Below are 60,948 nucleotides of genomic sequence, written 5' to 3'. Positions count from 1 at the left end.
GGTTCACCGGGGGAAGGAGACCAAAGCCCTGAGGTAAGTGGGAAAGAGGGATACCGGGAGGAAGCACAGGCAGAAATGTCTGTGAGGGGAGGGCTCCTGCCTCATACTGGGAATGAGGGGCGATCAACAGGTTATCTCAAGTGCTTATATACAAATGCACAAAGCCTTGGAAACAAGCAGGGAGAACTGGAGGTCCTGGTAATGTCAAGGAACTATGATGTGATTGGAATCACAGAGACTTGGTGGGATAACTCACATGACTGGAGTACTGTCATGGATGGTTATAAACTGTTCAGGAAGGACAGGCAGGGCAGAAAAGGTGGGGGAGTAGCACTGTATGTAAGGGAGCAGTATGACTGCTCAGAGCTCCGGTACGAAACTGTAGAAAAACCTGAGTGTCTCTGGATTAAGTTTAGAAGTGTGTGCAACAAGAGTGATGTAGTGGTGGGAGTCTGCTATAGACCACCGGACCAGGGGGATGAGGTAGATGAGGCTTTCTTCTGGCAGCTCACGGAAGCTACTAGATCGCATGCCCTGATTCTCATGGGTGACTTTAATTTTCCTGATATCTGCTGGGAGAGCAATACTGCGGTGCATAGACAATCCAGGAAGTTTTTGGAAAGCGTAGGGGACAATTTCCTGGTGCAAGTGCTAGAGGAGCCAACTAGGGGGGGCGCTTTTCTTGACCTGCTGCTCACAAACCAGGTAGAATTAGTGGGGGAAGCAAAAGTGGATGGGAATCTGGGAGGCAGTGACCATGAGTTGGTTGAGTTCAGGATCCTGACGCAGGGAAGAAAGGTAAGCAGCAGGATACGGACCCTGGACTTCAGGAAAGCAGACTTCGACTCCCTCAGGGAACGGATGGCCAGGATCCCCTGGGGGACTAACTTGAAGGGGAAAGGAGTCCAGGAGAGCTGGCTGTATTTCAAGGAATCCCTGTTGAGGTTACAGGGACAAACCATCCCGATGAGTCGAAAGAATAGTAAATATGGCAGGCGACCGGCTTGGCTTAACGGTGAAATCCTAGCGGATCTTAAACATAAAAAAGAAGCTTACAAGAAGTGGAAGGTTGGACATATGACCAGGGAAGAGTATAAAAATATTGCTCGGGCATGTAGGAATGAAATCAGGAGGGCCAAATCACACCTGGAGCTGCAGCTAGCGAGAGATGTCAAGAGTAACAAGAAGGGTTTCTTCAGGTATGTTGGCAACAAGAAGAAAGCCAAGGAAAGTGTGGGACCCTTACTGAATGAGGGAGGCAACCTAGTGACAGAGGATGTGGAAAAAGCTAATGTACTCAATGCTTTTTTTGCCTCTGTTTTCACTAACAAGGTCAGCTCCCAGACTGCTACGCTGGGCATCACAAAATGGGGAAGAGATGGCCAGCCCTCTGTGGAGATAGAGGTGGTTAGGGACTATTTAGAAAAGCTGGACGTGCACAAGTCCATGGGGCCGGACGAGTTGCATCCAAGAGTGCTGAAGGAATTGGCGGCTGTGATTGCAGAGCCATTGGCCATTATCTTTGAAAACTCGTGGCGAACCGGGGAAGTCCCGGATGACTGGAAAAAGGCTAATGTAGTGCCAATCTTTAAAAAAGGGAAGAAGGAGGATCCTGGGAACTACAGGCCAGTCAGCCTCACCTCAGTCCCTGGAAAAATCATGGAGCAGGTCCTCAAAGAATCAATCTTGAAGTACTTGCATGAGAGGAAAGTGATCAGGAACAGCCAGCATGGATTCACCAAGGGAAGGTCATGCCTGACTAATCTAATCGCCTTTTATCATGAGATTACTGGTTCTGTGGATGAAGGGAAAGCAGTGGATGTATTGTTTCTTGACTTTAGCAAAGCTTTTGACACGGTCTCCCACAGTATTCTTGTCAGCAAGTTAAAGAAGTATGGGCTGGATGAATGCACTATAGGGTGGGTAGAAAGCTGGCTAGATTGTCGGGCTCAACGGGTAGTGATCAATGGCTCCATGTCTAGTTGGCAGCCAGTGACAAGTGGAGTGCCCCAGGGGTCGGTCCTGGGGCCGGTTTTGTTCAATATCTTCATAAATGATCTGGAGGATGGTGTGGATTGCACTCTCAGCAAATTTGCGGACGATACTAAACTGGGAGGAGTGGTAGATACGCTGGAGGGGAGGGATAGGATACAGAAGGACCTAGACAAATTGGAGGATTGGGCCAAAAGAAATCTGATGAGGTTCAATAAGGATAAGTGCAGGGTCCTGCACTTAGGACGGAAGAATCCAATGCACCGCTACAGACTAGGGCCCGAATGGCTAGGCAGCAGTTCTGCGGAAAAGGACCTAGGGGTGACAGTGGACGAGAAGCTGGATATGAGTCAGCAGTGTGCCCTTGTTGCCAAGAAGGCCAATGGCATTTTGGGATGTATACGTAGGGGCATAGCGAGCAGATCGAGGGACGTGATCGTCCCCCTCTATTCAACATTGGTGAGGCCTCATCTGGAGTACTGTGTCCAGTTTTGGGCCCCACACTACAAGAAGGATGTGGATAAATTGGAGAGAGTCCAGCGAAGGGCAACAAAAATGATTAGGGGTCTAGAACACATGACTTATGAGGAGAGGCTGAGGGAGCTGGGATTGTTTAGCCTGCAGAAGAGAAGAATGAGGGGGGATTTGATAGCTGCTTTCAACTACCTGAAAGGGGGTTCCAAAGAGGATGGCTCTAGACTGTTCTCAATGGTAGCAGATGACAGAACGAGGAGTAATGGCCTCAAGTTGCAGTGGGGGAGGTTTAGATTGGATATTAGGAAAAACTTTTTCACTAAGAGGGTGGTGAAACACTGGAATGCGTTGCTTAGGGAGGTGGTGGAATCTCCTTCCTTGGAAGTTTTTAAGGTCAGGCTTGACAAAGCCCTGGCTGGGATGATTTAACTGGGAATTGGTCCTGCTTCGAGCAGGGGGTTGGACTAGATGACCTTCAGGGGTCCCTTCCAACCCTGATATTCTATGATTCTATGATTCTATGATTCAGTACATCTAGGTCTCTCAAGCCTCCAGGTGGGTTCTGGCTGTTCCCTCCTCCCAGCCCAGAAACCCCCTCCTTCCAGCTGGGCATCTGATATCACCAGCCCCCAAGTCTCGCTTCTCTCCTTTGTCTTCTGTCCCAGGTAAACAGGCTGTCTGGCCTCCTCTCCTCTCATCCGTCCTTTGTTTCCCCACTGCCTGGAACCGGCTAGTCAGGTCACTGGGGTACTCTCTCCACAGCCCATTGTCCTCCCACTGGTCAGAACCGGCTGTGACTCCCGAGGTGGGCCACCTGGTCCCTGGGGTATCCATTCTCCAGGCCGGTCACCAGGTCTCCTGTCTCTGGCTCATTCTCCAGGCCTTCGCTGGCCCTCTGTAACAACAATCACCCTCTCCTACAACCTCGTTAAACCAGTAACACACAGGGAAACTGAGTCCAACGCCCTCTGCATGCAAACCATTGAAAACAAGAAAACACCCTGCTTCATCACAGTGACTATAAACACCATCTGCAGAATGTGTGTGTGTTTTTTTGAATATATGCATATACTTGCTGATTTTAATATCTGTTGACATTTTAAATAAATGTAGCGTATTGCCTGGTCCCCTGAAAAAGATTCTGTGAGTTTTTATAAGCATAACATCCTGCTTAAAGCAGGACCAACACCAACTAAATCATCCAAGCCAGGACTTTGTCAAGCTGGGCCTCAAAAACTTCTAAAGATGGAGATTCCACCACCTCCCTAGGTAACCCATTCCAGTGCTTCACCATCCTTCTAGTGAAATAGTGTTTCCTAATATCCAACCTAAACCTCCCCCACTGCAACTTGAGACCATTTCCCCTTGTTCTGTCGTCTGCCACCACAGAGAACAGCCTAGCTCCATCCTCGTTGGAACCCCCCTTCAGGTAGTTGAAGGCTGCTGTCAAATCTCCCCCTCGCTCTTCTCTTCTGCAGACTAAATTAGCCCAGTTCCCTCAGCCCCTCTGCATAAATCATGTGCCCCAGCCCCCTAATAAATTTCATTGCCCTCCGCTGGGCTCTGTTCAATTTGTCCACATCCTTTCTGTAGTGGGGGTTCCAAAACTGGACATAATACTCCAGATTTGGCTTCACCAGTGCCAAATAGAGGGGAATAATCACTTCCCTCAATCTGCTGGCAATGCTTCTACTAATGCAGCCCAGTATGCCATTAGCCTTCTTGGCAACAAGGGCACACTGCTGACTCATATCCAGCTTCTTGTCCACTGTAATCTCCAGGTCCTTTTCTGCAGAAGTGCCGCTTAGCCAGTTGGTCCCCAGCCTGTAGCAGTGCAGGGGATTCTTCCATCCTTAGTGCAGGACTGTGCACTTGACCTTGTTGAACCTCATTAGATTTCTTTTGGCCCAATCCTCCAATTTGTCTAGGTCCTTCTGGACCCTATCCCTACCCTCTAGCATATCTACCTCTCCCCCCCAGTTTAGTGTCATCTGCAAACTTGATGAGGGTGCAATCCATCCCATCATCCAGATCATTAATGAAGATGTTGAACAAAACCAGCCCGAGGACAGACCCCTGGGGCACTCCATTTGCTACCGGCTACCAACTAGACATTGAGCCATTGATCACTACCCGTTGAGCTCGAGGACTGAGGAGTACAAGTGTTAACAGACATCAGGAGGAAGGTATTGGGAGGAGGCCATGGGGAAATAGCCCAGGGAGTAGTAGCTGTTGCACAGCTGTTCCAGAAGGCACTCTAGACAGCTGCAGTCCACAGGGCCCTGGGCTGGAACCCGGGGTAGAGGGTGGGCCCGGGTTCCCCCCAAACCTCCCAACTCTGGACCCAACACAGGAGGTTCTACCAGAGGGGAAGGTCTCTGAGCTGTTCCCGGACCCACATGGTGGATCAGCAGAAACTGCGGGGATTTTTCTTACTCTTTTTTGTCCCATGCTGGCCAGTGATGAGGTTATCTGAGTGAACAGCAGATTTGAGCCACAAAATTGGCCAAACTAAGGGCTACTGTGAATCTCTAAGGCGAGCAAAATCCGCCAATACGCGCAGGACCCACCAAGGCAGAGGAGGAACTTTGTCACAACTGGTGTAAGAGGTGGGATTTCGTGTGCACAGCGCGGTGGAAGAAGGAGGGTGTTATTTAAAAAAAAAAGGGAGCGGGTTTATTTTTTTTCACCACAGTGGAGGAGGTACTGCGGGCACTGATACACTGCCATGTCCGTGGGCACTGCCATGTCCAGGCAGCCACCCAACAGGAGGCAGTGTGGCTGCAGCAGGAGACCAATCACTTGATGATCCAGGCCGCTCAAGACCGTACTATGTTGCAGGAACTGGTAAATCAAGTGAAGGCCCTTACGGAGATGAAACGTGGCCATGATGGGATGCAGATCATACGGGCCAGGAACTGCCTGCAGAAAATGATGGGAGAGGATGACAGAGAAGCATACCTCCTGGCCTTTGAGAGGACAGCCCAACGGGAGGCCTGGCCTCGAGATCAGTGTTCTGGCATCTTCGCCCCATTCTGGTGTGGGAAGGCCCAGAAAGCCTACTATGATCTGTCTGAAGAGGCTGTGTCAGACTACCCCCAGCTGAAAGCAGAGATCCTGGCCAGATCTGGGGTAACGACAGCAGTGCGGGCTCGGTGGAATCACGAGTGGAGGTACCAGGAAAACAAAACCCTGCGGTCCCAATTGTATGACCTCATCCATCTCGCACTCAAGTGGTTGCAAAATGAGTCCTGGAGTCCGGAAGAGATACTAGAGGTTCTGGTCATTGACCAGTACATGAGAGAACTACCGCCAGACCTTCGTGCCTGGGTAAGCCAGAACAAACCCTCCACCTACGACGAGGTTGTCACACTGGTAGAGAGGTGAAGGACAGCAAGGGAGCTGACCCGACCAGTTAAGGAAGAAGCACCCCTGGTTAAACTAGCAGCATCAAGCCCTAGAGCTTGGGTGACTGGGCCACCAGGAGAACCCAGGTGGAAAAAGAGAGGGGCTGAAGGCCCAGCAGAAGCCACAAAGAGTCGGAGCACTGAGGGAGAAGAGGATCGTGATGTTAGACTGCCCAAACCAAGAGACCGGGGAATGCCTAGGGCCCCATACAGACATTACGCCTGCGGGGAGTGGGGACACATAGCTGCACAGTGGTGAGGAGCCTATGCAGTATAACCTGGGGAACTGGGCAGATCCATGCTCCCTAATCCACCTTGTGGGGGTCTCACTATCCCCACATATGTACACCAGACCAGTGAAACTAAATGGGGTAGAGTCCACGGCACTGGTTGATTCGGGGAGTGCTATCATGCTTATCTCAGGGAAGCTCGTGAAGCATAGTCAGCTGCTGCAGGCTAAACGTACGGGGATAACATGCGTCCATGGGACAGTTAGTTACTACCCCACCATCCCAGTAAAAATTGAAATCCAGGGGAACATTACTGAGGTAGCAGCAGGTGTAGTCCCTAAACTCCCATACACGGTGCTCATAGAGAGGGACTTCCCAGGGTTTGGCGACTTACTCCCAGTAGGAGGATTGGAAAAAGAGGGGAACCCTGAAGTTAGTGATGCATCCACAATAGACTGTCACCCCAAGTCTTCTCTGAAATATCGCCAGATTTGTTTTCTATTCCCAGGAGGGGTAGAAAGATGAAAAGGGACCTGCTTAACCTGGAACTAATGTATCTACCTTCGACCACTCTCTTGTAGCCATCTGGCCTGACCCCGTCACACCACCTTATAATACATTCATCCAATCCATACTTCTTTAACTTGCTGGCAAGAATACTGTGGGAGACCATATGAAAAGCTTTTCTAAAGTCAAGGTATATCACATACACCACTTTCCCCATATCCACAGAGCCAGTTATTTCATCATAAAAAGCAATCAGGTTGGTCAGGCATGACTTGCCCTTGATGGATCCATGTTGACTGTTCCTGATCACCTTCCTTTCCTCCAAGTGCTTCAAAATGGATTCCTTGAGGACCTGCTCCATGATTTTTCCAGGGACTGAGGTGAGGCTGTAGTTCTCCAGATCCTCCTTCTTCCCTTTTTTTAAAGATGGGCACTATATTTTTCTTTTTCCAATTGTCCAGGACCTCCCCCGATCCCCACAAGTTTTCAGAGATAATGGCCAGTGGCTCTTCAATCACATCAGCCAACTCCCTCACACCCTCATATGCATTAGATCCAGACCCAGGCACTTGTGCATGTCCAGCTTTTCTAAATAGTTCTTAACCTGTTATTTCACCATTGAGGGCTGCTCACCTCCTCCCCATACTGTGCTGTCCAGTGCAGCAGTCTGGGAGCTGACCTTGTCTGTGAAGACCGAGGCAAAAAAGCATTGAGTACTTCATCTTTTTCCACATCGTCTGTCACTAGGTTGTCTCTCTCATTCAATAAGGGTCCCACACTTTCCCTGACCTTCTTCTTGTTGCAAACATACCTGTAGAAACCCTTCTTGTTACCCTTCACATCCCGTGCTAGCTGCAATTCCAGTTGTGCTTTGGCCTTCCTGATTACACCCCGGCATGCTCGAGCAATATTTTTATACTGCTCCCTAGTCATGTGCCCTAGTTTCCACTTCTTGTAAGCTTCCTCTTTGTGTTTAAGCTCACCGTAGATTTTTCTGTTAAGCCAAGCTGGTTGCAGAAAGAATAGCAAATATGGCATGCACTTTGGGATGGTTTGTTCCTGCGCCCTCAACAAGTCTTCTTTAAAATACAGGCAGCTCTCCTTGACTCCTTTCCCCCTCATATTAGCTTCCCAGGGGATCGTGCCCATCAGTTCCCTGAGGGAGTCAAAGTCTGCTTTTCTGAAGTCCAGGGTCCATATTTTGCTGCTCTCCTTTCTTCCTTTTGTCAGGATCCTGAACTCGACCATCTCATGGTCACTGCTGCCCAAGTTGCCACCCACTTCTACTTCCCCTACCAATTCTTCCCTGTGTGTGAGCAGCAGGTCAAGAGGAGCATGGTCCCTAGTTGGTTCCTCCAGCACTTGCTATAGGAAGTTGTCCCCAACACTCTCCAAAATCTTCCTGGATTGTCTGTGCACTGCTGTATTGCTCTCCCAGCAGATGCCAGGGTGATTGAAGTCCCCCATGAGAACTAGGGCCTGTGATCTGGAAACTTCTGTTAGTTGTCCGAAGAAAGCCTCATCTCCCTCATTCTCCTGGTCTGGTGGTCTATAGCAGATGCACACCATCACATCACCCTTGTTGCTCTCGCCTCTAAACTTAACCCAAAGACTGTCAACAGGCTTTTTTCCAGTTTCATATTGGAACTCTGAGCAATCATACTGCTCTCTTACATACATTACAACTCCTCCACCTTTTCTCCCCGATCTGTCTGTCCTGAACAGCTTATACCCATCCATGACAGTGCTCCACTCATGTTTGTTACCCCACCAAGTCTCTGTTATTCCAATCACACCATAGTTCCTTGACTGTGCCAGGACTTCCAATTCTTCCTGCTTGTTTCCCAGGCTTCTTGCATTCATGTACAGGCACCTAATAACTAGCTGATTACCCTACTTTCTCAGTATGAATCAGGAGGCACCCTCTGTTGCACCCTCCTCCTTGTGTTTCCTCCCGGTATCTGACTTCCCCACTTACCTCAGGACTTAGGTCTCTATCCCCCGGCTAACCTAGTTTAAAGCCCTCCTCACCAGGTTAGCAAGCCTGCGTGCGAAGATGCTCTTCTCTCTCTTCATTAGGTGGATGCCATCTCTTCCCAGCAATCCTTCTTCCTGGAACAACATCCCATGGTCGAAGAATCCAAAGCCCTCTCTCCGACACCACCTGTGCAACCAAGCATTTACCTCCACAATTCGATGGTCCCTACCTGGGCCTTTTCCTTTAACAGGGAGGATGGACGAGAACACGACTTGTGCCTCAAACTCCTTTATCCTTCTTCCCAGAGCCACGTAGTCTGCAGTGACCCACTCAAGGTCATTCTTGGCAGTATCATTGGTGCCCATATGGAGAAGTAGGAAGGACTAGCGGTCCAAAGGTTTGATCAGTCTCGGCAGACACTCTGTCACATCCTGAATTCTAGCTCCAGGTAAGCAGCACACTTCTCGAGTTTCCCGGTCTAGTCGGCTGATGGATGATTCCGTCCCCCTTAGGAGGGAGTCCCCAACCACCAGTCTCCTCCTCTTGGGAGTGGTGGTTGTGGAACCCCCATCCCTAGGACAATGCATCCCATGCCTTCCGGTCGATGGGGTCTCCGTCTGATCCCTTCCCTCATATAACTCTTCCAAACCATTCTCCGTGCAGCGGAGCCTGAAAACAGATTCTTACCTCTCTCTGCATTGGGGGTACATGGGTTCTCCTCTTTCTTCTTCTGGTGGTCACATGCTGCCAATTTTCTTCCCTGTTCTGCACTACCCTCTCTGATTCTTCAGCATGCTGTGCCTGCAGTACCAAATGCTGACTTCTATCCAGAAAGTCTTCATTTTCTCTGATGGAATGCAGGGTTGATACTTGGGTCTCTAGTCCTAACCTTCTCTTCCAATATGGAGACCAGCTTGCACCTCGTACAGACGAAGTCACTTCTATTCTCTGGGAGAAAGACAAACATGGTACATCCTGTGCAGGTCAGAACAGCTGATCACTCACAATCCATATTGTCTTCCTTCTAAGAGCCTCTTCAGATGTTGTATTTACTGCTCACAGAAGCCTGAAAGGCAAAAACTCTGTGGGAACTCCCCACTAGGTGAACTCCCAGGCAAACTCCCTCTGTTGGCTTCTCCTCTGTTCGCAGCTCACTCAGTTTGTAACTGGCTGCTTTTTTATAAGGCTGCTGGCTCAAAGCAGTTGCCCGGCTCAAAGCCTTCCCTACAATCAACCACTCAAGGCCCACCTCGAACAAAGCATTCCCAATTCACACTTTTCAAACCACCAACCACATGGTCAAACAGTCCCTGCAACTAGCACCAGTCAAACAAATGGTCACAGCAGACAGACACTCAAATATTCACCCCACCAGCTCACAACACATCCCCCCTAATGCAGTACTCACCATAGGTCCTCTTAGACAGTTCCCAGGCAAACTTCCTCTGTTGGCTTCTCCTCTGTTCGCAGCTGGCGCTGTCTACGCGGGGGCTAGGTCGTCACAGATGTGTCTCTCACAGGTGTGGATCTTTCCTGCGCCTGAGAGATGTAGCTACGGTGATGGCACTTTTCAATGTAGACCAGCCCTTAGTTTCAGAGACAGCTGCTCTGTGTCTCTGTGAGCCCAGTTCTTCTCCCCACCTTCCGTCACCTCCCCACCCTTGTCTGCCTCCCAAGATCACAGGCTCTCCACCCAGCCAAGCTGGGCTTGGGGTCAATTGTTTAGTCACTGAGGTTTCCCTTGTCTCCGTAGGGTCTTCCATTGATATGAGTTGGTTCCAGACCTTCCTAACAACCCAACCACATTACCCCAGACAGCTACGTGACAAACACCTCAGGGCTCCTGCTCATTCACACTCAATGCACAGTGACAGCTGTGGAAATTGAGGCACACAGGGCATTGTAATAATATTCCCACATTTGTCACCGCTTGGCACCCTGAACAATGCTGAGTACTCAGCTGCTGTGACTGGGGCTGCCGGAGCCTTGCACAGAGCTCTGGGCTCAGGCTCTGTAGCAAACGTCAACTGTTTGTCTCCACTCGCAGGGCCCTGCGTGCCTGCCCTGCTGACCTCTCATTGCAGTCACTGCCATGCTGGCCGTACGCCCCTCCAACTGGCCATGAACTCAGACCCATGGCTCACTTCTTACATAGTCAACCTAGCCCCCTGGCCGTTCTTCCAGCCTGCCCATCCTGTGTGGGAGCAGGTCCCCATAAACATCCAATAAGGTCCTTCTTCTCCTTCAAAACCCTCCTTGGCAGCCCACTGCCTGTCTGTCAGTCTGCACCTACTGCCTCTTTTCCCAGGCCTGGTCTACACTACACAGTGAGGGTGGTGCAAGGCAGCTTATCATAGTATCATAGAAGATTAGGGTTGAAAGAGACCTCGGGAGGTAATGTAGTTCAACCCCCTGCTCAAAGCAGGACCAACACCAACTAAATCATCCAAGCCAGGGCTTTGTCGAGCTGGGCCTTAAAAATCTAAGGATGGAGATTCCACCACCTCCCTAGGTAACCCATTCCAGTACTTCACCACCCTCCTAGTGAAATAGTGTTTCCTAATATCCAACCGAGACCTCCCCCTCTGCAACTTGAGACCATTGCTTCTTGTTCTGTCATCTGCCACCACTGAGAACAGCCTAGCTCCATCCCCTTTGGAAACCCCCTTCAGGTAGTTGAAGTCTGCTATCAAGTCCCCCCCTCACTCTTCTCTTCTGCAGACTAAACAATCCCAGTTCCCTCAGCCTCTCGTCGTAAGTCATGTGCCCCAGCCCCCTCATCATTTTCATTGCCCTCCGCTGGACTCTCTCCAATTTGTCCACATCCTTTCTGTAGTGGAGAGCCCAAAGCTGGACACAATACTCCAGATGTGGCCTCACCAGTGCCGAATAGAGGGAAATAATCACTTCCCTTGATCTGCCGGCAATGCTCCTACTAATACAGCCCAATATGCCGTTAGCCTTCTTGGCAACAAAGGAACACTGTTGACTCATATCCAGCTTCTTGTCCACTGTAATCCCCAGGTCCTTTTCTGCAGAACTGCTGCTTAGCCAGTCGGTCCCCAGCCTGCATGGGATTCTTCTGTCCTAAGTGCAGGACTGTGCACTTGACCTTGTTGAACCTCATCAGATTTCTTTTGGCCCAATCCTCCAATTTATCTAAGTCACACTGGTCCCTAGCCCTACCCTCCAATCTATTTACCTCTCTCCCCAGCTTAGTGTCATCTGTGATCTTGCTGAGGGCCCAGGTGCCGACTTCTGCTGGCGCTGGTGGGTGCTCGACCCTGCTCTGCTCCCGGCTCCGCCCCCTGGTGCCCCGCCCTGCCCCCATTCCAACCCCTTCCCCAAAGTCCCCGCCCCAACTCTGCCCCCTCCCTGCCCTTATTCCAACCCCTTCCCCAAATCCCTGCCCCAGCCCCGCCTCCTCCCCTGAGTGCACCGTGTTCCCGCTCCTCCCCCCTCCCTCCCGGACCTTTTTGCGCTGCGAAACAGCTGTTTTGTGTTAGAAAGTGATGGGAAGAGAAGCGGGGACACTACGCGCTCAGGGGAGGAGATGGAGGTGAGCTGGGGCAGGGAGGGGAACTTGGCTGCTGGTGGGTGCACAATGGAGTCAGCACCTATGGCTGAGGGTGCAATCCATCCCATCATCCAGATCATTAATAAAGATGATGAACAAAACCGACCCCTGGGGCACTCCACTTGATACCGGCTGCCAACTAGACATGGAGCCATTGATCACTACCCGTTGAGCCCAACAATCTATCCAGCTTTCTATCCACCTTATAGTCCACTTGCAAGTGTCTACACTCGCATTGGTCTGCCCGCTCCCGACAGCAGCCCATTATGCCAACATAGTAACACCACCTCCCTGAGCAGCGCAGAACCCTGGTTGATATATGGAGGGTGACAGAGTGCGAATGTAATTACGCTGATCCTAACAGTCCTCCAGCAGCTGTCCCACAATGCCCCACACTGACTACTCGGGTCATCATTGGGAGCTCCACTGCCCAGGGCTCATGGAGACCAGAAATTCCCCAGCCCCTTAAAGCCCTGTGAATTTTTGAACTGCCTTTTCCTGATTGCCCGGCTTGGTGAGCACACCCAGCAGCACTCCCTTACTGTGTGCAGCTGCCCAGCCGACCCCACCAGCCACATGCTCCAGACACACTCCTGCCTGGAGTAAGCTGAGATATTGGATCTCCTGGGCCTGTGGGGAAGAGAGGCTCAGCATAGAAACATGGCCATGCATGTGTAAGGGGACTGTTATCCCCTTACTAGCATTCAGTGGGGGTGTTTTGGTTGGCTAGCTCCCAGTACCAAAAGGGAAAGGGGCAATGGGGAGAGGCCAATGCTCCAGGTCAGCCTGATTGACAGGGCGGGCAGGCTAATCACGGAGTCAGGAGGCCAGGGTGGGTCCCGTCCTCCTGTGAGCTGGAATTGCCTGGGTCAGACAGAGTGGGGCCAAGCTAAGGAGAGAGCAGGGGACCAAGCTGAGCTACGGAACAGAGCCATGCCTGCCAGCGGGGCCAGAAAAGCAGCCGAGAGAGAGCAGATCGTGTGCTGGGAGCAGGGCTGCAGCCACAGAGCCAAAGCGGCCAGAGAAGCAGCCCAGGGGGCTGGAGGCAGAGCAGCAGCACCAGCAGTGCTGAGGCAGAGTGGAGCCAGAGTTAGAACAGTGGGGCTGGGGCTGGAGTTGGAGCAGTCTGGAGCCGGGTGTGGTGAGCAACTGGGGCCAGCCAAGGGGGGACCCTGGGCAAAGGGCCCAGCGCAGAAAGACACCCACAGCAGGACAGACTGGGAGGGGGATCTTAACCCAATGTGGGGCTGACGCTGGGAAGAAGGGTTTCACCACCCAAACCCCGGAGGCGTGTGGCCACCACCAGAGCAAGTGTCCAACCCGCAGCATTCCTGCAGCTGAGCCAGGGCCTGAGAAGAAGGCCTGGGACTTACAAGGAACAGACTGAACTGCCCTGACATTCCAGAGACACTGTTTGTGATGTTTCCTGCCACAGAAAAGGGTGATGTGTTTTCCTTTAACCTTTCCCATTTTTCCTTATTCTTTTTTAAATTACTTGCTGATTAAATAAATTGTATTTGCTTTAAATTGTATGTAATGATCAGTGGGCCAGGGAAGTGCCCAGTGCAGAGAGAGTACCCCGTAGTGGGGACACCCTAGCCCTTGTCCTAGGTGACCACAGCTAAGTTGGGGGTTGAATCCTGGGCCCAGCCTTGTCAGGGTTACGAGGACTCTGCCAGACAGGAGAATGGAAGGGGAGTCCTCGAGGGCAGGGAGGCATCTGGATAAAGAAAGTGGGAGCGAGGACTCAGATCCTTTCGCTAGCCCATTTCACTGGGGTAGTGCAGAAGCGAGGAAAGTTCCCCACAATGGCAGGACCACTCCGCTGCTTATACATGCGCAGATTGCTTGGGGGATGAAGGGGAAGGGCTACAACAGGGACCAGCAGCTGAGCCGCATGAAAGCCCAGGAGCTGCGGCAGGCATACCAGGAGGCCAGGGAGGCCAACAATCGATATGGTGCTGAGCTGCAGACCTGCTGCTTTTACAAACAACTGCAAGCCATCCTTGGTGAAGACCTACACAGACACACAGCACCCTGGATGCCTCCGAGGAGCCTGAGTCATGGCTCCTGCCATGAACAGTGAGGAGGAGGTGATGGAGGATGATGATGATGAGTATGCGGAACAAGCGACTGAGGATCCAGCTGTGCAGCGAGCCAAGACCTGGTTTTGACTCCACCGCAGTCCTGGCAGCCAAGTCTGGGTGAGTCTGCTGCAGGGGAAGGAACCTTGGGTCAGCATGTAGATAAAAGTTCTGTTACAGGCTTGGCCCCCAGAGTACCAGGTCACAGCGACTTTTCATTAATTGCCTGGTGCTAGAAGAGGGAGTGGTACAACTGAGAGAAGTAGAGCTGCTATCTGCTTTTCATTCCTCACTAGCTGGGGTGGCTGTGTGGGGATGCAGAGCAGTTTGTTTACATACACAGGATGTCCTGTGAATCCTCTGTAGAGATCTAGATAAAACTTTCCTGGAGGTTCTCTGCAATCCTCTACCAAAGAGTTCTGGGCAGAGCAGCCTTATTTCTTCCATTGCAGGTCGCTTTCCCCCATCACTCAGCAATAACTTCAGCAGGTGCCCTTGCAGTGCACAGGCTAGCAGCATATGGGCCCGGGTGGCTTTTGGAGTGAGAGATCCGCTAAAATCCCCATGACCTGTGTGGTGCCCGGATTCAGTGTCAATACCCTGTACTGCTAGATCTAGAGAAAACTTAGGCCTGCCATGAGTGCAGGGGACTGGACTAGACACCCTCTCTAGGTCCCTTCCAGTCCTATGATTCTATGATTTATGCCAGCGAGCAATTCCCCCCTTATTTCCCCCGTGCCCTAGGGCCACACTCACCATGGCTGTGCTGTGACCAGCGTCGTGCACAAGCCACTCCCAAGCAGAAGTGAGAATGCCAAGCTCACCAAGTTAAGGGAGCAGGCGAGTGAGTTCAGCATCTTAACTTTTGCTTTCTGTAGTGAACAGACTGACAATGGTACCTGTGTGTGTTTTACCTGTGGCTGTGGCCTGCAGGGTCTTTCCCTCTGCACCCACAGAACGCCTGCGCCAGATGAGGAGGAGAAAGAAGAGGACTCAGGATGACTTCCAGGAGACACTGCAAGCCAGGGCTGCATCTCACTGCGAGCACAGGGCCTGGAGGGTGAACACTGCAGACAGCCTGGAGAAGGAAAGAGAGGCCCAGGAGTCCCAGCAGGAAAAGGACAGGGAGATGCACCAGGACATAATGGGGCTCATCAGGCACCAAACACAGACCCTGCAGACTCTGGTGGACCTGCAGGTTCAACAATCCCAGGCTCGCCTCCCTCTGCATCCCACTGAGAACTCAATATTAGGACCTTCCTACACCCCCTCAACATCCCATGTGGCATCAGGGGTCAGTGCAGAACCCCGACCACTCCACCCCAGCCGACAGTAAAGATAATCAGCTTCACATACACAGACCTGGGAAAGCCAGGGTTGGTGTATGTGTAGCTGAAATGGACGGCTCTTTCCCCTTTCTAAGTTTTGGACTCTTAAGTTATTAAGTTTTTAGTGTATTTGTTTTCACATTGCATGGGGGTTTTGTTTTTGTACTGATTTTGTTACAGAATAAATTTCTATTATTTGGAGCATAATTTACCATTATTAGTTCAGAACACATGCTGCCTAGTGCTCAGCAGTACTGAAGGCACCCAATGACCTGTTACTGCCCAGTGTCACATGGCTCATTACATCATTCATAAACACAGTTAATAGGTGCATTGACAGTGTTATATCCCTACATGTACTGCAACCACCACCTCATTCCTACCAGGCCACAAGAGAACAAGGCCAGGCAGAGCACACTGTAGCAACACACACTGCTCTGGCTCACTGTTAAATTGGTCTGTCAAAGCCTCCCTGAGCCTTATAGCTCTGTGCTGAGCTCTAAAATAGCCCTTGTGTCTGGTGGTTCAAACTCAGCAGACAGACTCTCCACCTCATCCCTCAGCTTTTCCCCCTCGCCTCACAGAGATGATGCAGGACACAGCAGGCAGCTACAACCATTGGAATATTTTTCTCACTGAGGTCCAGTCTTATAAGTAAACACCACCATGAGCCTTCAGATGACCAAAGGAACATTCAACTGTCATTCTGCACCTGCTGAGCTCATAGTTGAAGTGCTTCTTGGTGCCCTTGAGGTGGCTGGCCTACGGCTTCATGAGTGACGGGAGCAAGGGGTAGGCCGGGGGGCGGGGGGGGGTTGCAGAATGACTCCTGGCATTGCAACATCACCAATAGTAATCTGCCAGTCAGGAAGAAAAGTCCCTGCTTTCAGCTTCTGAACAGTCCTGTGTTCTTAAAGATGCGCGTCTATGCACCTTCCCTGATCGACCAACACTGATGTCGGTGAAGCATCCCCAATGATCCACCAGCACTTGCATGACCATAGAAAAGTAGCCCTCTCTGTTGATGCATTCCATGGTAAGGAGGTCTGGTGCCAAAGTAGGGCTATGGGGGCCATCTGTTGCCCCACCACAGTTCGAGAACCCCATTGCTGCGAAACCCTCCACTAAGTCCTGCACATTGCCGAGCATCACAGGCCTGCACAGCAGGAGACAGTTAATGGCCCTACACGCTTGCATCACAACAGTCCCTATGGTGGATTTCCCAGCTGACCAGTAGCAATCTGATGTTGCACGTTTCAATAGTGTGAGTGCCACTCGCTGCTCCACCGTCAGTGTGTTCTCATTTGGTGTGGCTGTGCTGGAGGGCTGCGGTGCGCCCAGTGCACAGATCCAGGAATGTGGCCTTGCACATCTGAATGCTCTGCAGCCCCTGCTCATCAGCCCAAGCCTGCATTATGATGTGATCCCACCAGTCAGAGCTCATTTCTTGGACCCAGAACCAGCACTCCACCATATGCAGCTGCACCATGAATGCCACCAGCAAACTTGAATTGGTCCCACAGCAATCTGTCCTCTGAGGAATCATCAGTAAGGCTAAGATTTTGTCACGAGTATTTTTAGTAAAAGTCATGGACAGGTCACAGCATCTGTGAATTTTTCTTTATTATCCATGACCTGTCCATGACTTTTACTAAAAATAACTGACAAAGTGGGAAGTGGGGGATCCAGCACCCCAGGCTACTACGGCTCCATGGTGTTCCCAACTGCGTTGGCTGGGAGCTGCAAGGGGGATCATATTTCCCAAAGAGAAAACGGGACTCCCTCAGCCACTCACCCAAACCCTCCCTCGCCCACCATGAGGCTGTTGCTTGTTGCTGGAACCCTGCGGGGGCTCCCCAAGACTGAAGAAGAAAATGTCAAGGCTGTCTCTAGAAGTCATGGATTCCGTGACTTCCATGACATAAATGTAGCCTTAAACAGCATGTTCCCCACTTAGTTGTTTTTTCTTGCAGCTCTGCAAATACTCCAGGATTATGCGTCCTGTGCTTTCAGTGCTATAACAATAGTGCAGAGCTGTGCAGGCTCCAGGCTTCTGTCAGAGATGGTGGACAGCGAGGAGGGACATGGGTTTGTGGGATTTTGAAAAAAAGGCATGAAAATTATGGGATACAGCTAACATTATGAGATGGAGACAGTGGCACACTGGGAAGTTGACCCCTTGCTCCCAGTCACCCCTGCATGACTCATTTCTGCCCCATCAGGAATTGCAAAACTTCCCAAAAGACCTTGCGCTGCATAGTGGTGAATTGCAGAGTGAGATACCCACCCATGGTGTGCTGCAGTCTGCCCTGACACGAGCACTCCTGGTGAGTACATGCACCACTGACACAGAGAGCCACGTGTGCATGTGCACAAGTGATGTACTAACTGCGGCAGCTGTATGCTGACGGAACTCAAGTCGACAGAAGTGCGTAGTGTAGATGTGGTCTTAGACTGTCAGCAGGGCAGGGACCGTCTCTTTGTTCTGGGTGTGTCCAGCACCTGTGGCTCGGCACCTACAGTGGTATCACTGCTCTGTACAATAGCTGAGGGTCAAGTGATGTAAATGGGGAGCCGCAGGCCCTAGAGGTTGCAGCCTGGGGAGAGGAGGCCACAGGGCAACGGGGTGGGCCAGGAGCCCCAGGAATTGCTGTCTGTGGTGAGGTGCCTGGAGTCAGAGAAGCAGTGAAGGGGCTGATGGGGGGTTGACTCCCCCACTTTGGCAGAGATTCCAACCCTGGAGAATTGAACCCTGGACTTCATGAGCTGACCACTTCTGGGTGCACCTCCCCCTGGGCAGCAGCTGCCCCCAGAACAAGCCACTTTCCCCTATGACCAGCACCACAGGCACTGCTGTCGGGCTAGGACCTAACTCACCCATAAACCAGCCTTGAGCTGCCTTGGGTGAAACTCACTGCGATTAAGATTAAGAAAAAATGCTCGGCTGCCACTGAGCGCCCCTTCCCCCAGCTCAGGAATGTCCCTAACAAGTGATAACACCAAGGGCTGCAGAGCCCCCCTCCCCGAGGCATTGGGAACTGTAGGGAGGAAACAGTAAGACCCAAACAAATGGTAAAATAGCTAAGCTAAGCTCAGACCATCTGCACAGACAGAAAAAAGGAGAATGTCATAAATAAGTTACAATTAGGGCATGAGAGATAAAAATGTAAAAAAGACTTGAGCAGGGAGAAGAAAACATAGGTGTTAGTGCAGGATTGGTTCCATTTTGTTACCTAGGGGTACTGAATAGTATGATAGGATAGTGAAGGTAAAGAAGGGAGCTAGTTTTACCTACAGAGTATAAATGAAAAACAAAGCTCTCTGGGAACCATTTCCTGATTGCAGTTCAACATCAAGCTGCTGGAACCCCTCTGCACGACCATGATGTGCAGAGGCATCGCTGGGAACCCCCAAATGAATGGATCCTGACTGGCCATCGGGTGAAATCTGTCTGTATACTGGGAGTGGTGAGCATAAGAGATTTGCCCGATATATGTATTCTCTGTGTGTTGCTAATAAGTAGATGCTTAGAGCACAGCTGCATAAGGTTCTTTCGCTGGGAAAAGGGCCCGCAGACCCATAGAGCCCTGAGCCCATGGAAAAGGCTGAGTAATTAAATTGTCCAGGTTTCTCCCTGAGCCCCATGGGTAAGGTGTTGTCAAGGTTCCTTCCCCACTCTGAACTCTAGGGTACAGATGTGGGGACCTGCATGAAAACCTCCTAAGCTTATTTTTACCAGCTTAAGTTAAAACTTCCCCAAGGTACAAACTATTTTCCTTTTTCCCTTGGACTTTATTGCTGCTACCACCAAGCGTCTAACAGATATATAAACCGGGAAAGAACCCACTTGGAAACATCTTTCCCCCCAAAATCCTCCCAAACCCTACACCCCCTTTCCTGGGGAAGGCTTGATAAAAATCCTCACCAATTTGCATAGGTGAGCACAGACCCAAACCCTTGGATCTTAAGAACAATGAAAAAAGCAAACAGGTTCTTAAAAGAAGAATTTTAATAGAAAAAAAAGTAAAAGTATCACCTCTATAAAATCAGGATGGTAAATACCTTACAGGGTAATCAGTTTCAAAACATAGAGAATCCCTCTAGGCAAAATCTTAAGTTACAAAAAGACAGAAAACCAGGAATATCCATTCTATTCAGCACAGCTTATTTTCTCAGCCATTTAAAGAAAACAAAATCTAACACATATCTAGCTAGATTACTTGCTAAGTTCTAAGACTCCATTCCTGTTCTGTTCCCAGCAAAAGCATCACACAGACAGACAGAGCCTTTGTTTCTCCCCCCCTCCAGCTTTGAAAGTATCTTGTCTCCTCATTGGTCATTTTGGTCAGGTGCCAGCGAAGTTATCCTAGCTTCTTAACCCTTTACAGATGAAAGGGTTTTTCCTCTGGCCAGGAGGGATTTTAAAGGTGATTACCCTTCCCTTAATATTTATGACAGGTGTGATGCTGTATGAAATATGGGGAACACTTTGTGATATTTTTCAGCCGTGTTAGTCCGTATCCGCAAAAAGGAGTACTTGTGGCATCTTAGTGACTAGCAAATTTATTAGAGCATAAGCTTTCGTGGGCTACAGCCCACTTCATCGGATGCATAGAATGGAACATATAGTAAGAGATATATATATAACATATATATACAGATAATTAGTTAAGATGAGCTATTATCAGCAGGAGAAAAAAAAACTTTTGCAGTGATAATCAAAATGGCCCATTTAGACAGTTGACAAGAAGGTGTGAGGATACAAGTACTCCTGTTCTTTTTGTGATATTGATATATTATAAAATTACAAGGAATCTGACAGATATGCCATGTAAGGTATCTTTGAAAATGTTATGATTTGCCAAGTATGAAGATCTAGTTTATATGTTTGTATCACTTTTGATTTGTGAGTTATAGATATGCATGATATATCTGTTTCAAAACTTATGCTGTGTTTCTGGGTAACACCCCCAGATAGATTGGCATCAGCACTGCCTAGCCTGTTTGATGGCCCATCAAGAGTCATCAGCTATACAATGAACCCATTGAAAAAGCCAGGGACTACACCAGGGGTGGCCAGCCTGAGCCCGAGGAGCCAGACTTCACCAATGTACATTGACAAAGAGCCACAGTAATACATCAGCAGCCTCAGCCCATCAGCTCCCGCCCCTGCTCTGAGTGCCTCCCACCCACCAGCAGCCCCACCGAATCAGTGCTTCCCCCTCCATCAGCTGTTTTGTGGTGTGGAGGAGGCTCTGGAGGGGAAGGGAAGAGGAAGGGCACAGCAGGCTCAGGAGAGGGGGCGGGAAGGGGTGGAGTGGGGGCTGGGCCTGTGGCAGAGCCAGGGGATGACCAGCAAGCACCTCCCAGCACATTGGAAAGTTGGCGCCTGTAGCTCCAGCCCTGTAGCCAGTGCCTATTCAAGGAGCTTCTGAAGAGCCGCACGTGGCTCCGGAGCCACAGGTTGGCCACCCCTGGACTACACCTTATAAGTCAGCAAGCCATGCAGGGGCTTGAACTCTACGGACAGAAATCTAAGGCTTCTCCATGCCATGTGCTGGGCAGCTTGTGTTTGAAACAAAGAAGACTATAAAGACTATAAAAGGCTGCTGCACCTTCTCTACAAATGAAGCTCTGAACCAAGGACTGAATGACCCATCCAAGCTGTGCATGTGTTCCAGAGGGACTTTCAAGCCAGCAAACTCACCAATACTGCTAAGAACCAGATATATGGACTTTGAAGTATGTATCGGACTGCTTCACCATTTAACAACTCTCTTCTTGTTCTTTTTCTTTTCTTTATACTCTTTAGTTTTAGACACCAAAGGATTGGTATTTTGGGTAAGTTCCAAACTAGTATTGACCTGGTAACATGGCTGGCCCTTTGGGGTTAGAACATTTTGTATATATGAGCAGAGCTTTTGAACAACTTCTCACTGTACTGGACCTAGGTGCTGACTGGGGGCCAGAGAACTGGAATGCAATAAAGGGGGCTGTGTGATTTTTTTTTTTTTTTTTGCTCTTGATAACGAGCGTGGGGGACCAGAATCACAGTTTGTGACTGGTTGCGGAGTTTAACTTCAGTGTTAACCATCAGTTTTGGGAGTATCTGCTCTCCCGTTTGCAGCCTGCCCTGCCCTTGACATTTTCAGTGAAGGCTGCCCTGGCACCCTGGGTCATATAAGGATTGGTGCCTTCCTTCCAAGGGCTCAGGGTGTAAAAGGGTGCGGTGCGTAAATTGACTGGTTGATGCCTTGAGCCCTCCGTAGGGTATAGGCTGGGTGCTGTAGATTGTGTGGGTAACACTGCCTTCCCCTCATTCACCTCCACAAGCCTGGGGGACGGTGAGTCCTTGTACACACATCCCCACCCCAGCTCTCCTGAAACCTGGCCTTGTCCCCTTTATGGACACTGGCCCTTCAGCCCCAGCTCCCCTCTTCTAAGAGCTGAGGGAAGGCTGAGTTGGGCCCAGGCAGCCCCCAAGCTGGGCCATAGGGAAGTGATGATGCCCAGACCTGGCAGAAAGGATGGCATGTGCCAGCCCGGCTCCACTCAGGAGAAACCACTAGCACAGCTCAACTTTGGGGGTTGTTTATTAGAGCAGCTGGGTGCAGATCTAGCAAATGCACGATGCATGCCCCTGCGGGGACGGGCAGAACAAAGGTCAGATCCCCAAGGGCACATTGACTGTTGGAGGGAACAGCATGGCTGGCTGCAGCCCAAGACCCACATCCTACTCAGCCCAGCCCAGTCACGTGCAGCCAAGCATGTAGTCAGGAAGGATTGACCTGGAGGAGGGCACTAGGCTGGCATTCAGGAGAGCAGGGCTCATGTCCCAGCTCTGCTAAAAACTCCTTACGTGACCCAGGGCAAGTCTCTCTGGACCTCGGTTCCCAGCTGGATGCTGGGGCCAGCCAATGCCAGGGTGGGCGCGAGGTTACATGCAGAGGAGGCTGGAAGGTTCTCAGCTACTCCAGCCCCCTTGGAGAGAACATGAGGAGAGGCCAGGCTGTTCATCTCCTGCCACTACACAGGCCCGGCTCGCTGACGAGGGAGAGATGGGCACTGCCCTGAATACCAGAGAAAGTGGCAGTCATGCCATTGCCCCATGTCTGGTGGCAGCACTGTCCACTGCACCTCCCGGGAGAGTTAATGGCACAAAGTGGGGCTCAGTTGCTGCAGGGGTTCCCAAGACATACCCCATCCCCTGCTTTTGTGAGCAGCCCGGTGAACCCTCGAACTAGCCCACACCCCAGCGTTACGAAGGGACTGGGTGCTCGGGAGCAGAGCATGGGGCTGCTGGGAGTTTTGCCCAGAACAGCAGCACTGGAGGGGAGAGAGACAAACCCCAGCCCCTGTGGCTTTTAGGTAGCACCTCCCACAGCACAGCCAGATGGATGCCACCTGTGCCCACAGGCAATAGCAATCAAACAGGGAATGTCACAGTCCCTCCCCTGTGCCACAACTCCCATGCCTGCAGCACACCAGCCCCACGCTGAGCCCCAGGCAGCCCCAAGCTTGGAGGGCTCTGGTGCAGCATTCAGGGCAGTAACTCTGTTCCTGGAGCCCAGCACATCCCTTGAGCTTCACCGACCGCAGGGTTATTGACAACCCAGATCCCACTGGCAGCCGGCTTAATCGGAAATTCTGGGGAGGGGGGGCATTTTGCCAAACACCCGCAGAACGGTTTGATCAGGAGGCTGGGACATGCCTGCCAGGCCCAGAACAGGGAGCTTATGTGGTGCCAGAAGAGGAACTCCGCAGGCCCCAGGGAGATCCAGACGGAGGAGTCTGGCCAGCGCCAGGGAGCGGAGAGCCCAAGAAATGCTGTAGGAGATGCTGAGGGAAAACAGAACAGGTAGGGAGGGAGAAAAAACAACCCTCTTGACTGTGGAGAGCTGAAGCAGATTCCAATCAACGATGAAGGAAACATGCCGTGCAGGCGGTAAGTTCGGGGCAGGCAGCCTGGGCCAGAGCTCAGGTGTAGGAGAGCAGATTGATGTCGTAACAGCCATCCACCTGGAACACAGAGAGCAAAGTCACTCCCATTGGGACACCCCGCTGTCTCCTGCTGGGGCTGGCTGGGACTGCAGGAGCCGAGAGCCCTGATGCACCCCCTAGGGCCGCTGCTGGGACTGCAGGCACCCACAGCCCCCAACACGTCCCCTAGGGGCTGCTGCTGGGACTGCAGGTGCCCACAGCCCCCAATACACCCCCAAGGGACCTCTGCTGGGACTGCAGGAGCAGAGAGCCCCCATACAGCCTATCTCCTCCATTATAGTGGAATTGGAGCTGGAACATCAGAGAGGCTGGGACTGGGGGAGGTGAGAGTTCCCTACCTCCAACACTCCTGGACCTGGAACCCTTGGGAGCTTTCCCAGCAGTTTGATGGCATTTTGTACAGCATGGCCAGCTGGGAGCAGCTCAGACTGCAGATGCTGCCAGTGCCCAAGGTACATTCCGCCTGTTCGGTGCATGCCGGGCCATGCAGCAAGCCCAGAGCAGGGGGCCAGCCCCTGTGGGCAATGAACAGAGCTAACTGGAAACTAACATCAAAACGCCCGATTCGGGCTGCCGTCTGGTTTGCATGGATCATCTCTGTTAGTACCCACAGCTGCTGGACTTCTGTAGACACCTTTTCCGGGTCGGGGATACCCTGCAGACAAGCAACAGTTATTGAGATGAGTGTTCCTGAAGGCAGCTCCAGACAGGTAGGGTAACCCTCATCTCCCCATTACCCACGGGCCAAGTGCTCTCTCGCCCCAGCCAGGCGAGTTGTGGGCACTGCTCCTGGCTGTGCTGAAGCTGGGCATGCACCCAGGTTACCCTGCTCTCCCCCAAGCCCACTTCGTCTCATTGCTCCATTCTGCTTTGTCTGCTTTCAGATGATGAGCCCTTGGGGCAGCACCTGGCACAGGGAGGCCTCCAGGTCCAACTGCAGTATGACCAGCAGTCTCTGCACAGAAACCCCGCCCAATGCGTGAGGCACTGCTGCTCTCCGAGCAAACCACAAGGCAGGGGATGGACTGGGAAGAGTTCACACACGACACCTCTGACTGCTCCAGCCAGCACCGGACGTCACTACCAGAACTCTGCCCCAGCCAGACCTGCTGTCTGAGCTCCCTACTCGCTGCTTTGGAACATCACACCCCTTCCTGATGGGCTTGGTGCTGCAGGGTCAGCCTGGCCACAGGCCTGCTCTTCTCAGCTGAGCTGCCCAACTGGTTCAGGAGCACTCTCTAGCTGCACAGTCAGAGTGCTCCGGTCTGTGTCGAATCTGCAGCAGCTGCTTCCTGGAAGATCCCGGCTACCATGAGCCATGGTCTTCCCAGCTGAGCACATCAAGCTCGGTGTCTGTTGGTAAGTGTGCCTGGAACCGACAGCCAGGACCTCAAATCCAAGCTGCTGTTAATTAACAAAATCAGACTGATTGCACAGCACACACTGTGCTGGAGCGGCCACAGCCAGGAGACTCCAGATGGGAACTCAGGGGAACGAGGAAGAGCTGAACAGAATTTAGAAACTAATTCGCCATTTTTTCCAAAACTCTTGAAAATTCCAGCTTGACTCAGGTTGCGCTGACAGCCCAGCCAACCCATTCGGCTCCAATGCCCTCCAAGTGCCTCCTGAGCATGGTTTTGCCCAGGGCAATCGAAGAGCACAGCCCCAGGCACATCTCATTCCATGGCATGCACCCATAGCTGCCACCACCTGGCGTTCACAAACAGCCCCAGTGGCCACCGGAACACCAACCACTGACCTAAGATGCATTCTGCAGCAAAGGGCTGAGGACACAGTCCTGGGGCACCCCATTTAAGAAGAGAAACTGAGTGACAAGGACCTAGAGCACACATGCAATGCAAGATCTGGGACAGGAATCACAACTGACCAAATATCACAGAGCTGGATCTCCACACCCTGGGCAGGCTATTTCTGCACTAGTCTGCCCATTTCAAACTGGGCCCTCCCTGGCTGAGTCGCACTGTGCCACTGGGGCCCCTCCCCCGCACTGGGGTCTCCAACCCTCCACTCAGCTGTGCTGCACCCCTAGCCCCTCCACTCAGCACCCCCAGGTCCCCCTCAACCCCACTGAGGCATGACCCCATGCCTCCGCGGGGGAGGGGCTGGCTTGGGGGGCAGGGGGAACCACCCCCCCAGCACTCAATGGCGGCATAGCTGGGGCCAGGTCGCTGCACTTCCAGCCGCCGGTAAGCACAGGCCCAGCCCTGCTGCAGTCCTCAGGGGTGGGAAGAGGCGGGGCAGAGCAGGATGGGGGCTTTGGGGAAGGGGCGGAGTGGAGGCATGGCTGGGGCAGAGCAGGGACAGGGCCCTGGGGAAGAGGCGGGGCAGGGGCTGGAGCAGCATACAGCTGTGCAGGGCACCAGGAAATGGGGTGCCCCAAATTTCCTGGTGCCCTACGCAGCTGCATACTTTGTGCATGGATAAGGACGGCCCTGGATCTGGCCTTTTGCTGTTTGCAAACTACCCAAGTAGGTGAGAAGCACCCAGGTGTGGTCGGGGCCAAGTTATTCAGAAAGCAATTCTCTATGCAGGCAGCTTGCGAACAGCTCCTTGCGCTGAGCTGGCTAGTGACAGGCATGGGGCTTGTTTCTGTGCCCTGACTGGGGAGGGCTTGTGGCCTGGCTTTCAAATTGCACATGCAAACAGACAGTTGCAATTTGCTTGCTGAGCAGTGCCGGCAGCTGGCCGTTAGCCCTTGTGTGTATTCGTACTAGGACACGCGTGCAAGAGGAACACAAACAGGCCATGTGCTCCCGGCGGGCAGGGCTAACCTGCGCTTGCCAAGTGCAGACTATGGTGCCCGTCCCCCTGTCCCAGACACACAGCTCTCAACTATAACCCAGCATGCTGCACGACATTTACCACTCCCCAGAGTCCAGGAGCTCCCTACCACTTCCTGCAGTGCATCAGTGTGCATGCAGATCCCAATACACCTGGCAGGGATCATGGCCCCCACAAGCCCAGTTACCACTGTATCCACCTGCCCTGCCCAACTGAGCTGTCTGCAGCAGGGGACATCCCTCGCCCCTCCAGCCAGGACCCTACCCGCTGCCCTCCCCAGAACACCTCACCCCAGCCAGGACCCCCCTTCTCTCCCCAGAACACCCCACGCTCGACCAGGAACCTACTTGTTGCCCCTCCCCCTGGGACATCCCACTCTCTCCCCCCAGGACACACCACCCCCTATAGGGACCTCACCTGCTGCCCTCTCCCCCCAGGACACCCAAACCCTGGCCGGGACATGCCCACTGCTCCCCTGGAGACCCCAGTTCCAGCGCTGCTCATGAGGAGCCTGCTTACCCCATGCAGGTTTTCTGGCTGCTGCTGGGGGGCCAAGTGAGACAGCCAGGTCGGGAAATCTGTCTGCAGGCTCTGAAAGGGGTCAAAGGTGGCAGGTAAGCAGAGCAGAGCCCCCCTCCCCATGTGCCATATGGATGGAGGCAGGCCGGGCTCCTCGGTGCTCACAGGGACAGGCTGCCTGCTGCCCCCGCTGCTGCGTTCAGCACACACTCCTTAGGCCAAGCGAACTACACTGTAGCCACGAGCAAAAGGAGTGTGGGTCCAGCCGGAGCATGCGGCTGCTCCTGCTTGGCTGCCTACCCAGGCAGTCTGCTCTGTCACTGTAACCCTGCTGGTGCAGATGGCTTCAGAATCACAGCACAGGCAGGTGATCAGTGCTGGGGCCAGGCTGATGACAGGGGGTGCTGTAGGAAACACTCCCTGGGCCACAGAGACAGAGGCCCCCATGGCCAGGAGCCTGAGACCACTGAGGACATTCACCATGGCCCAGGCTGCAAACTGCACTTCACTGGGCTCCCCGGGGTTCTGGGGGTGGGGGGGTCTGGGGAGAGCCTCATGTGGCAGACCCAGAGCCTGGGGCAGCCCCTGCCAGGCAGGACATGGGGTGGGATTCGGTACCCCCTGCATCTGCATTCTTGAGGGTGGCCTTTACAGCAGAGAGAGGGGAGACAGGGTGCCCCTGGCTAAGGGATGGGCAACTGCTTCCCAACCTCAGTGGAACCTGTGGGAAGCAGTCCGAGGCAGAGATGATTAGCAGAGTCCCAGATGAGTCCTGCAGGGCTGGATGCTCCACAGCAGGCAGGGCCAGGGGCGATTCCGGCCTCACCAACCACAGGTGATTTTGTGCAGCATTCATTGCCATGGGGGAAGAGCAGCCTGACACCGCCCCGGCAGTCACTCACCTGCTGGCCCTTGGGGTAGAGCCGCAGCTCCTCCAGGGTGAAGTTCAGCCAAACGGGCGAGGGCTGGCGAAGAATCAAACGCACAGCAGTCACCTGATCCACATCACAAAGCATCTGCCAGAGACAACAGAGCAGCAAGAGCTCCGCTGCAGTGAGGGGCTTGGGTGCTAGTTTTAGAGCCAGGGGCACAAGGGCTGCCAGCTCTGGTGAGGGGACAGAGCTAGAGGGGAGAGAGCAGAGCCCAATGTGGGATGGCTGGACAGGAGTTATAGATCGGTGCCAAGAATCGCACGCCAGGCCCTTTCCACCAGGCAGGATAAGGACGAGGACTGGCAGCTCAGGGTGGGTCCCAGCACTATGGTGCTGGTGGGGTCACAGCACTATCGCAATGCAATAAACTATCAAGTCTGTCAGCCTTGGAGACACAGAGTCAGGGAGGGGAGACAGCCCATGCCCCCAGCAGCAGCCAGAGGGGAAACAGAGATTTTATCGCCAAGAATTCTGCTGGGCAATTCATCCACTACCCCAGCACTGAATGGCAGCTGGTTCTGGGGTGGAGCCCTATAACACTACACATGATTCAGGGAGGAGTAAGAGATCCTGATTACACCACAGGGATCAGGATTCCCAACATCGAGTTTGCTTTTATGAGCAGCACCAGGGGAACTGCTGGGACAAGCAGCCCGTGCCTTGCTTTAGTGTTTCAGCCGCAGCCCAGCAGAAAGGGGAAGCAAGCCTCCTGCAAGTCCCCAGCTGGCCTGCCTGCACCACCTGGCTTCTCCCCAGCATTCTCTCCTCCCCGGCACGGCAGGCCCAGACCAGCTGCACTTGTACCAGCTGTGGTGGCCAGGGCCCTGACTGTGCTCTAGCTGCAGGGGAATCAGCTACCATAGGCCCAGCCCCCCAGTCCCAGTGGTGTCGAGAGTCCTGACCTGATGCCTGAGGAGAGAGAAGTAATCCTGGGAGCCGGTCTCTGTGTGCGGGCTGGGCATCAGGCAGTGATTCCACAAGCAGGTGACCCACTTCCTGGCACCCTCACGCCCCACATCACAGGGGCGGCGCCGCTGCACCCGCACAGTCAGGAAAGCCGTGTAGGAGTTCTTAAAGACGATTTCCTGCAACTGAGACAACCCAGCGGGCAGGTCACGACCCTGCCCCATGGGGAGAGCCAGCCCTCTACTGCCTAGCCAGGGAGGTCCCCACACAGGGAGAGCCTACCCCACGGGGAGAGCTTGCCCTCTGCCACCTAGACAGGCAAGTATCCCCACGGGGAGACCTTGCTCACCACCCACATGGAGAGATCCTGCCAGCACACAAGAGAAGTAATGCACTGGGCCTCCTTTAAGCCACATCTTCAATCCACCAGTGAGTCCACTCAGTGCGATGGACAGCAGGAAAGGCATGGGAATGCCCAGCCCCACAGAGCTAGATTCTCCATCCCCAACACTGTTTAAATCCAGACTGGATGGCACTCTAACAGAGCTGCTCTAGGAATCATTCTGGGGACATTCTTTGTCCTGTGCTATGCGGGACGTCTGGATAGAACCGCACAATGGTCCCTTCGGCCTCACAACCTGTCTCTCTCCGAACATACAGCTCCTGGCCCCAAGCCTGACACAGTAAATAGAAATACGGCAGTTGAAAACCTACCAGTCCCCCAGACTCTTCGATACAAGCTACCCACACTTAGAAGCCTGCTTCAAAGCCCCACATTTTGCTATGCTTGTCCGGCAGCACCCCTAGTCCCAGGGAGATGGCTGTAACTCTGGACTACCTGTCTCTGGCCGCTGCTCTGAAATCCTGCCCCTCCCTCTGCTACACTCCAGATACTGGAAAACTGGAACACACCAGTGGTGCTCTCCCTCAGCTTCTGTGTCACAACCATGGCTCTGGGACAGGCTGGTTCACTGGCTGGGCCTAAAACTGCCCTGCTCCCAACTCCAAGAGCTGCCTGTAACGTGCTGCATAAGGTGCCCCAAGTGTCCGGCCTGTTCCTGTCCAGCCGGCTGAACGCAGAGCCTTTCCCTTGGTGGAGACGAGGTCCACAAGTCCTCCCACCCAACTGCTTCAGGGTGATGCAAGGAGCATCTTCACTTCCAAAACTGATGGGAACATCCTCGAGCCCCAAGTGTACAACAGCCCCCCTGGCATTCAGCCACCAAATGCTGCTTTTTGGCAGGGGGCCAGCGGGCCCAGGTGGCTGTGTTATTCCCTGCCTCCGTGGCAGTGCCCCTCCTGGCATGCTTTGGGTACATCGCCCTGTCACTGGATGCAGAGGGAACTACTCAAACACACAGCCAATGGCACCTGGGTCCCCATGTGTCAGATGCCCACCCTGGGTCCGTCTGCCCTGAGAACCCTACCCAAATGAATCCAAATGAGTGTCCAAATGAGTGTGCTAAGCAAACCGGGGCTCTGACCTGAGCTCACTGCTGCGTCAGGGCACCCCACAGTGTGCAGACTGGCACCTGATGGGGACCAGTGCAGCCCTGCTACCTAGGGTTTCCCTGGAGCTGCCCTATTCCTCCTGGGGGACCCTTCATATCCCAGAGAGTTTGTTGGGAGCCCGGGGCCCTACCATGGCTACCCAGCCCCGTAGACATTGCAGCAGCTCCCCCAGCCCTGCAACTGTCACTAAGCGCCCTCCCCTACCATGGCGCACGAGCAGGAGGGGTGGAGGGCCACGCGCGACTCCCCCAGCCCTGTAGCCCGGGCAGGGGCTCGCCCCCACACGTACATCCAGGGGCTGGGCGGGCGGTAAGACCACGTCGATGATGGCCACACCGGGCCGGGCCAGATCCGTCTTCACATCTCCCACCTGCAGCACAACAGGGCTGCGGACAGTGCACGGGGCTGGGCCAGGCGCCATGGGGTGGCTGCGAGAAGAGAACAGCAGGTCAGGCAGCCTGGGCAGGGGGCGGAGGGGTGTTTGGAGGGGACTGGCCTGGCCAAGGGGGCCGTTTGGGAGGGCTGTCGTCATTTGGGGGGATGAGGAGGTGTTTGGAGGGGGCTAAGTTGGCCGGGGGGGGAGCAGGGGTGTTTGGACGGGGCTGGGGTGGCCATTCAGAGGGGCTGGCGGGGCGTGTTTGGAGGGGGGATGGAAATGGGGAGGGGCTGGGCTGGCTGGGGGACCCGTTTGGGGGGGCGGGGTGTGTTCCGAGGGGGCTGGAAATGGGGAGGGGCTGGGCTGGGTGCGGAGCCCGTGCGTGGCGTATAAGGCGGGGAAGGGCCCTGGTCGGTCAGAGGGCCCGGGGTGTTCAGATGGGGCGGGGCGGGCCCGGCCCGGCCCGGCCCGGCCCGGCCTAGGCGGGGGGTGTTGGAAGGGGGCTGGGCTGGCCGGGGGAACCCGTTCGGCTGCAGGACGCTCTCACCCCGTTCCGCGTCCCAGGCTCAGCACCGGCGGGTCGAGCCAAAATGGCTCCGCGGCGGGGCTAGCGGAGTACAGGCCCCGCCCCCGCCTGTCTCCATGGAAACGGCTCGCTGGGGAATGCGGGTGCAGGGGCTTGGGAGGCATTGGGGCTGGCTGGGGGGCATTAGGGCTGGCTGGGGAAGCTGGGGGGGCTGGCTGGGGGGCATTGGGGCTTGTCAAGGTTCCTTACCCCACTCTGAAGTCTAGGGTACAGATGTGGGGACCTGCATGAAAACCGCCTAAGCTTACTTTCAGCAGCTTAGGTTAAAACTTCCCCAAGGTACAAATTAATTTTACCCTTTGCCCTTGGATTCCACTGCCACCACCAAACTTTATCTGGGTTTACTGGGAAACGTAGTTTGGACACGTCTTTTCCCCCAAAATCCTCCCAACCCTTGCACCCCATTTCCTGGAAAAGGTTTGGTAAAAATCCTCACCAATTTGCATAGGTGACCACAGACGCAAACCCTTGGATCTGAGAAGAATGAAAAAGCATTCAGTTTTCTTACAAGAAGACTTTTAATAGAAATAGGAGTAAATAGAAGTAAAGAAATCCCCTCTGTAAAATCAGGATGGTAGATACCTTACAGGGTAATTAGATTCAAAACACAGAGAATCCCTCTAGGCAAAACCTTAAGTTACAAAAAAGGTACACAGACAGGAATAGTCATTCTATTCAGCACAGTTCTTTTCTCAGCCATTTAAGGAAATCATAATCTAACTCATACCTAGCTAGATTACTTACTAAAAGTTCTAAGACTCCATTCCTGTTCTATCCCTGGCAAAAGCAGCATACCGACAGACACAGACCCTTTGTTTCTCTCCCTCCTCCCAGCTTTTGAAAGTATCTTGTCTCCTCACTGGTCATTTTGGTCAGGTGCCAGCGAGGTTACCTTTAGCTTCTTAACCCTTTACAGGTGAGCGGATTTTTCCTCTGGCCAGGAGGGATTTCAAAGGGGTTTACCCTTCCCTTTATATTTATGACATCCCCCCCAAATCTCAGCTAGGGTGAAACGCTTCCTGGGATTTCTTCCTGGAGCTCTAGGAAAAACAGATTTAATAAGACACATGCACCTCTAAATATACTACCAAGTACATAAAGACTAACAATATTTTCCACATATCAAGGACGATTTTAACCAGTTGATTCTGGGAAACTTTCATGGGAGAGTGCATCAGCCACTTTGTTAGAAGCTTCTGAGATGTGTTGGATGTCGAAATCAAAATCTTGGAAAGCTAAACTCCACCGAATAAGTTTTTTGTTATTTCCCATGGTGGTATGACGCCACTGTAGTGCAGCATGGTCGGTTTGCAGGTGGAAACACCGTCCCCAAACATATGGGCGTAGCTTTTCCAGGGCGTAGACAATGGCGTAACATTCTTTTTCACTGACTGACCAGTTGCTTTCCCTCTCAGACAGCTTCTTGCTGAGAAACACTACAGGGTGGAATTCTTGATCAGATCCTTTCTGCATTAAAACTGCTCCCACACCATGCTCGGACGCATCTGTGGTTACTAGGAACGGTTTGTCAAAATCTGGGGCCCTTAGTACAGGGTCAGACATGAGTGTCGCTTTAAGCTGCTTAAAGGCCTTCTGACACTTTTCGGTCCACTGAATGGCATTTGGCTGTTTCTTTTTGGTTAGGTCTGTCAATGGGGTGGCGATTTGGCTGTATTGCAGTACAAATAGTCTGTAATAACCGGCCAAGCCTAAGAAGGATTGAACCTGTTTCTTTGACTTTGGGACAGGCCACTTTTGGATAGTATCCACTTTGGCCTGTAGGGGGCTGATAGTTCCTTGACCTCACCTGGTGTCCAAGGTAAGTCACTCTGTTTAGGCCTATTTGATATTTCTTAGCCTTAACAGTTAGTCCTGCCTCCCTTATGCGCTCAAGGACTTTTTGTAGATGTTCCAGGTGTTCTGCCCAGGAATCCGAAAATATGGCCACATCATCAAGGTAGGCAACTGCATATTCTCCTAATCCCGCTGGGAGACCATCTACAAGTCTTTGGAAGGTGGCGGGTGCATTTCGCAGCCCGAAAGGGAAGACATTAAATTCATACAGCCCGAGATGTGTGGTGAAGGCTGACCTTTCCTTGGCGGATTCATCTAGTGGTACTTGCCAGGACCTCTTGGTTAAGTCCAAGGTAGAGATAAACTGGGCCCGTCCCAGTTTCTCTAATAGTTCGTCTGTGCGTGGCATTGGATAGTTGTCTGGGCGAGTTACAGCATTTAGCTTATGGTAGTCCATGCAAAAACTTATCTCCCCATCTGGTTTGGGAACTAGAACCACTGGAGATGCCCATGTTCAGGATCCTGACGCAGGGAAGAAAGGTAAGCAGCAGGATACGGACCCTGGACTTCAGGAAAGCAGACTTCGACTCCCTCAGGGAACGGATGGCCAGGATCCCCTGGGGGACTAACATGAAGGGGAAAGGAGTCCAGGAGAGCTGGCTGTATTTCAAGGAATCCCTGTTGAGGTTACAGGGACAAACCATCCCAATGAGTCGAAAGAATAGTAAATATGGCAGGCGACCAGCTTGGCTTAATGGTGAAATCCTAGCGGATCTTAAACATAAAAAAGAAGCTTACAAGAAGTGGAAGGTTGGACATATGACCAGGGAAGATTATAAAAATATTGCTTGGGCATGTAGAAATGATATCAGGAGGGCCAAATCGCACCTGGAGCTGCAGCTAGCAAGAGATGTCAAGAGTAACAAGAAGGGTTTCTTCAGGTATGTTGGCAACAAGAAGAAAGCCAAGGAAAGTGTGGGCCCCTTACTGAATGAGGGAGGCAACCTAGTGACAGAGGATGTGGAAAAAGCTAATGTACTCAGTGCTTTTTTTGCCTCTGTCTTCACTAACAAGGTCAGCTCCCAGACTGCTGCGTTGGGCATCACAAAATGGGGAAGAGATGGCCAGCCCTCTGTGGAGATAGAGGTGGTTAGGGACTATTTAGAAAAGCTGGACGTGCACAAGTCCATGGGGCCGGACGAGTTGCATCCGAGAGTGCTGAAGGAATTGGTGGCTGTGATTGCAGAGCCATTGGCCATTATCTTTGAAAACTCGTGGCGAACGGGGGAAGTCCCGGATGACTGGAAAAAGGCTAATGTAGTGCCAATCTTTAAAAAAGGGAAGAAGGAGGATCCTGGGAACTACAGGCCAGTCAGCCTCACCTCAGTCCCTGGAAAAATCATGGAGCAGGTCCTCAAAGAATCAATCCTGAAGCACTTGCATGAGAGGAAAGTGATCAGGAACAGCCAGCATGGATTCACCAAGGGAAGGTCATGCCTGACTAATCTAATCGCCTTTTATCATGAGATTACTGGTTCTGTGGATGAAGGGAAAGCAGTGGATGTATTGTTTCTTGACTTTAGCAAAGCTTTTGACACGGTCTCCCACAGTATTCTTGTCAGCAAGTTAAGGAAGTATGGGCTGGATGAATGCACTATAAGGTGGGTAGAAAGCTGGCTAGATTGTCGGGCTCAACGGGTAGTGATCAATGGCTCCATGTCTAGTTGGCAGCCGGTATCAAGTGGAGTGCCCCAGGGGTCGGTCCTGGGGCCGGTTTTGTTCAATATCTTCATAAATGATCTGGAGGATGGTGTAGATTGCACTCTCAGCAAATTTGCGGACGATACTAAACTGGGAGGAGTGGTAGATACGCTGGAGGGGAGGGATAGGATACAGAAGGACCTAGACAAATTGGAGGATTGGGCCAAAAGAAATCTGATGAGGTTCAATAAGGATAAGTGCAGGGTCCTGCACTTAGGACGGAAGAATCCAATGCACCGCTACAGACTAGGGACCGAATGGCTAGGCAGCAGTTCTGCGGAAAAGGACCTAGGGGTGACAGTGGATGAGAAGCTGGATATGAGTCAGCAGTGTGCCCTTGTTGCCAAGAAGGCCAATGGCATTTTGGGATGTATAAGTAGGGGCATAGCGAGCAGATCGAGGGACGTGATCGTCCCCCTCTATTCGACATTGGTGAGGCCTCATCTGGAGTACTGTGTCCAGTTTTGGGCCCCACACTACAAGAAGGATGTGGATAAATTGGAGAGAGTCCAGCGAAGGGCAACAAAAATGATTAGGGGTCTAGAACACATGACTTATGAGGAGAGGCTGAGGGAAGTGGGATTGTTTAGTCTGCAGAAGAGAAGAATGAGGGGGGATTTGATAGCTGCTTTCAACTACCTGAAAGGGGGTTCCAAAGAGGATGGCTCTAGACTGTCCTCAATGGTAGCAGATGACAGAACGAGGAGTAATGGTCTCAAGTTGCAGTGGGGGAGGTTTAGATTGGATATTAGGAAAAACTTTTTCACTATGAGGGTGGTGAAACACTGGAATGCGTTACCTAGGGAGGTGGTGGAATCTCCTTCCTTAGAGGTTTTTAAGGTCAGGCTTGACAAAGCCCTGGCTGGGATGATTTAACTGGGAATTGGTCCTGCTTCGAGCAGGGGGTTGGACTAGATGACCTTCAGGGGTCCCTTCCAACCCTGATATTCTATGATTCTATGATTCCAGAGGGGCGGATTACACCCATCTGTAACATATCCTGGATCTCCCGGTCTATAGCAGTTTTAGCTTGAGGAGACACCCGGTAAGGTTGGACTTTAATTGGGTGAGCATTACCTGTGTCAATGGAGTAGTATGCCCGTTCAGTCAGTCCTGGGGTGGCTGAGAACGTTGGCGCGTAGCTAGTGCACAGCTCCTTGATCTGCTGTCGCTGCATACGCGCAAGGGTCATGGAGAGGTTCACCTCTTCCACACCACCAGCACTTTTCCCTTCGTAGTAGACACCTTCAGGCCACTCAGCGTCCTCTCCTCCCTGGGCTGTAAACTGACCAACCTTTAATTCTCTGGAATAAAAGGGCTTTAGAGAATTAATATGGTACACCTTAGGCTTTCGATTGGAGATGGGGAATGCTATGAGATAATTAACAGCTCCCAGGTGCTCCTGGACCGTGAATGGCCCTTCCCACGATGCTTCCATTTTACGAGTCTGGGGCGCCTTTAAGACCATGACCTGGTCCCCTACTTTGAAGGAACGCTTTCTGGCATGTTTATCATACCAGGCTTTTTGCTCTTTTTGAGCATCCTGTAAGTTTTCTTTAGCAAGGGCTAAAGAGGTTCGGAGAGTGTTTTGTAGGTTGGTTACAAAGTCCAGAATGTTAGTTCCTGGAGAATGTGTAGATCCCTCCCATTGCTGCTTCACCAACTGTAATGGCCCCTTAACCTCACGGCCATATACAAGTTCAAATGGGGAAAACCCTAAACTGGGATGTGGTACAGCTCTGTAGGCAAAGAGCAACTGCTGCAACACTAGATCCCAATCATTGGAGTGCTCATTTACGTATGAATGTACGTATCATGGCCCCCAAAGTTCCATTAAACTTCTCCACCATGCCATTTGTTTGATGGTGGTAAGGAGTGGCAACCAAGTGATTTACCCCATGAGCTTCCCAAAGGTTTTCCATAGTTCCTGCCAGGAAATTAGTCCCCGCATCTGTGAGGATGTCGGAGGGCCAACCTGCTCTGGCAAAAATGTCTGCTAGTGCCTGGCACACACTTTTAGCCCTGGTGTTGCTTAGAGCTACTGCTGCTGGCCATCGGGAGGCAAAATCCATGAAAGTCAGTATGTACTGCTTTCCTCTGGGTGTCTTTTTCGGAAAAGGACCCAGAATATCCACAGCTACTCGCTGAAATGGAACTTCAATGATGGTGAGTGGCTGGAGAGGGACTTTGACCTGGTCTTGGGGTTTTCCCACTCTTTGGCATACTTCACAAGACCAGACATAGGTAGAAACATCCTTGCCCATTCCCTCCCAGTGGAATGACCCCCCCCAAACGGTCTTTGGTCCTGTTCACCCCAGCATGGCCACTAGGGTGATTGTGGGCTAAGCTCAAGAGCTTGGCCCGGTATTTAGTTGGAACTACCAACTGTCTCTGAGGATGCCAGTCTTCCTGGTGTCCACCAGAAAGAGTTTCCTTGTATAAAAGTCCTCTTTCTACAACAAACCTGGATCGATTAGAAGAGCTGAGAGGCGGTGGGTTGCTCCGTGCCGCCGTCCAAGCTCTCTGGAGGCTTTCATCTGCTTCCTGTTCAGTCTGGAACTTAGGCTGGAGACATCAGTTCCTCATTGGATTGTGGACCTATGCTTGGTCCCTCTGGAAGCGATGTAGGGGATGGGGCTGTTTCCATTGACTGTGAACGGCTCTCCGCTGGGACACTATGTTGGGGTTCAGGCTCCGGCTGAGCCTCTTGTGTAGGATTATGGGCTGCTGCCGGTTCAGGTTCGGTGGGGCCCTCTGGTGTTGAGGTTGCAAGTACTGGATTCAGTGCTGGCAATGGGTCTGGTGTTGGTTGTTCCGCTAGTTCTGGTTCTGGGACTGGTTCCGTCTGGGTCTCTGGGACTGGATCCACTACTGCTGTTGCAGACATTGGCCTGGGGTCCGGGTCCATCACCTCTGACCGGGTCCTGATAGAAGTTTCCGGAACAGAGCTAGGCCTCACGGCTTGTTTAGCCTGGCTACGGGTGACCATTCCCTCCCTCTTGGCCCACTTCACAGGATTGGCCAAGTCTTCCCCCAACAGCATGGGGATGGGATAATCATCATAGACTGCAAAAGTCCCCGTTCCTGACAGCCCTGGTACTGGACAGGCAACTTGGCTGTAGGCAAATCGAAAGAGTTTGACTTGAAGGGTTGAATCGTCCCTGGGATCTCTGGGTTGATTAAATTGGGGTCCACTAAGGAAGCATGGATAGGTGACACTTGTGCTCCGGTGTCCCTCCACGCGGTGACCTTCTTCCCGCCCACACTCACAGTTTCCTTCTGTTCCAAGGGTATCTGGGAGGTATCTGGGCCTGCGGACCTCTGGTGTGATTCCGGTGCAATGAACCGTAATCTGTTGGGGTTCTTGGGGCAGTTGGCCTTTACATGCCCCAGCTCGTTACATTTAAAACATCGTCCAGCTGACGGGTCACTGGAGCGAGGTGGGTTGCTGGAGAACGGGGTGGTGGGACGATAAGGGGTCTGGAGGGTTCTTTGGGAGGTAGGTAGGGCTTTGGGCGGCCCCCGGTAATAGGGTGTGGTCTGGGGTTGTCCCTTCTGGTCTCCGCTCCAACTGCGACCAGTTTTCTTCTTCTCTGCCACCTCCACCTATCTGGGTCCAATCTCCACTGCCTCGATTACAGTTTTGGGCTTCCCATCTAGGATGTATCTTTCTGTTTCCTCAGGAACACCCTCTAAGAATTGTTCCATTTGCATTAGGAAGGGCAAATTTACTGGAGATTCAACACTTGCTCCTGATATCCAGGCATCCCAATATTTCACAATGTGGTAGGCATGTCGGGTAAATGACACATCTGGTTTCCACCTTAGGGCTCTGAACCTCCGACGAGACTGCTTGGGTGTTATCCCCGTTCTGATTCTCGCCTTGGATTTAAACAGTTCATACTTGTTCATGTGTTCTTTAGGCATTTCAGCTGCCACCTCAGCTAAGGGTCCACTGAGCTGCGGCCTCAGCTCTACAATGTATTGGTCAGTAGAGATGTTGTACCCAAGGCAGGCCCTTTTGAAGTTTTCTAAGAAGGCCTCCGTAACATCGCCTGCCTTGTAGGTGGGGAACTTTCTGGGATGGGAAGTGGTACCTGGAGAAGGATTGCTAGGGTTTGTTGGTATATTCTGCTGAGCCTTTACCTTCTCCATCTCCAGTTCATGCTTCCTCTCTTTTTTCTTCTCCTCCTCCACATGCTTCCTTGCCTCCATTTCCCTCCTGTGGGCAGCCTCCTGTACCTCCTTCTCCAGCCGCATGAGTTCTATCTGTCTTTCATGTTCCTTTTGTTTTTCCTCAGCCTGAAATCTGGCTAATTCCATCTTTTGTTGTGCTGTGGATTCTGTCATCCTAACCTCTCTGTTTTTAAATAACTTTACACCCAAGGTTTAGAAATAAACAAATAAAACTTGGCTGTAAAATTTTGCTGTAGCTGGAATAGTATTCCTATTCTCTGATAGTGATTGTCAGCCTATAGAAAAGGACAATTCCCTTTGTCTGTGCTCTGGCCCCAAATCAAAGCAAAAAACCTCCAACTACTTGGAAACCTGCTTACCAGTAGCCCAAAGGAAAAAAATTCCTTTTCAAACCTGTGCTCCTTGTAAAAAAAAAAAAAAAATCAAAATCCTAAAAAAAACCCTCTGCCACTTTTGTCTCCAGGCAAATGGGTAGAACACCCCCCCCCCCCATTTACTTTTAGGGGAAAAAAAACCTTCTGGTTTGTGAAGACTGTGAATTTCCCTGCAGGAGGTTAAGTACCCTGCCTCCAGGCAAAGAAAACCTGCAATTCACAAAGATAATCCCCTTTTGTCTCTGCTCTGGCCCCAAAGCAGAGAAAAAACTAGCTGCTTTCAGTTGGACCTCCTTTCGAGCAGCGCCAAAGGAAAAAAAAATTCTTTTTTAAAATCTGTATTTCTGGTTCAAAAAAATCTCAAATTGATCTCAAAATGATTTCAGGTTAATCCCACCACTCTGCCACCATGTCAAGGTTCCTTCCCCCACTCTGAACTCTAGGGTACAGATGTGGGGACCTGCATGAAAACCTCCTAAGCTTACTTTCAGCAGCTTAGGTTAAAACTTCCCCAAGGTACAAATTAATTTTATCCTTTGAGCCTGGATTTCCACTGCCACCACCAAACTTTAACTGGGTTTACTGGGAAACGTAGTTTGGACACGTCTTTTCCCCAAAATCCTCCCAACCCTTGCACCCCACTTCCTGGGGAAGGTTTGGTAAAAATCCTCACCAATTTGCATAGGTGACCACAGACCCAAACCCTTGGATCTGAGAACAATGAAAAAGCATTCAGTTTTCTTACAAGAAGACTTTTAATAGAAGTAAAGGAATCACCTCTGTAAAATCAGGATGGTAGATACCTTACAGGGTAATTAGATTCAAAACATAGAGAATCCCTCTAGGCAAACCTTAAGTTACAAAAAAGGTATACAGACAGGAATAGTCATTCTATTCAGCACAGTTCTTTTCTCAGCCATTTAAGGAAATCATAATCTAACTCATACCTAGCTAGATTACTTACTAAAAGTTCTAAGACTCCATTCCTGTTCTATCCCTGGCAAAAGCAGCATACCGACAGACACAGACCCTTTGTTTCTGTCCCTCCTCCCAGCTTTTGAAAGTATCTTGTCTCCTCACTGGTCATTTTGGTCAGGTGCCAGCGAGATTACCTTTAGCTTCTTAACCCTTTACAGGTGAGCGGATTTTTCCTCTGGCCAGGAGGGATTTCAAAGGGGTTTACCCTTCCCTTAATATTTATGACAGGGCTGGTTGGGGGGCATTGGGGCTGGCTGGGGAGCGCTTGGTCTCCCCCTTGCACAGTTTTGACCCAACAAGGGAGCAGAGTCTGAGCCTTGCTCACCAGGGTACCAGGCCATTATATTTGAAAACTCATGGCCATTGGGGGAGGTCCCGGATGACAGGAAAAAGGCTAATGTAGTGCCCATCTTTAAAACAGGGAAGAAGGAGTGTTGCCGGCACCCAGTGCCAGAGGTGAGCAACAGCGGGGGGTGGGGGAGGGGGTTCGCTACCCGGTGTGCTTCACCCAATAATCACAACGGGGTGGAGAAGCAGAAAAGTTTATTTGAAGCTTCAAAGAAGGTACAGGGAGATTAGAATCTCAAATCCTGTACACAGAGCAGGAAGTTACACAGGCTTTTATACATCCTTTCTTCAGCATACTTATTCAGTAGCAAGCTGCCCTAAGTATCCATATAGCCAGCCAATCCAGTTACCAGCTAGTTTCCTTGTTCTCTGTATCATTTGTTAAACTATACATAAAGCTGCTTTGTTCAGCATTGTTCTTCCATATCTGCCCTGTTTGGCCTTGTTTAGTTTCAGGCAGTCTGACTCTGCAACATATTGTTGCAGATCCTCAGCATAACTGCTGTGAGTGCCTCCAGGCAGGGGGGCCAAGGACACTTGGGCCTTGTGCGCATGACTGCTGCGAGTGCCTCCAGGTGGGGAGAAGGGGGGGCAAGGACACTTGGCCTAGTGTGAGGGGGCTTCATCAACACTCGTGGTCTTCCATCCCCTCGAGTTACCTAGTGGCCATGCCCAGCGTCCCCAACAACTCCCTCCTTTGAGAACACTCAACAGCCTTGGCTCTGAGTTTTCTCACTTGGGCTACTTATTTCTTTATAATAGGACTTTGCATAAGCACTATGTGATAGCCCTGAAGAGAATGACTTATTAACTTTTGCAAAAGGGCCCTGACACATGATACTGCACAGCATAATACCATTAATACAAGCAATACAGTTAAGAGAAGTTTCAGTAACAGGCTAAATAAACCACCAAGCCAAAACGATAAACCCCAGCCTGAAAACAAGGTTTGCAACCAATCGCTCTCTGGGGTAGTATAGGCAACCTGTGCTCCGGCTCGGGCATGGGCCTCAGCCAGTACCACCTTTTCATAGATCTCATAACTGCTATCATTTACATATACACATCATTGGGGCCCGATGAGGGCACAAACCCCTCCTTGCGATGCCAAGATATAGTCCAAAGCCAGCCTGTTTTGGAGGGAAAACGTCCTGAGCTGCTGTACCTCTTTATTTAATGTTTTTACTGCTGACCCTAAATCACTAACCGAGTCCTATAACTCTAAGGCAACTTTCTCAAGTACCATTTGCAGCCTTACAGTATAGCGGCCTATGCATGCCATGGCTGGCCTGGTAAACAGTGGCTCTATTCCCAGTACAGAGCACCCTACAAGCTTCTCGGTTGTGAGGGAATTCTTCGTATTGCCCTCCAGTGCCGCAGTCAGTCACCGCAGGGTCTTTTCTCGTGACTCAACAGAGGTGTCTTGGGCATTTCTAATCTTTCCTTTGGGCAGTGTGGCAGTTATTGACAGATGAGGAACTCCATGAGCTATATAACAGCTACCTGTCCAGTTGGCTGGCAGCACCTTGTAAGCCTTTTGGTCACAAACAAAATAGTGACCCTGTCGGGCCCAGTAAGGACTGTTTCTTAAGGGGATTCCTGAGATATTTAAGGCTGCTTTGGCTGTTTTTCCAAACAGTTCATATGCCCCTAAGGGGGCATCCCATCCTCCTGATTGGGTACAAGTGGGGGCGTTTCTAATTGTGCCATTTAAATTACACTTGCCATAGGGACCACTACAAACCCACCATTGGCTTGCTACATTGGAGATATTAACTGGACGGCAAGGTATATTTCCAAACCCTTTTTTTGTGGTAAGATTATTTGTAAGAGTTTCCCTAAAAGGGGAGGAGCCATTACACCCACACTGCTGGCCTCCCCTTTTGGTCTTTATTCAATACCCATCAGCCCACTGTGTAATAACACAGGAGCTTTTTCCCACAGGACGCCCATAGTGATCAGATTGGTTTTGGGTAAAACATAATACTCCCTCAGTGAGTACTGCAACTGAATACTCCTGGTCCTGATAGGTGGCTTGTTGTAAAGAAGTCTTGTTCCAGAACGGCGAGTCCGTTCTTTCCTGCTCTTTGGTGGCAGCTAATTCTGCTAGGGTCAGGGGCAGCATGTCAAGGGGCATTCCCGTTTTGGGGGACAGTGGAGTTGGAGCACATACCCAGCAATCAGTCTGGTTTGTTAAAGTAGCAACATGGTGCGCAAGCAAAACAAAGGAGTTATGCTCCTGATATGCACAGTTTGGAAATAACAACACAGAGAATAACAATGTTACCCAATTAATTATCACCAGAGTCTTCCCAACCCAGGGTCTCCAGTACCTGGGTGGGCCCATTTTAGTGTTAAGGTGCCCACTATTTGTGTCTTTTAAACAGTAGCTTTAGCCCGAGATCGTCACTAGATGAGGAGTCAGCAGGTTGGACAGTCCACTGTTCTGCTGACGAGAGGGCGGGTACTGCCTTCAGACAAGAGTGATGGATCCAGTTCTTGTGTCCTCGATCTTTGCCGCTGTATGGGAGATCAGCAGGACAGTATAGGGTCCTTTCCACTTTTCCTGGAGAGGCTCGTCTTTCCAGGTACGAACAAGCACAGAGTCGCCGGGCTGTAAGGAGTGGATGGGAGAGTCCAAGGGGAGAGGCTGGGAATCCTTGGTATACCTGTGAAGAGACAAGAGAACAGCAGACAGGGAACACATATACTGTGACAAAAAACCATTACCCAACTCCCATTCCCCTGACAGAACCGGGGTGCCATTCATAGGCCATGCCCTTCCAAACATAATTTCAAAGGGACTAAGCCCTAATCTACCCTTTGGGAGAACGCGGATATGGAGTAGGACGAGGGGCAAAGCATCAGGCCATCACAGTGAGGCTTCTTGGCACACTTTTGAGAGATGCCGTTTAAGGGTCTGATTGGTACGCTCCACTACACCACTGGCTTGTGGTCTCCAGGGCATATGGAGTTTCCAAAGGATCTGTAAGGCATTTGAGATGCTTTGGATGATTTTTGACGTGAAGTGTGTCCCGTTGTCAGATTCCATCCACAGGGGGAGTCCAAAGCGAGGAATGATCTCCTTAACAAACTTGAGGGCCACTGTTCTTGCAGTGCAATTACGGCATGGGAAGGCTTCTGGCCATCCGCTGAACCGATCCACTATGACAAGGAGATGTTTGAACCCTTGGGTCCGGGGAAACTCAATAAAGTCTATTTGCCACACTCGTCCGGGGCCCGGAGTGGATTCTAGGGCAGCTGGTGGCACAGGATGTCCCGGTCAGGGGTTATTCTTTTGGCAGACTAAGCAGTCCGCTTGTACCTGGGCAGCCAGGGGTCGGAGTCCAGAAGTGATAAAGTATTTTCCCATTAGTTGGATAAGTGCTTCCCTGTCAGCATGAGTGGTTTGATGTAGTTTCTGCAGCACCGGTTGGATCAGGCCCTTTGGTAAGAGGACCTTCCCTTCCGGGGAATGGAGCCATCCCTCTTTTTCCCGGAGACCAAGTTTGTCAGTTAGCTGTCTCTCCTCCCCAGAGTACTGAGGGGTTGGAAGCTCCCCTACTGATGGGATAAGGGCATGCATATGGGCGTTCTCAGTCTGAGGGGATGGCAGGGTGGCAGCATGCTTAGCCTCTCTATCTGCCTGGGCGTTACCTCTGGCCACATTTTGATCTTCCCTTTGATGGGCTTTACAGTGTACCACCGCCACTTCCGAGGGAAGTTGTACGGCATCTAGGAGCCGGAGGATTTGGGGCCCGTACTTGACTGGGGTACTTGGGCTGTCAGCAGTCCCCTTTGCTTCTATAGGCCAGCATGAGCACGTAGCACACCAAAAGCATACTTTGAATCAGTAAAAATGTTGACCCGCTTTCCTTTTGACAGTTCAAGTACACGGGTCAGGGCTCTTAGTTCAGCCAGCTGGGCAGAGGTCCCAGCAGGCAAAACTTCAGCTTCCACAGTGTCATGGAGGGTCACAACAGCATAACCTGCCCTCCTTTGCCCATCTATTACAGTACTGCTACCATCAGTATACCATTCATAATCTGCATTTGGGAGGGGTACATCATTTAAATCCGGATGGCTGGAGTACTGGACATCTATGATCTCTAAACAGTCATGTTTCTGTTCCTGGCAAGAGGGTGGCTGGGTTAAGGGAGGGGCAAGGCTGTAAGGTGACTTCAGAGTTCTCTAACAGCTTAGCCTGATACCGAGCAATCCGAGCCTGGGTGAGCCAAAGCCCTCCCTTTGCACCCAATAAAGCTCAACCATATGGGGAGTATAGATTTGCATAACCCCTCCCAATGTTAGCTTCTCAGCTTCCTTAAGCACTAGGGCAGTAGCTGTGACCGCCCGTAAACATGCCGGCCAACCCTTTGCAACCTGATCCAGTTGCTTAGAAAAATAAGCCACGGGATGTCTCCATGCTCCTAACAGCTGTGTCAGCACTCCTAGGGCCACCCACTTTTGTTCATGTACATACAACTGAAACGTCTTAGAGAGATCATAGAATCAGAATCATAGAATATCAGGGTTGGAAGGGACCTCAGGAGGTCATCTAGTCCAACCCCCTGCTCAAAGCAGGACCAATCCCCAATTAAATCATCCCAGCCAGGGCTTTGTCAAGCCTGACCTTAAAAACTTCTAAGGAAGGAGATTCTACCACCTCCCTAGGTAATTCATTCCAGTGATTCACCACCCTCCTAGTGAAAAAGTTTTTCCTAATATCCAACCTAAACCTTCCCCACTGCAACTTGAGACCATTACTCCTTGTCCTGTCCTCTTCTACCACTGAGAATAGTCTAGAACCATCCTCTCTGGAACCACCTCTCAGGTAGTTGAAAGCAGCTATCAAATCCCCCCTCATTCTTCTCTTCCGCAGACTAAACAATCCCAGTTCCCTCAGCCTCTCCACATAAGTCATGCGTTCCAGACCCCAATCATTTTTGTTGCCCTTCGCTGGACTCTCTCCAATTTATCCACATCCTTCTTGTAGTGCGGGGCCGAAAACTGGACCCAGTACTCCAGATGAGGCTTCACCAATGTCGAATAGAGGGGAACGATCACGTCCCTCGATCTGCTCGCTATGTCCCTACTTATTCATCCCAAAATGTCATTGGCCTTCTTGGCAACAAGGGCACACTGCTGACTCATATCCAGCGTCTCGTCCACTGTCACCCCTAGGTCCTTTTCCGCAGAACTGCTGCCTAGCCATTCGGTCCCTAGTCTGTAGCTGTGCAGATCCAGCAGTCCCAGAGCCGGGGCTTCCATCAACTTCCTTTTCAAGATTTTAAATGCCCTGTCAGCCTCTGGGGTCCAATAGAAGGGGTCATGATCTGCTCCTTTTACACAGTCATACAGGGGTTTAGCCCATAGTCCAAACTCTGGGATCCATATCCTGCAAAAGCCTGCCATACCCAGAAATGCCCTGAGCCGCTTACGATTACTTGGGGTAGGAACTTGACAGATAGCTTCCTTTCTTTTGCTTGAAAGCTGACGCTCCCCTTGCCGTATGTGAAACCCAAGGTACCATACCTCTGGGAGGGCCATTTGAGCCTTACTCCGTGCTACCCGATATCCCCGGAGTCCAATAAAATTCAGGAGGCTCACGGTGGCATTAAGGCAGGGGGTTTGGCCCACAGTGGCAATTAACAAATCATCTACATACTGCAGAAGGAGTGCCTTCTCATTATCCCACTCCTCTAGGTCCCTGGCCAGAGCCTGGCCAAAGAGGGTGGGGGAGTTTTTAAATCCCTGGGCCAACACTGTCCAGCAAAGTTGCTTTTTAACCCTATTTCGGTCCTCCCACTTGAAGGAGAAGATCTCTTGTGATGGGGTGGCAACTGGGATGGTAAAGAAAGCATCTTTCAGATCGAGGACTGAAAAATGGGTATGTTGTCCCCCTATAGAAGCCAATAAGGTATACGGGTTAGGGACAAGAGGGTGCAGAGTCTTAACCTGTTCATTGACTGCCCTTAGGTCCTGTACCAGCCGATACGTGCCATCAGGCTTCTGTACGGGTAGAATGGGAGTGTTCCAGGCTGACTGACATTCCCGGAGAATACCATACGTTAGGAATCAATCTATAGTTTCCTGTAAACCTTCTCTGGCTTCCCTCTTGATTGGATACTGTTTTACTTGCACTGGGCCTTTCCCTGGTATGAGCTGAATAGTAATGGGCGTCTGGTGGGTGGCCCTTCCTGGGATCCCTGATGCCCACACGAGGGGGTACACCTGGTCTTCCCATGGGCTCCATTCTGGGGCTTGCATAGCTGAGGGCTCAGCTGAAAGGGTCATGATCCATGCATTCTCAGGGGGTAAGGTAAGGGTTATTTCATCCTCAGTAAAATGCAGGGTGGCACCGAGGCGACAAAGCAGATCCCGTCCTAACAGAGGTGTTGGAGGCTCAGGGAGGTATACCAGCTTGTGGGATATAGTCCTGTTTCCCAAAGCACATTCCGCTGGGGCATACACTGGGCACTTGGTGTCTCTGCCTGTGGCTCCCACCACAGTAAGGGAATCTGCTACTGGCAACTGAAGGGGTCGATTTACGGCAGTTCGTGCCGCTCCAGAGTCCACTAAAAAATCTATTTCTGAGCTTCCCACTCGCATATTTACTCGGGATTCCGGGGGTAGGGTGGTCCGTCTCCCCTGACACCCCTATTCCTGCTCCGCCATCACCATCATAGAGGCACCCCCCTTTTCTTTCCTCTTTGGGCACTCATTTTTCCAGTGTCCCTCTTGTTGACACAAGGCACACTGGTTGCGACCCAGTCGTCTCTCCTGCGAGCCCGGACGTTCGTGTCCACTGCCCCTTCCTCCCCGGCCATTTCCCTTAGTGCCGGCCTGTACCGCTGTTACCATCAGTCTCACTTGCTTTCTCTCCTTCTCTGTCTCTCTCAGACTATAAGCTCGGTTTGCAGTCTCTAAGATTTGTGCCATGGTCATGCCCATTAAATCCTCCTTTTTTTGTAACTTTCTCTTAATATCAGGGGCTGCTCTGCTCGTAAAAATTCCCTTAATAATTGACTCAGTTGCCTGATCATCAGGGTCTGCATTAGTGTTCTGTCGAATTGTGTCCCGAATACTCTGTAGAAAGGCCCCTGGGCTTTCTTTTAAATCCTGCATTACTTCATATGGCTTTGCCCAATTATTATGTCAGACAGCCGAGTGATGGAGTCCATGCAAAAGCACCTCCTTATAGGAGGTAAGGCGGGTCATATCCCCATGATTATTTGGATCCCACCTGGGGTCTGCTCAGGGGACTTGTGCATCCGGATCAGGGACATTAATACAATCCCGGTCGTACCATTTCTGTGCCTTCTCCCTTGCCTTGGACACAACCTGTTGTCTTTCAACCTCAGACAATAGGGTTCGCAGGAGGATGTTACAATCATCCCAGTCCGGCTTGTGGCTGCTAAGACATCCCTCAAAAACTGAAATAAACCTGCTTGGGTTGGTGGAAAACTCTCCTGCCTGTGCTTTGAAAGCAGCCAAATCCACAGGATTAAAGGGCACATGAGTATAAACCTGCATATTCGTGGCCGGACGCCTGCCCGATCCAGACCGGGCAACTTTAGCTTCGGTGATTAAGGGGTATAGGCCAACCAGTGGGGACTTACAAGGTGTGGGTGTAGGGGCCGAAGGGGACACCGGCTCTGCCATTACAGTGGGGGTGGGGGTCTGGGGACTAACATTAGCTGCTACCGAACCAGTCGGAGTCAGATTATATACTCGACCAGATATTTTACAGCACTGTAAAGTCAGAAACAAATGCGCATACATATGTTCATTCCATTTCCTTGTTCTCTGACAGAACAGGAGTAACTGAAGGATCGTGTTGTAATTAATTGACCCTCCTGGTGGCCACCACTCCTGGTCCTCTAGTTGATATTGAGGCCAGTCAACTGTACAGAATCGTTTTAATTGACTCTTAGTCATCGGATCCGCACCAAATACCTTCCAGTTTGCTAGAATGCATTCTAGGGGAGTACACTGTGCCCTAACCCCCGAGCTCTGTCCCTGTCCCATACCTCAGGGTAACTTTGGGCATCCCCAGGTTCCAACAGAGCATACAATCTGGATTTCAAAAGGTTCCTACCTTATCCAAGGGACCGGTTCCTCACCGTCGCCCACAGCTGCTTCTTCACTATATGAGTGCGTTGCACTGTTGTGCCCTCCGGGGTCAATCAAATCGCGTCTCCTCCGAGGCCCCCGATGGACTCACCGGTGCGCGCTGGGTGACGGTTCTCACCGCAATCCTCGACCTCCAGGAGGGGTCCGGGGGCAAGGCTAAATAGCAGCCTTGTCGCCCACCCAGGGACTCCAAAAGCTGTTGCTGGCACCCAGTGCCAGAGGCGAGCAACGGGGGGGGAGGGGGTTTGCTACCCAGTGTGCTTCACCCAATAATCACAACAGGGTGGAGAAGCAGAAAAGTTTATTTGAAGCTTCAAAGAAGGTACAGGGAGATTAGAATCTCAAATCCTGTACACAGAGCAGGAAGTTACACAGGCTTTTATACATCCTTTCTTCAGCATACTTATCCAATAGCAAGCTGCCCTAAGTATCCATATAGCTAGCCAATCCAGTTACCAGCTAGTTCCCTTGTTCTCTGTATCATTTGTTAAACTATACATAAAGCTGCTTTATTCAGCATTGTTCTTCCATATCTGCCCTGTTTGGCCTTGTTTAGTTTCAGGCAGTCTGACTCTGCAACATATTGTTGCAGATCCTCAGCATAACTGCTGCGAGTGCCTCCAGGCGAGGGAAGGGGGGCCAAGGACACTTGGGCCTAGTGCGAGAGGGCTTCATCCACACTCGTGGTCTTCCATCCCCTCGAGTTACCTAGTGGCCATGCCCAGTGTCCCCAACAGGAGGATTCGGGGAACTACAGGCCAGTCAGCCTCACCTCAGTCCCTGGAAAAATCATGGAGCAGGTCCTCAAGGAATCAATTCTGAAGCACTTAGAGGAGTGGAAAGTGATCAGGAACAGTCAGCATGGTTTCACCAAGGACAAGTCATGCCTGACTAACCTAATTGCCTTCTATGGAGGAGATAACTGGCTATGTGGATGAGGGGAAAGCAGTGGACGTGTTATTCCTGGACTTTAGCAAAGCTTTTGACACGGTCTCCCACAGTATTCTTGCCAGCAAGTTAAAGAAGTATGGGCTGGATGAATGGACTATAAGGTGGACAGAAAGATGGCTAGATCGTCTGGCTTAACGGGTAGTGATCAATGGCTCCATGTCTAGATGGCAGCTGGTATCAAGTGGAGTGCCCCAAGGGTCAGTCCTGGGGCCGATTTTGTTCAATATCTTCATTAATGATCTGGAGGATGGTGTGGATTGCACCCTCAGCAAGTTTGCAGATGACACTAAACTGGGAGGAGAGGTAGATACGCTGGAGGGTAGGGATAGGATACAGAGGGACCTAGACAAATTAGAGGATTGGGCCAAAAGAAATCTTCTGGCAGAAGATGGCACTCCCCTCACGGATCCGGTGGAGATGTGCGGGAGGGCGAGAGCCTTCTATGCAAGCCTTTTCTCCCCGGATCCAACCGATCCTAACGCTTGCCAAGTGCTCTGGGTCGAACTCCCGATGATCAGCGCGGGCGACCGAGACCGGCTAGAGCTGCCTCTCACTCTGGCTGAGTTCTCAGAAGCCCTCCATTGCATGCCCACCAATAAATCTCCTGGCATAGACAGGCTGACCGTGGAGTTCTGCCGCGTGTTCTGGGACATCCTTGGCCCAGACCTAGTCACCGTCTGGGCCAAGTCTTTGCAGAGCGGGGTCCTCCCTCTTTCATGCAGGCAAGCTGTGCTCGCCTTATTGCCAAAGAAGGGGGACCTCTGCGATTTACGAAATTGGCGTCCCGTCTCGCTCCTCAGCACGGACTACAAAGTCGTGGCAAAAGGAATCTCGCTGCGGCTAGCGTCCGTGCTGGCAGACGTGGTCCACCCAGACCAGACCTATGCCGTCCCAGGCCGCAGCATCTTTGACAACCTATATCTGGTCCGGGACCTTTTGGAACTTGGGTGTAGGGATGGTCTGTCGTTCGCCCTCCTGTCCTTGGATCAGGAGAAGGCGTTCGACAGGGTGGACCACGGGTATCTCCTGAGCACTGTACGAGCGTTTGGCTTCGGACCCCAGTTTGTGGGTTTTCTCCGGGTGCTGTACGCTTCCGCAGAGTGTCTGGTCAGGCTCAACTGGACCCTAACCGAACTGGTCAGCTTCGGTGAGGAGTACGGCAGGGGTGCCCTCTCTCAGGCCAGCTGTATGCTCTGGTGATCGAGCCCTTCCTCTGTCTCCTCTGCAGGAGGTTGACGGGGTTGGTGCTGCGGGAGCTGGAGCTGCAGCTGGTCCTGTCGGCATAGGCCGACGACGAGCTCCTCATGGTCCAGAACCTGGGCGACTTGGCACAGGTGGAAGCTTGCCAGGCCATCTATTCGGCAGCCTCCTCCGCCCGCGTCAACTGGGTCAAGCTCTGGCCTGGTGGTTGGTAATGGCTGGCAGGCGAGCTCCCTCCCACCCGTGCTTCAGGCCATCCGGTGGAGTGTGGGTCCGCTGTTCTATCTCAGCATTTACCTTTCTGCCACGCATACTTCTCCGCTGGAGAACTGGCACAAGTTAGAGGGCAGGGTGATAGAGCGGCTCCGGAAATGGACAGGACTACTCCGATGCCTTTCTCTTCGAGGGAGAGTGCTGGCACTTAATCAACTAGTTCTGTCCATGCTCTGGTACTGGCTCAACACCCTGGTCCCGGCCCCGGGTTTCCTGGCCAACTTCCGGACATCGATTCTGGAGTTCTGTTGGTCAGGACTGCACTGGGTCCCTGCAGGGGTTCTCCATCTACCCCTGGAGAGGGAGGGCAGGGCCTGAAGTGTCTGCACACTCAGGTCCATGTCTTCCACCTCCAGGCACTGCAGAGGCTCCTTTATGGTGCAGGTAGTCCGGCGTGGAGCTTACTGGCGCATGCCTTCCTGTGCCATTTCCAAGGGCTCAGAAATGACCGGCAGCTCCTTTATCTCCATCCAAGAGGTCTTCCGTGAGATCTCTCTGGGCTGCCGGTCTTCTACCAGAACCTCCTCCGGACTGGAAACTGCTTTCAACGACCAGGTCCATGGCGGCCACCGAGGGGGCAGATCGCCTCGCGGAGCCCCTGCTACACAACCACCAGCTTCGTGTGCAGGTTGCGGAGTCCCCCTCAGTTCGCCAGAGGTTGGTCCTGGCAGAAGTGACAAGAGTCGGAGACCTCCTGGACTACGACCAGGGAGAATGGCTGGATCCCCTGACGCTCGCTCAGCGCACAGGGCTCTCCAGACCTCATACTCCCCGGCGTGTACTTCAGGAGGTGAAGACCACTTTGCCACCCACTGCTCGGGTCCTGGGTCACCGCCCACCCTCCACCCCATTCCCCGGCCACCCTCCACCCCAGGCCCACCGGACCTTTTCATCGGGCCCCTGCCCCGTGGACGCAACCGACCCCCCCCACCCCTTCACCATGAGCCGGCTGCACGAGCTGCAGGCGGCCTGCTTCCTGACCGCACCAAGGAAACATCTATACACGCTCGTGCTCTATACCCTTCACGCCCTCACCCTCGTGTCCCGCCCCAATACAAAATGGTGGGACCTCTTCCCACCTTTGGAGGGTGAGGAGCCCCGGTGGGCCAGCCTATATTCCACCTTGGTCCCGAGGCCTGCTGGGGATATCAGTTGGCGGCTCCTTCACGGAGCCGTGAGCACGGGCGTGTACTTGGCGCGGTTCGCCCCATCCCAGACATCTGTCCCTTTTGCGGCATGAGGGAAACCCTGGCACACATATATTTGGAGTGTGCCAGGCTGCAGCCCCTATTCCGGCTCCTCACCAATATTTTATTATGTTTTTGGTTGCACTTTTCCCCTCACCTTCTTATTTATGCACTTTGTATCCACGGCCACACAGAGTCACGGGATCTCCTGGTCAACCTCCTCCTGGCCTAGCTAAAATGGCCATCTATAAAGCCAGAGTGAGGAGGTTGGCCGATGGAGTCTCCTGTGACTGTGGGGCCTATTTCCAAATCTCCGTCCATTCACGTATCCGGGCAGAGTTCCTCTGGGCGGCGTCCACTGACTCCCTTGATGCCTTTGAGGAACAGTGGGCACTGTCCGGGGTTCTCTGCTCGGTGTCCCTGTCTGGTTCCCTTCATTTGACCGTTTGACCACACATCTGTCCCTGTTATATCATTAGTTGTCCCCCGTATTTATTTGGTGTCCAGGTCCTGTGGATCCCCCTCTTAGGCTTGGGATCCCAATAGGATTACTCTCCTGTAGTCCTCTGGCCTGGAGGGAGAAGGAGGGAGAGGGCTGCAGCTCCTGCTGCTGCTGTTAGGCCCTGGGCTCTCTCTGCTGCTACTGCTGCTCCAGCTGCTCCCCTGGGTGGGCCAGACACCACCCCCTCCTTCTCTGCTACCTGGTTGCTGGCCAGCTGCTGGAACCCCCCACCCTTGGGTGCTGCTACCGCTCCAACTACAGCCCCTGGGGGGGAGCCCTGCTGGTGCGCTCCCCAGAGGGGGGGGAGTGAGGGACCCCAGCCCCGGCCATTGCTGTGTGGACACTACCACCACCACCTGAGAGGGGTCCTTTCTGCTTACCCGGACCACCACCTGGAGTTCCTGGAGCTGCTGCTGCAGAGTCTGCTGCCTGGAGCTGCTGAAGCCCCGAGGAGGAGAAGAAGAGGACCATCTAGCAGTGGGGGAGCACCTAGAGACTTTGCAGACCACCGTGGAGGGGGCCTTTGGAACGGAGTAACTTTCAAACTGCTCTTGTGGTGGGGGTCTTGACTGTGTTTATAGGGACACAGGGGGTGTGGCGTCGAGCTGCCCCCGATCCATCCGTGTCCCCCCCAACCCCCACCACTATTACCACCGCTGTCCCCTCCACCACCCTCACTGGCTGTTTACCATCTGCCTCAGCTCCTGCCTCTGGATTCAGCTGCTTGCTTGGCTTGCCACACCCTGATTCCACCATTTGGGCCAGAAGCAGCAGCCAGCCCAAACTGACTTTGTGCAAGCACACGTGGGTGCACGTGCCCCTGCCCCGGACTGTCCATCTCACAGCTTTGCCTTTTGCTACCTACCCCATTTGCCCCTTGCAGCCTTTTACCCCCCCTTTTGCCCCAGCCCCATTACTAGCTTCAGTTTGTTTGTCTGCCCCACCCGTTTCCCTCTGCAGCCTTTGTTTGTTTGCCCCGCCCCAGCCTTTGAAACTAGCCCCTTGGTTTCCCTGACCTAACTCCAGCCCGCTTAGCCCCTTGCTTGTGCACCCATGCTCCCGCCCATGCGCTTGTGCCACTCCCCTCTTTTAGCTTAAACCCTGTTCACTGCACTCCCAATGCTGTTGTATCCCCCCCTCCCCTAGTGCAGCTAGAGGAATTCCACCCAGTGTTGGTTATTGCCCCAACCCCTGATTGCCCCTCCTGTCCAACCCACCCCTTTGGCACCCTCCTCCCCTGCCTGCAGCCTAGCGGGGAGGAGTGGTCGACCTGCTTCCTCTTTTCCCTCCTCCTTCTGATGTCTCCCCTTCCCTCCCTGCTCATGAGGGCGGGGGACAAGACGGGTGGGGCCCCTCCAGAAAACCCCACTGCCCCTCCCCCACCTGCCGCCCTGTTGCCCCCCCAAGCCTCTACCTCCGCTGCCGCAGCCGAACCACCTGCTACTGCCCCTGCTGGGGCACCGGCAGTGGTGGACACCAGGATGACCTCCGTTGCTGCCACGTCCCTCACCCCCTCCGACTCTGGGGAAGCCCCCACAGCCGGCAGGAAGGGCCAGGGTAAAAAGAAGGGTAAGGACCCTGCAAAAAAGACCAGGCCCTCCATGCCAGGCGCTGCCCCCACTGCCGCGGCCCCACCACCAGCCGCGGCGTCCCTCCCCGCTGTTCCCTCCACCAGCTCTGCAGGTGTCCCTCCCTCGGCCCCCAGGGCGTACGCCCAGGTGGCGGCAGCCCCCCTGCCTGCCAGCTATGTCATCTCTCCCGCCCACCACCTCTGCTACCATCTATAGCGGCCGGGGCCCCTTCCCGACCTTGACCAGGAAGCACGGCGTCCGTTGCCTCCTGGTGCCCGCCTCGCCTCATGTGGAGACCCACGTGCGGGTGTTGGCGAGGGTGGTGGGGCCCATGGCCATTGTGGCGGCCTCCAAAATGTACGGAAAGATTGTCTTCTTTTTAGCATCGGAGGCCGCCGCCCAGGAGGCGGTGGAGAAGGGCGTGGCGGTGGGGGGCGTGTTTGTCCCCCTAGAGCCTCTAGAGGACCTGGGCATCCGCCTGGTCCTGACCTCTGTCCCTCCCTTTCTTCCCAATGCCGCCCTGTTACCCGCCCTCTCCACCCTGGGGAAACCCATCTCTGTTGTCAGCCCTCTCCCATTGGGCTGCAAAGACCTTGTCCTCCGTCACGTCCTCTCGTTTCGCCAGCAAGTGCAGCTTCAACTGCCACCACCTGCACGTCACGGAGAGGCGCTCAAGGGGTCATTCTTGGTCCCCTACCAGGGGGCCCATTACCGGGTGTAGTACTCTACGGAGGAGGCCCGGTGCTACCTGACGCAGGGAAGAAAGGTAAGCAGCAGGATACGGACCCTGGACTTCAGGAAAGCAGACTTCGACTCCCTCAGGGAACGGATGGCCAGGATCCCCTGGGGGACTAACTTGAAGGGGAAAGGAGTCCAGGAGAGCTGGCTGTATTTCAAGGAATCCCTGTTGAGGTTACAGGGACAAACCATCCCGATGAGTCGAAAGAATAGTAAATATGGCAGGCGACCGGCTTGGCTTAATGGTGAAATCCTAGCGGATCTTAAACATAAAAAAGAAGCTTACAAGAAGTGGAAGGTTGGACATATGACCAGGGAAGACCAGGGAAGAGTATAAAAATATTGCTCGGGCATGTAGGAATGAAATCAGGAGGGCCAAATCGCACCTGGAGCTGCAGCTAGCGAGAGATGTCAAGAGTAACAAGAAGGGTTTTTTCAGGTATGTTGGCAACAAGAAGAAAGCCAAGGAAAGTGTGGGCCCCTTACTGAATGAGGGAGGCAACCTAGTGACAGAGGATGTGGAAAAAGCTAATGTACTCAATGCTTTTTTTGCCTCTGTTTTCACTAACAAGGTCAGCTCCCAGACTGCTGCGCTGGGCATCACAAAATGGGGAAGAGATGGCCAGCCCTCTGTGGAGATAGAGGTGGTTAGGGACTATTTAGAAAAGCTGGACGTGCACAAGTCCATGGGGCCGGACGAGTTGCATCCGAGAGTGCTGAAGGAATTGGCGGCTATGATTGCAGAGCCATTGGCCATTATCTTTGAAAACTCGTGGCGAACGGGGGAAGTCCCGGATGACTGGAAAAAGGCTAATGTAGTGCCAATCTTTAAAAAGGGGAAGAAGGAGGATCCTGGGAACTACAGGCCAGTCAGCCTCACCTCAGTCCCTGGAAAAATCATGGAGCAGGTCCTCAAAGAATCAATCCTGATGCACTTGCATGAGAGGAAAGTGATCAGGAACAGCCAGCATGGATTCACCAAGGGAAGGTCATGCCTGACTAATCTAATCGCCTTTTATGATGAGATTACTGGTTCTGTGGATGAAGGGAAAGCAGTGGATGTATTGTTTCTTGACTTTAGCAAAGCTTTTGACACGGTCTCCCACAGTATTCTTGTCAGCAAGTTAAGGAAGTATGGGCTGGATGAATGCACTATAAGGTGGGTAGAAAGCTGGCTAGATTGTCGGGCTCAACGGGTAGTGATCAATGGCTCCATGTCTAGTTGGCAGCCGGTATCAAGTGGAGTGCCCCAAGGGTCGGTCCTGGGGCCGGTTTTGTTCAATATCTTCATAAATGATCTGGAGGATGGTGTGGATTGCACTCTCAGCAAATTTGCGGACGATACTAAACTGGGAGGAGTGGTAGATACGCTGGAGGGGAGGGATAGGATACAGAAGGACCTAGACAAATTGGAGGATTGGGCCAAAAGAAATCTGATGAGGTTCAATAAGGATAAGTGCAGGGTCCTGCACTTAGGACGGAAGAATCCAATGCACCGCTACAGACTAGGGCCCGAATGGCTAGGCAGCAGTTCTGCGGAAAAGGACCTAGGGGTGACAGTGGACGAGAAGCTGGATATGAGTCAGCAGTGTGCCCTTGTTGCCAAGAAGGCCAATGGCATTTTGGGATGTATAAGTAGGGGCATAGCGAGCAGATCGAGGGACGTGATCGTCCCCCTCTATTCGACATTGGTGAGGCCTCATCTGGAGTACTGTGTCCAGTTTTGGGCCCCACACTACAAGAAGGATGTGGATAAATTGGAGAGAGTCCAGCGAAGGGCAACAAAAATGATTAGGGGTCTAGAACACATGACTTATGAGGAGAGGCTGAGGGAGCTGGGATTGTTTAGCCTGCAGAAGAGAAGAATGAGGGGGGATTTGATAGCTGCTTTCAACTACCTGAAAGGGGGTTCCAAAGAGGATGGCTCTAGACTGTTCTCAATGGTAGCAGATGACAGAACGAGGAGTAATGGTCTCAAGTTGCAGTAGGGGAGGTTTAGATTGGATATTAGGAAAAACTTTTTCACTAAGAGGGTGGTGAAACACTGGAATGCGTTACCTAGGGAGGTGGTAGAATCTCCTTCCTTAGAGGTTTTTAAGGTCAGGCTTGACAAAGCCCTGGCTGGGATGATTTAACTGGGAATTGGTCCTGCTTCGAGCAGGGGGTTGGACTAGATGACCTTCAGGGGTCCCTTCCAACCCTGATATTCTATGATTCTATGATTCTATGATTCTACCTCTGCCGGGTGATGGGGCACGTGCGGAGGGACTGACCTTGGCCTGGCAAGGAGGGGCATCTGGGACCCCCGAGCCCCAGCAGGTTGCTGGCCCTGTCATCGCTGGCGCACCTTGCTGCCCGGCCCCCGAAGCCACCCCTCCTCCTTCCCAGCCCACCACTGCTCCCGCTTGGGCCCAAGGGGCACCTCCCCCACTATGCCCAGATGAGTGGGAGAGCCCCACTTCCGCTGCTTGCAATCTGGCGGGGCCTGTGGAGGAGGGTGCGGCAGGGACACCGCCGGGCATGGGAGAGGGCCCGCCCCAGAGGGAATCTTCCCTCTCTCATGCTGCCCCATCGTTACCCCCCCGAGTCCCTGAGCCATCGCCTCTGCCCCCTGACCCGACCCCTGCTAGCCAGCCCCCAGATGATGCCATGGAGGGTTGGGCCCTAGTACAGGGGAAGCAGGGTAAGTGGAAGGCTCGAGCTCCGCTCCTCCCATCCGATGCAGAGGTCCCCTGGAAGACCAGGAAGGGGGGCACTGATGCCGAGCCTTCCGCTTTGCCCACGGGTGTGTTCCATCCACCGGTGCCGGCTGGGGAAGATGTGGCAGCACTGGAAGGTAGTATCTCCCCTCCACGGCAGTCCCTCCCCGCCGAGGCCCCTGAGGGAGCTGCTCCTGCCCTGGTACCATCTGAAGCCTCTGTGAGCCCCAAGGCAACCGTCGCGTCGGGTGCCGGTGGGGAGAACCCCGGGGTGGCGGAAAGCGATCTCCCCTCCATATACGAGGAGATCGAGGCCTTAGGTCTGACCCCGGTCACCCAGGGGGAGGATGACCCTTTGCCAGCGGGCCTCGATCTGGGCGACCTCACTCCAGCCCCCCTTTCCCTATGCTCCCTCTCCGTAACCGTTGCTTCCGCTCCCACCTCTGAGGAGCCCCTGGACTCCTCCATCAACCCGGCCGCAGAAGGCAACCCGCTGACGGCCGCCGAGCCTGTTGAGGTGACGGCCAGTGCCATGCGGCCGGGACCCGAGCCACGAGGGGCACCCCTCATTGGTGTGGCGCAATTGACCTCCTTCCCGGGTGGGGGCCCTAAAGAAGATAGTCCACCTCCTGATGCCGTGACTGCCAAACCCACCATGGAGCCTGCGCCCGGCATCGCTGAGAGCCCCCTCCCCACCCCTTCAACCCTTGAGCCTGATCGGGAAGTGCCACCATCCAGCTGCTTGGCTTCTGAAGCCCAGAATCTCACCTCTGCCCCTGCCCCGTCCCTGTCCCTGATCCCAGTCCTGCCCTTGATGCTGACCCTGTCCCTATCCCATCCACCTCCCGCGATGTTATTGCCGCCCCTGGAGCTGTCTCCTTCCTTTTTCCAGCAGATGAGCCCCAGGGAGCGGCCTTTGTGTTTGCCTGTCCCGACCCACTAGGGGCTGCTATCTTCCCTCCGCTGCTCCCTATTGCCCCAGGGTTTGAGGTGGGCCGCGTGGCTGTACCCTGCCTGCCCGTCTTGGTGGGCCACGGGGCTGTACCAAGGGCCCCGTCAGGGGATGACCAGGAGACAGTAACCCCACCCACTGATGAGCTGCGAGAGAAGTTGCGGGAGTTTTTAGAAGATGTCCATGGCTCCCGCAACAAGGTACAGCTTGCTCTCCAGCGATGGGGGGATTTTCATCAGATCCTCCGGGCCTCAAGGGCCTTTATGGGGGAGGGTAAAAGGACTGGAAAGCAGGCCGCCACAGCCTACCAGTGGGTCTGCGGTTTCCGTGACTCGTTGCTAACCTACGGGGTAGGTCACGGTTTGCGGCGTGGCCCAATGGGGGCCACGTGCGTCCCTGCCAGCGAGGATCCCCCCCAGCCCTCCTCATGGCACCACTGATTTTCGCAACATTGAACACCAGGGGCTGTAGGATGGGTCTCCGCAGGCCCCAGGTGCTCTACTTCCTTCGGGAGGGGGGTACCGTATGGTCTTCCTGCAGGAGACCCATACGGATCCGGCCTCCAAAGACAGCTGGCGGCTGGATTGGGGGGACAGGGTCTACTTTAGCCATCTCACAGTTCGTACGGCTGGAGTGGCGACGCAGTTCTCCCCCGACCTACGGCCTGAGGAGCTGGTGGTCGCCGAGTCTGTGCCAGGCCGCGTGCTGCAGCTCTGGGTCTGTATGGAGGGGCTCGTGGTCAACCTCGTTAACATCTATGCCCCGACATCGGGCCCGGAGCGGCTGCGATTCTATCAGCAGGCATTCGCCTTCCTCGGCACCTTGGATCCTCACGAATGCCTGGTCCTGGGCGGGGACTTCAACACCACCCTTGAGGAGCGGGACCACTCGGGGACCGAGCAGTGCTCGGCCGCCGCGGACATCCTCCGGGAGATAGTGGAACATCACTATCCTCCAGCATACGTACCTCTCCCCTCATTTTAGTGTCATCTGCGAACTTGCTGAGGGTACAATCCATCCCATCATCCAGATCATTAATAAAGATGTTGAACAAAACTGGCCCCAGGACTGACCCCTGGGGCACTCCACTTGATACCGGCTGCCAGCTAGACATTGATCCATTGATAGTGAGCCCAACAATCTAGCCAGCTTTCTATCCACTTTATAGTCCATTAATCCAATCCATACTTCTTTAACTTGATGGCAAGAATACTGTGGGAGACAGTATCAAAAGCTTTGCTAAAGTCAAGATATATCACATCCGCTGCTTTCTCCATATCCACAGAGCCAGTTATCTCATCATCGAAGGCAAACAGGTTGGTCAGGCATGACTTGGCCTTGGTGAATCCATGTTGACTGTTGACTGTTCCTTATCACCTTCCTCTCCTCCAAGTGCTTCAAAATGGATTCCTTGATTTTGCCAGTGATTGAACTGAGGCTGACTGGTCTGTAGTTCCCTGGGTTCTCTTTCTTCCCTTTTTAAAATATGGGCACTATATTTGCCTTTTCCAATTGTCCGGGGCCTCCCCTGAATGCCACAAGTTTTCAGAGATAATGGCCAATGGCTCTGCAATTACATCAGCCAACTCCCTCAGCACTCTTGGATGCATTAGATCTGGACCCATGGACTTGTGCATGTTCAGCTTTTCTAAATAGTCCTTAACCTGTTCTTTCACCACTGAGGGCTGCTCACCTCCTTCCCATACTGCGTTGCCCAGTGCAGCTGTCTGGGAGCTGACCTTGTCTGTGAAGGTTGGTAACATTGGCACTCCCCCTCACATGGACCACCTGCATGTCATAACCCTGGAGGAGCAGGCTCCACCTCAGGATCTTGTTATTAGTCCCTTTCATTTGGTGTAGCCACGTCAGGGGCGAATGGTCAGTGTACACAGTGACGCGCCACCCAAATAGATCTGGCTGCAGCTTTTTAAGGGCCCACACCAGGGGCAGGCATTTCTTCTCTATGGCCACATAGTGCTGCTCCCAGGGCAGCAGCTCCTTGCTCAAGTACACAATGGGGTGTCTCTCCCCCTTTGTATCAGTTTGCGTCAGCACTGCGCAGCCCTATGTCTGAGG

At 52.7% G+C, this 60,948-nt stretch overlaps 1 protein-coding gene across 3 annotated transcripts; it reads right to left on the bottom strand.

The window, feature by feature from the left end:
* Positions 1 to 22,152: 22,152 nt before the first annotated feature.
* On the bottom strand, positions 22,153 to 31,235 carry NICN1 (nicolin 1, tubulin polyglutamylase complex subunit). Of its 3 annotated transcripts, XM_077821818.1 has the most exons (7): positions 31,173 to 31,235; positions 30,539 to 30,677; positions 28,734 to 28,922; positions 27,802 to 27,915; positions 26,900 to 26,971; positions 24,129 to 24,233; positions 22,153 to 23,596 (listed from the first exon to the last, which is right to left on the bottom strand). In XM_077821818.1, exons 2-7 carry the CDS (start codon positions 30,668 to 30,670, stop codon positions 23,555 to 23,557), a joined length of 654 nt encoding a protein of 217 aa, XP_077677944.1. In that variant the 5' UTR covers positions 30,671 to 30,677; positions 31,173 to 31,235; the 3' UTR covers positions 22,153 to 23,554. The 3 variants fall into 3 exon arrangements, with proteins under 3 accessions (XP_077677944.1, XP_077677943.1, XP_077677946.1); XM_077821817.1 differs by lacking the exon at positions 31,173 to 31,235 and having other exon boundaries at positions 30,539 to 30,804; XM_077821820.1 differs by lacking the exon at positions 31,173 to 31,235 and having other exon boundaries at positions 30,454 to 30,803.
* Between the last annotated feature and the right edge of the window lie 29,713 nt (positions 31,236 to 60,948).

This window comes from Eretmochelys imbricata, chromosome 7 (genome assembly GCF_965152235.1).
Source record: "Eretmochelys imbricata isolate rEreImb1 chromosome 7, rEreImb1.hap1, whole genome shotgun sequence".
NCBI lineage: Eukaryota > Metazoa > Chordata > Testudines > Cheloniidae > Eretmochelys > Eretmochelys imbricata.
Note: the sequence above shows the minus strand (reverse complement) of the source record. Positions and strands in the feature narration are given on the sequence as shown.

Coding starts and splice junctions, on each gene's coding strand:
- NICN1 (XM_077821817.1), bottom strand. CDS start 30,781: ATGACGACAGCCCTCCCAAACGGCCCCCTTGGCCAGGCCAGTCCCCTC. Junction 28,923..30,538: donor CGCCCGCCCAGCCCCTGGAT/GTACGTGTGGGG, acceptor GGGTTGTCTCAG/TTGCAGGAAATCGTCTTTAA. Junction 27,916..28,733: donor TCTCTCTCCTCAGGCATCAG/GTCAGGACTCTC, acceptor TGTCTCTGGCAG/ATGCTTTGTGATGTGGATCA.